Raw genomic sequence first — 69,805 nt, 5'->3', positions numbered from 1 at the left:
AGATGCAATGTGCCCCCACAGGCAACTGTGGCTGGTTGGACAGTGCCAAGTGCCTCCTGCAAACTGACATCAGGACCCTGGCCTGGTGAGTTTTGTTTCTCTGGGGAAAGGCCATGGTTCTTGTACAGGGACCAGTGGACCGGAGTGGCCGGCTGCCGGCTGAAATTCCGCACGGATCAGGATGCCTCCCAGATGCAAGGTGCCCCCACAGGCAACTGTGGCTGGTTTGACATTGCCAAGTGCCTCCTGCAAACTGACATCAGGAACCTGGCCTGGTGAGTTTGGTTTCTCTGGGGAAAGGCCATCGTTCTTGTCCAGGACCCCGTGCCCCGGAGAGGCCAGCTGCCTGCTGAAATTCCGTATGGATCAGGATGCCGCCGAGATGCAAGGTGCCCCCACAGGCAACTGTGGCTGGTTCGACAGTGCCAAGTGCCTCCTGCAAACTGACATCAGGACCCTGGCCTGGTGAGTTTTGTTTCGCTGGGGAAAGGCCATCGTTCGCGTCCAGAGCCCGGTGGCCCGGAGTGGCCGTCTGCCTGCTGAAATTCCGCACGGATCAGGATACCTCCCAGATGCAATGTGCCCCCACAGGCAACTGTGGCTGCTTTGACAGTGCCAAGTGCCTCCTGCAAACTGACATCAGGAACCTTGCCTGGTGAGTTTTGTTTCTCTGGGGAAAGGCCATTGTTCGTGTCCAGGGCCCGGTGGCCCGGAGTGGCCAGCTGCCTGCTGAAATTCCGTACAGATCAGGATACCTCCCAGATGCAAGGTGCCCCCACAGGCAACTGTGGCTGGTTTGACAGTGTCACGTGCCTCCTGCAAACTGACATCAGGAACCTGGCCTGGTGAGTTCTGTTTCGCTGGGGAAAGGCGATGGTTCATGTCCAGAGCCCGGTGGCCCGGAGTGGCCGGCTGCCTTCTGAAATTCCGCACGGATCAGGATACCTCCCAGATGAAAGGTGCCCCCACAGGCAACTGTGGCTGCTTTGACAGTGCCAAGTGCCTCCTGCAAACTGACATCAGGAACCTGGCCTGGTGAGTTTTGTTTCTCTGGGGAAAGGCCATCGTTCGTGTCCAGGTGCCGGTGCCCCGGAGAGGCCAGCTGCTTGCTGAAATTCCGCACGGATCAAGATGCCGCCAAGACGCAAGGTGGCCCCACAGGCAACTGTGGCTGGTTTGACAGTGCCAAGTGCCTACTGCAAACTGACATCAGGAACCTGGCCTGGTGAGTTTTGTTTCTCTGGGGAAAGGCCATCGTTCGTGTCCAGGGCCCTGTGCCCCGGAGAGGCCAGCTGCCTGCTGAAATTCCGCACGGATCAGGATGCCGCCCAGATGCAAGGTGCCCCCATAGGCAACTGTGGCTGGTTTGACAGTGCCAAGTGCCTCCTGCAAACTGACATCAGGACCCTGGCCTGGTGAGTTTTGTTTCGCTGGGGAAAGGCCATCGTTCGCGTCCAGAGCCCGGTGGCCCGGAGTGGCCGGCTGCCTGCTGAAATTCCGCACGGATCAGGATACCTCCCAGATGCAATGTGCCCCCACAGGCAACTGTGGCTGGTTGGACAGTGCCAAGTGCCTCCTGCAAACTGACATCAGGACCCTGGCCTGGTGAGTTTTGTTTCTCTGGGGAAAGGCCATGGTTCTTCTACAGGGCCCAGTGGACCGGAGTGGCCGGCTGCCGGCTGAAATTCCGCACGGATCAGGATGCCTCCCAGATGCAAGGTGCCCCCATAGGCAACTGTGGCTGGTTTGACAGTGGCAAGTGCCTCCTGCAAAGTGACATCCGGACCCTGGCCTGGTGAGTTTGGTTTCTCTGGGGAAAGGCCATCGTTCTTGTCCAGGACCCGGTGCCCCAGAGAGGCCAGCTGCTTGCTGAAATTCCGTATGGATCAGGATGCCGCCGAGATGCAAGGTGCCCCCACAGGCAACTGTGGCTGCTTTGACAGTGTCTCGTGCCTCCTGCAAACTGACATCAGGAACCTGGCCTGGAGAGTTTTGTTTCTCAGGGGAAAGGCCATCGTTCATGTCCAGAGCCCGGTGGCCCGGAGTGGCCGGCTGCCGGCTGAAATTCCGCACGGATCAGGATGCGTCCCAGATGAAAGGTGCCCCCACAGGCAACTGTGGCTGGTTTGACAGTGTCACGTGCCTCCTGCAAACTGACATCAGGAACCTGGCCTGGTGAGTTTTTTTTCTCTGGGGAAAGGCCATCGTTCGTGTCCAGGGCCCGGTGGCCCGTATTGGCCAGCTGCCTGCTGAAATTCCGTACGGATCAGGATACCTCCCAGACTGAAGGTACCACCACAGGCAACTGTGGCTGGTTTGACATTGCCAAGTGCCTCCCGCAAACTGACATCAGGAACCTGGCCTGCTGAGTTTTGTTTCTCTGGGGAAAGGCCATCGTTCGTGTCCAGGGCCCGGTGGCCCAGAGTGGCCGGCTGCCTGCTGAAATTCCGCACGGATCAGGAGGCCTCCCAGATGCAAGGTGCCCCCACAGGCAACTGTGGCTGGTTTGACAGTGCCAAGTGCCTACTGCAAACTGACATCAGGAACCTGGCCTGGTGAGTTTTGTTTCTCTGGGGAAAGGCCATCGTTCGTGTCCAGGGCCCGGTGGCCCGGAGTGGCCAGCTGCCTGCTGAAATTCCGTACAGATCAGGATACCTCCCAGATGCAAGGTGCCCCCACAGGCAACTGTGGCTGCTTTGACAGTGTCACGTGCCTCCTGCAAACTGACATCAGGAACCTGGCCTGCTGAGTTTTGTTTCGCTGGGGAAAGGCGATGGTTCATGTCCAGAGCCCGGTGGCCCGGAGTGGCCGGCTGCCTTCTGAAATTCCGCACGGATCAGGATACCTCCCAGATGAAAGGTGCCCCCACAGGCAACTGTGGCTGGTTTGACAGTGCCAAGTGCCTCCTGCAAACTGACATCAGGAACCTGGCCTGGTGAGTTTTGTTTCTCTGGGGAAAGGCCGTCGTTCGTGTCCAGGTGCCGGTGCCCCGGAGAGGCCAGCTGCTTGCTGAAATTCCGCACGGATCAGGATGCGTCCCAGATGCAAGGTGCCCCCACAGGCAACTGTGGCTGGTTTGACAGTGCCAAGTGCCTCCTGCAAACTGACATCAGGACCCTGGCCTGCTGAGTTTTGTTTCTCTGTGGAAAGGCCATGGTTCTTGTACAGGGCCCAGTGGACCGGAGTGGCCGGCTGCCGGCTGAAATTCCGCACGGATCAGGATGCCTCCCAGATGCAAGGTGCCCCCACAGGCAACTGTGGCTGGTTTGACATTGACAAGTGCCTCCTGCAAACTGACATCAGGAACCTGGCCTGGTGAGTTTTGTTTCTCTGGGGAAAGGCCATCGTTCTTGTCCAGGACCCGGTGCCCCAGAGAGGCCAGCTGCTTGCTGAAATTCCGTATGGATCAGGATGCCGCCGAGATGCAAGGTGCCCCCACAGGCAACTGTGGCTGCTTTGACAGTGTCACGTGCCTCCTGCAAACTGACATCAGGAACCTGGCCTGGTGAGTTCTGTTTCGCTGGGGAAAGGCGATGGTTCATGTCCAGAGCCCGGTGGCCCGGAGTGGCCGGCTGCCGGCTGAAATTCCACACGGATCAGGATGCGTCCCAGATGAAAGGTGCCCCCACAGGCAACTGTGGCTGGTTTGACAGTGTCACGTGCCTCCTGCAAACTGACATCAGGAACCTGGCCTGGTGAGTTTTGTTTCTCTGGGGAAAGGCCATCGTTCGCGTCCAGGACCCCGTGCCCCGGAGAGGCCAGCTGCTTGCTGAAATTCCGTATGGATCAGGATGCCGCCGAGATGCAAGGTGCCCCCACAGGCAACTGTGGCTGGTTTGACAGTGCCAAGTGCCTCCTGCAAACTGACATCAGGACCCTGGCTTGGTGAGTTTTGTTTCTCTGGGGAAAGGCCATCGTTCGTGTCCAGGTGCCGGTGCCCCGGAGAGGTCAGCTGCTTGCTGAAATTCCGCACGGATCAGGATGCCGCCCAGATGCAAGGTGGCCCCACAGGCAACTGTGGCTGGTTTGACAGTGCCAAGTGCCTACTGCAAACTGACATCAGGAACCTGGCCTGGTGAGTTTTGTTTCTCTGGGGAAAGGCCATCGTTCGTGTCCAGGGCCCTGTGCCCCGGAGAGGCCGGCTGCCGGCTGAAATTCCCCACGGATCAGGATGCCTCCCAGATGCAAGGTGCCCCCACAGGCAACTGTGGCTGGTTTGACATTGCCAAGTGCCTCCTGCAAACTGACATCAGGAACCTGGCCTGGTGAGTTTTGTTTCTCTGTGGAAAGGCCATGGTTCTTGTACAGGGCCCAGTGGACCGGAGAGGCCAGCTGCTTGCTGAAATTCCGTATGGATCAAGATGCCGCCGAGATGCAAGGTGCCCCCATAGGCAACGGTGGCTGGTTTGACAGTGGCAAGTGCCTCCTGCAAAGTGACATCCGGACCCTGGCCTGGTGAGTTTGGTTTCTCTGGGGAAAGGCCATCGTTCTTGTCCAGGACCCGGTGCCCCAGAGAGGCCAGCTGCTTGCTGAAATTCCGTATGGATCAGGATGCCGCTGAGATGCAAGGTGCCCCCACAGGCAACTGTGGCTGCTTTGACAGTGTCACGTGCCTCCTGCAAACTGACATCAGGAACCTGGCCTGGTGAGTTCTGTTTCGCTGGGGAAAGGCGATGGTTCATGTCCAGAGCCCGGTGGCCCGGAGTGGCCGGCTGCCGGCTGAAATTCCGCACGGATCAGGATGCGTCCCAGATGAAAGGTGCCCCCACAGGCAACTGTGGCTGGTTTGACAGTGCCAAGTGCCTCCTGCAAACTGACATCAGGACCCTGGCCTGGTGAGTTTTGTTTCTCTGGGGAAAGGCCATCGTTCGCGTCCAGGACCCCGTGCCCCGGAGAGGCCAGCTGCTTGCTGAAATTCCGTATGGATCAGGATGCCGCCGAGATGCAAGGTGCCCCCACAGGCAACTGTGGCTGGTTTGACAGTGCCAAGTGCCTCCTGCAAACTGACATCAGGACCCTGGCCTGGTGAGTTTTGTTTCTCTGGGGAAAGGCCATCGTTCGTGTCCAGGGCCCGGTGGCCCGGAGTGGCTGGCTGCCTGCTGAAATTCCGTACTGATCAGGATACCTCCCAGATGCAAGGTGTCCCCACAGGCAACTGTGGCTGCTTTGACAGTGTCACGTGCATCCTGCAAACTGACATCAGGAACCTGGCCTGGTGAGTTCTGTTTCGCTGGGGAAAGGCCATGGTTCATGTCCAGAGCCCGGTGGCCCGGAGTGGCCGGCTGCCTTCTGAAATTCCGCACGGATCAGGATACCTCCCAGATGCAAGGTGCCCCCACAGGCAACTGTGGCTGGTTTGACAGTGCCAAGTGCCTCCTGCAAACTGACATCAGGAACCTGGCCTGGTGAGTTTTGTTTCTCTGGGGAAAGGCCATCGTTCGTGTCCAGGTGCCGGTGCCCCGGAGAGGCCAGCTGCTTCCTGAAATTCCGAACGGATCAGGATACCTCCCAGATGAAAGGTGCCCCCACAGGCAACTGTGGCTGGTTTGGCAGTGCCAAGTGCCTCCTGCAAACTGACATCAGGACCCTGGCCTGGTGAGTTTTGTTTCTCTGGGGAAAGGCCATCGTTCGCGTCCAGAGCCCAGTGGCCCGGAGTGGCCGGCTGCCTGCTGAAATTCCGCACGGATCAGGATACCTCCCAGATGCAAGGTGCCCCCACAGGCAACTGTGGCTGGTTTGACAGTGCCAAGTGCCTCCTGCAAACTGACATCAGGAACCTTGCCTGGTGAGTTTTGTTTCTCTGGGGAAAGGCGATGGTTCATGTCCTGAGCCCGGTGGCCCGGAGTGGCCGGCTGCCGGCTGAAATTCCGCACGGATCAGGATGCGTCCCAGATGCAAGGTGCCCCCACAGGCAACTATGGCTGGTTTGACAGTGCCAAGTGCCTCCTGCAAACTGACATCAGGACCCTGGCCTGGTGAGTTTTGTTTCTCTGGGGAAAGGCCATCGTTCTTGTCCAGGGCCCGGTGGCCCGGAGGGGCCGGCTGCCTGCTGAAATTCCGTACGGATCAGGATACCTCCCAGGTGCAAGGTGCCCCCACAGGCAACTGCGGCTGCTTTGACAGTGTCGCGTGCCTCCTGCAAACTGACATCAGGAACCTGGCCTGGTGAGTTTTGTTTCTCTGGGGAAAGGCGATGGTTCATGTCCTGAGCCCGGTGGCCCGGAGTGGCCGGCTGCCGGCTGAAATTCCGCACGGATCAGGATGCGTCCCAGATGCAAGGTGCCCCCACAGGCAACTATGGCTGGTTTGACAGTGCCAAGTGCCTCCTGCAAACTGACATCAGGAACCTGGCCTGGTGAGTTTTGTTTCTCTGGGGAAAGGCCATCGTTCGTTTCCAGGTGCCGGTGCCCCGGAGAGGCCAGCTGCTTGCTGAAATTCCGTATGGATCAGGATGCCGCCAAGATGCAAGGTGGCCCCACAGGCAACTGTGGCTGGTTTGACATTGTCAAGTGCCTCCTGCAAACTGACATCAGGAACCTGGCCTGGTGAGTTTTGTTTCTCTGGGGAAAGGCCAACGTTCGTGTCCAGGGCCCGGTGCCCCGGAGAGGCCAGCTGCTTGCTGAAATTCCGTATGGATCAGGATGCTGCCGAGATGCAAGGTGCCCCCATAGGCAACTGTGGCTGGTTTGACATTGTCAAGTGCCTCCTGCAAACTGACATCAGGAACCTGGCCTGGTGAGTTTTGTTTCTCTGGGGAAAGGCCAACGTTCGTGTCCAGGGCCCGGTGCCCCGGAGAGGTCAGCTGCTTGCTGAAATTCCGTATGGATCAGGATGCTGCCGAGATGCAAGGTGCCCCCATAGGCAACTGTGGCTGGTTTGACAGTGCCAAGTGCCTCCTGCAAACTGACATCCGGACCCTGGCCTGGTGAGTTTGGTTTCTCTGGGGAAAGGCCATCGTTCTTATCCAGGACACGGTGCCCCGGAGAGAACAGCTGCTTGCTGAAATTCCGTATGGATCAGGATGCCGCCGAGATGCAAGGTGCCCCCACAGGCAACTGTGGCTGGTTTGACAGTGCCAAGTGCCTCCTGCAAACTGACATCAGGACCCTGGCCTGGTGAGTTTTGTTTCTCTGGGGAAAGGCCATCGTTCTTGTCCAGGGCCCGGTGGCCCGGAGGGGCCGGCTGCCTGCTGAAATTCCGTACGGATCAGGATACCTCCCAGATGCAAGGTACCCCCACAGGCAACTGTGGCTGCTTTGACAGTGTCACGTGCCTCCTGCAAACTGACATCAGGAACCTGGCCTGGTGAGTTCTGTTTCGCTGGGGAAAGGCGATGGTTCATGTCCTGAGCCCGGTGGCCCGGAGTGGCCGGCTGCCGGCTGAAATTCCGCACGGATCAGGATGCGTCACAGATGCAAGGTGGCCCCACAGGCAACTGTGGCTGGTTTGACAGTGCCAAGTGCCTCCTGCAAACTGACATCAGGACCCTGGCCTGGTGAGTTTTGTTTCTCTGGGGAAAGGCCATCGTTCTTGTCCAGGGCCCGGTGGCCCGGAGGGGCCGTCTGCCGGCTGAAATTCCGTACGGATCAGGATACCTCCCAGGTGCAAGGTGCCCCCACAGGCAACTGCGGCTGCTTTGACAGTGTCGCGTGCCTCCTACAAACTGACATCAGGAACCTGGCCTGGTGAGTTTTGTTTCGCTGGGGAAAGGCGATGGTTCATGTCCAGAGCCCGGAGGCCCGGAGTGGCCGGCTGCCGGCTGAAATTCCGCAAGGATCAGGATACCTCCCAGATGAAATGTGCCCCCACAGGCAACTGTGGCTGGTTTGACATTGCCAAGTGCCTCCTGCAAAGTGACATCAGGACCCTGGCCTGGTGAGTATTGTTTCTCAGGGGAAAGGCCATCGTTCATGTCCAGGGCCCGGTGGACCGTAGTGGCCGGCTGCCTGCTTAAATTCCGCACGGATCAGGATGCGTCCCAGAGGAAAGGTGCCCCCACAGGCAAGTGTGGCTGCTTTGACAGTGTCACGTGCCTCCTGCAAACTGACATCAGGAACCTGGCCTGGTGAGTTTTGTTTCTCTGGGGAAAGGCCATGGTTCTTATCGAGGGCCTGGTGGCCCGGAGTGGCCGGCTGCCGGCTGAAATTCCGCACGGATCAGGATGCCTCCCAGATGCAAGGTGCCCCCACAGGCAACTGTGGCTGGTTTGACAGTGCCAAGTGCCTCCTGCAAACTGACATCCAGACCCTGACCTGGTGAGTTTGGTTTCTCTGGGGAAAGGCCATCGTTCTTGTCCAGGACCCGGTGCCCCGGAGAGAACAGCTGCTTGCTGAAATTCCGTATGGATCAGGATGCCGCCGAGATGCAAGGTGCCCCCACAGGCAACTGTGGCTGGTTTGACAGTGCCAAGTGCCTCCTGCAAACTGACATCAGGAACCTGGCCTGGTGAGTTTTGTTTCTCTGGGGAAAGGCCATCGTTCGTGTCCAGGTGCCGGTGCCCCGGAGAGGCCAGCTGCTTCCTGAAATTCCGAACGGATCAGGATGCCGCCGAGATGCAAGGTGCCCCCACAGGCAACTGTGGCTGGTTTGGCAGTGCCAAGTGCCTCCTGCAAACTGACATCAGGACCCTGGCCTGGTGAGTTTTGTTTCTCTGGGGAAAGGCCATCGTTCGCGTCCAGAGCCCAGTGGCCCGGAGTGGCCGGCTGCCTGCTGAAATTCCGCACGGATCAGGATACCTCCCAGATGCAAGGTGCCCCCACAGGCAACTGTGGCTGGTTTGACAGTGCCAAGTGCCTCCTGCAAACTGACATCAGGAACCTTGCCTGGTGAGTTTTGTTTCTCTGGGGAAAGGCGATGGTTCATGTCCTGAGCCCGGTGGCCCGGAGTGGCCGGCTGCCGGCTGAAATTCCGCACGGATCAGGATGCGTCCCAGATGCAAGGTGCCCCCACAGGCAACTGTGGCTGGTTTGACAGTGCCAAGTGCCTCCTGCAAACTGACATCAGGACCCTGGCCTGGTGAGTTTTGTTTCTCTGGGGAAAGGCCATCGTTCTTATCCAGGGCCCGGTGGCCCGGAGGGGCCGGCTGCCTGCTGAAATTCCGTACGGATCAGGATACCTCCCAGGTGCAAGGTGCCCCCACAGGCAACTGCGGCTGCTTTGACAGTGTCGCGTGCCTCCTGCAAACTGACATCAGGAACCTGGCCTGGTGAGTTTTGTTTCGCTGGGGAAAGGCGATGGTTCATGTCCAGAGCCCGGTGGCCCGGAGTGGCCGGCTGCCCGCTGAAATTCCGCACGGATCAGGATACCTCCCAGATGAAAGGTGCCCCCACAGGCAACTGTGGCTGGTTTGACAGTGCCAAGTGCCTCCTGCAAAGTGACATCAGGACCCTGGCCTGGTGAGTATTGTTTCTCAGGGGAAAGGCCATCGTTCGTGTCCAGGGCCCGGTGGCCTGGAGTGGCCGGCTGCCTGCTGAAATTCCGTACGGATCAGGATACCTCCCAGATGCAAGGCGCCCCCACAGGCAACTGTGGCTGCTTTGACAGTGTAACGTGCCTCCTGCAAACTGACATCAGGAACCTGGCCTGGTGAGTTCTGTTTCGCTGGGGAAAGGCGATGGTTCATGTCCTGAGCCCGGTGGCCCGGAGTGGCCGGCTGCCGGCTGAAATTCCGCACGGATCAGGATGCGTCCCAGATGAAAGGTGCCCCCACAGGCAACTGTGGCTGGTTTGACAGTGCCAAGTGCCTCCTGCAAACTGACATCAGGACCCTGGCCTGGTGAGTTTTGTTTCTCTGGGGAAAGGCCATCGTTCTTGTCCAGGGCCCGGTGGCCCGGAGGGGCCGGCTGCCTGCTGAAATTCCGTACGGATCAGGATACCTCCCAGATGCAAGGTGCCCCCACAGGCAACTGTGGCTGGTTTGACAGTGCCCAGTGCCTCCTGCAAACTGACATCAGGAACCTGGCCTGGTGAGTTTTGTTTCTCTGGGGAAAGGCCAACGTTCGTGTCCAGGGCCCGGTGCCCCGGAGAGGCCAGCTGCTTGCTGAAATTCCGTATGGATCAGGATGCCGCCGAGATGCAAGGTGCCCCCATAGGCAACTGTGGCTGGTTTGACAGTGCCAAGTGCCTCCTGCAAACTGACATCCGGACCCTGGCCTGGTGAGTTTGGTTTCTCTGGGGAAAGGCCATCGTTCTTGTCCAGGACACGGTGCCCCGGAGAGAACAGCTGCTTGCTGAAATTCCGTATGGATCAGGATGCCGCCGAGATGCAAGGTGCCCCCACAGGCAACTGTGGCTGGTTTGACAGTGCCAAGTGCCTCCTGCAAACTGACATCAGGACCCTGGCCTGGTGAGTTTTGTTTCTCTGGGGAAAGGCCATCGTTCTTGTCCAGGGCCCGGTGGCCCCGAGGGGCCGGCTGCCTGCTGAAATTCCGTACGGATCAGGATACCTCCCAGATGCAAGGTACCCCCACAGGCAACTGTGGCTGCTTTGACAGTGTCACGTGCCTCCTGCAAACTGACATCAGGAACCTGGCCTGGTGAGTTCTGTTTCGCTGGGGAAAGGCGATGGTTCATGTCCAGAGCCCGGAGGCCCGGAGTGGCCAGCTGCCGGCTGAAATTCCGCACGGATCAGGATACCTCCCAGATGAAATGTGCCCCCACAGGCAACTGTGGCTGGTTTGACATTGCCAAGTGCCTCCTGCAAAGTGACATCAGGACCCTGGCCTGGTGAGTATTGTTTCTCAGGGGAAAGGCCATCGTTCATGTCCAGGGCCCGGTGGACCGTAGTGGCCGGCTGCCTGCTTAAATTCCGCACGGATCAGGATGCGTCCCAGAGGAAAGGTGCTCCCACAGGCAAGTGTGGCTGCTTTGACAGTGTCACGTGCCTCCTGCAAACTGACATCAGGAACCTGGCCTGGTGAGTTTTGTTTCTCTGGGGAAAGGCCATGGTTCTTATCGAGGGCCTGGTGGCCCGGAGTGGCCGGCTGCCGGCTGAAATTCCGCACGGATCAGGATGCCTCCCAGATGCAAGGTGCCCCCACAGGCAACTGTGGCTGGTTTGACAGTGCCAAGTGCCTCCTGCAAACTGACATCCAGACCCTGACCTGGTGAGTTTGGTTTCTCTGGGGAAAGGCCATCGTTCTTGTCCAGGACCCGGTGCCCCGGAGAGAACAGCTGCTTGCTGAAATTCCGTATGGATCAGGATGCCGCCGAGATGCAAGGTGCCCCCACAGGCAACTGTGGCTGGTTTGACAGTGCCAAGTGCCTCCTGCAAACTGACATCAGGAACCTGGCCTGGTGAGTTCTGTTTCGCTGGGGAAAGGCGATGGTTCATGTCCAGAGCCCGGTGGCCCGGAGTGGCCGGCTGCCTTCTGAAATTCCGCACGGATCAGGATACCTCCCAGATGCAAGGTGCCCCCACAGGCAACTGTGGCTGGTTTGACAGTGCCAAGTGCCTCCTGCAAACTGACATCAGGAACCTGGCCTGGTGAGTTTTGTTTCTCTGGGGAAAGGCCATCGTTCGTGTCCAGGTGCCGGTGCCCCGGAGAGGCCAGCTGCTTCCTGAAATTCCGAACGGATCAGGATGCCGCCGAGATGCAAGGTGCCCCCACAGGCAACTGTGGCTGGTTTGGCAGTGCCAAGTGCCTCCTGCAAACTGACATCAGGACCCTGGCCTGGTGAGTTTTGTTTCTCTGGGGAAAGGCCATCGTTCGCGTCCAGAGCCCAGTGGCCCGGAGTGGCCGGCTGCCTGCTGAAATTCCGCACGGATCAGGATACCTCCCAGATGCAAGGTGCCCCCACAGGCAACTGTGGCTGGTTTGACAGTGCCAAGTGCCTCCTGCAAACTGACATCAGGAACCTTGCCTGGTGAGTTTTGTTTCTCTGGGGAAAGGCGATGGTTCATGTCCTGAGCCCGGTGGCCCGGAGTGGCCGGCTGCCGGCTGAAATTCCGCACGGATCAGGATGCGTCCCAGATGCAAGGTGCCCCCACAGGCAACTGTGGCTGGTTTGACAGTGCCAAGTGCCTCCTGCAAACTGACATCAGGACCCTGGCCTGGTGAGTTTTGTTTCTCTGGGGAAAGGCCATCGTTCTTATCCAGGGCCCGGTGGCCCGGAGGGGCCGGCTGCCTGCTGAAATTCCGTACGGATCAGGATACCTCCCAGATGCAAGGTGCCCCCACAGGCAACTGTGGCTGGTTTGACAGTGCCCAGTGCCTCCTGCAAACTGACATCAGGAACCTGGCCTGGTGAGTTTTGTTTCTCTGGGGAAAGGCCAACGTTCGTGTCCAGGGCCCGGTGCCCCGGAGAGGCCAGCTGCTTGCTGAAATTCCGTATGGATCAGGATGCCGCCGAGATGCAAGGTGCCCCCATAGGCAACTGTGGCTGGTTTGACAGTGCCAAGTGCCTCCTGCAAACTGACATCCGGACCCTGGCCTGGTGAGTTTGGTTTCTCTGGGGAAAGGCCATCGTTCTTGTCCAGGACACGGTGCCCCGGAGAGAACAGCTGCTTGCTGAAATTCCGTATGGATCAGGATGCCGCCGAGATGCAAGGTGCCCCCACAGGCAACTGTGGCTGGTTTGACAGTGCCAAGTGCCTCCTGCAAACTGACATCAGGACCCTGGCCTGGTGAGTTTTGTTTCTCTGGGGAAAGGCCATCGTTCTTGTCCAGGGCCCGGTGGCCCCGAGGGGCCGGCTGCCTGCTGAAATTCCGTACGGATCAGGATACCTCCCAGATGCAAGGTACCCCCACAGGCAACTGTGGCTGCTTTGACAGTGTCACGTGCCTCCTGCAAACTGACATCAGGAACCTGGCCTGGTGAGTTCTGTTTCGCTGGGGAAAGGCGATGGTTCATGTCCAGAGCCCGGAGGCCCGGAGTGGCCAGCTGCCGGCTGAAATTCCGCACGGATCAGGATACCTCCCAGATGAAATGTGCCCCCACAGGCAACTGTGGCTGGTTTGACATTGCCAAGTGCCTCCTGCAAAGTGACATCAGGACCCTGGCCTGGTGAGTATTGTTTCTCAGGGGAAAGGCCATCGTTCATGTCCAGGGCCCGGTGGACCGTAGTGGCCGGCTGCCTGCTTAAATTCCGCACGGATCAGGATGCGTCCCAGAGGAAAGGTGCTCCCACAGGCAAGTGTGGCTGCTTTGACAGTGTCACGTGCCTCCTGCAAACTGACATCAGGAACCTGGCCTGGTGAGTTTTGTTTCTCTGGGGAAAGGCCATGGTTCTTATCGAGGGCCTGGTGGCCCGGAGTGGCCGGCTGCCGGCTGAAATTCCGCACGGATCAGGATGCCTCCCAGATGCAAGGTGCCCCCACAGGCAACTGTGGCTGGTTTGACAGTGCCAAGTGCCTCCTGCAAACTGACATCCAGACCCTGACCTGGTGAGTTTGGTTTCTCTGGGGAAAGGCCATCGTTCTTGTCCAGGACCCGGTGCCCCGGAGAGAACAGCTGCTTGCTGAAATTCCGTATGGATCAGGATGCCGCCGAGATGCAAGGTGCCCCCACAGGCAACTGTGGCTGGTTTGACAGTGCCAAGTGCCTCCTGCAAACTGACATCAGGAACCTGGCCTGGTGAGTTCTGTTTCGCTGGGGAAAGGCGATGGTTCATGTCCAGAGCCCGGTGGCCCGGAGTGGCCGGCTGCCTTCTGAAATTCCGCACGGATCAGGATACCTCCCAGATGCAAGGTGCCCCCACAGGCAACTGTGGCTGGTTTGACAGTGCCAAGTGCCTCCTGCAAACTGACATCAGGAACCTGGCCTGGTGAGTTTTGTTTCTCTGGGGAAAGGCCATCGTTCGTGTCCAGGTGCCGGTGCCCCGGAGAGGCCAGCTGCTTCCTGAAATTCCGAACGGATCAGGATGCCGCCGAGATGCAAGGTGCCCCCACAGGCAACTGTGGCTGGTTTGGCAGTGCCAAGTGCCTCCTGCAAACTGACATCAGGACCCTGGCCTGGTGAGTTTTGTTTCTCTGGGGAAAGGCCATCGTTCGCGTCCAGAGCCCAGTGGCCCGGAGTGGCCGGCTGCCTGCTGAAATTCCGCACGGATCAGGATACCTCCCAGATGCAAGGTGCCCCCACAGGCAACTGTGGCTGGTTTGACAGTGCCAAGTGCCTCCTGCAAACTGACATCAGGAACCTTGCCTGGTGAGTTTTGTTTCTCTGGGGAAAGGCGATGGTTCATGTCCTGAGCCCGGTGGCCCGGAGTGGCCGGCTGCCGGCTGAAATTCCGCACGGATCAGGATGCGTCCCAGATGCAAGGTGCCCCCACAGGCAACTGTGGCTGGTTTGACAGTGCCAAGTGCCTCCTGCAAACTGACATCAGGACCCTGGCCTGGTGAGTTTTGTTTCTCTGGGGAAAGGCCATCGTTCTTATCCAGGGCCCGGTGGCCCGGAGGGGCCGGCTGCCTGCTGAAATTCCGTACGGATCAGGATACCTCCCAGGTGCAAGGTGCCCCCACAGGCAACTGCGGCTGCTTTGACAGTGTCGCGTGCCTCCTGCAAACTGACATCAGGAACCTGGCCTGGTGAGTTTTGTTTCGCTGGGGAAAGGCGATGGTTCATGTCCAGAGCCCGGTGGCCCGGAGTGGCCGGCTGCCCGCTGAAATTCCGCACGGATCAGGATACCTCCCAGATGAAAGGTGCCCCCACAGGCAACTGTGGCTGGTTTGACAGTGCCAAGTGCCTCCTGCAAAGTGACATCAGGACCCTGGCCTGGTGAGTATTGTTTCTCAGGGGAAAGGCCATCGTTCGTGTCCAGGGCCCGGTGGCCTGGAGTGGCCGGCTGCCTGCTGAAATTCCGTACGGATCAGGATACCTCCCAGATGCAAGGCGCCCCCACAGGCAACTGTGGCTGCTTTGACAGTGTAACGTGCCTCCTGCAAACTGACATCAGGAACCTGGCCTGGTGAGTTCTGTTTCGCTGGGGAAAGGCGATGGTTCATGTCCTGAGCCCGGTGGCCCGGAGTGGCCGGCTGCCGGCTGAAATTCCGCACGGATCAGGATGCGTCCCAGATGAAAGGTGCCCCCACAGGCAACTGTGGCTGGTTTGACAGTGCCAAGTGCCTCCTGCAAACTGACATCAGGACCCTGGCCTGGTGAGTTTTGTTTCTCTGGGGAAAGGCCATCGTTCTTGTCCAGGGCCCGGTGGCCCGGAGGGGCCGGCTGCCTGCTGAAATTCCGTACGGATCAGGATACCTCCCAGATGCAAGGTGCCCCCACAGGCAACTGTGGCTGGTTTGACAGTGCCCAGTGCCTCCTGCAAACTGACATCAGGAACCTGGCCTGGTGAGTTTTGTTTCGCTGGGGAAAGGCGATGGCTCATGTCCAGAGCCCGGTGGCCCGGAGTGGCCGGCTGCCGGCTGAAATTCCGCACGGATCAGGATGCGTCACAGATGCAAGGTGGCCCCACAGGCAACTGTGGCTGGTTTGACAGTGCCAAGTGCCTCCTGCAAACTGACATCAGGAACCTGGCCTGGTGAGTTTTGTTTCTCTGGGGAAAGGCCATCGTTCGTTTCCAGGTGCCGGTGCCCCGGAGAGGCCAGCTGCTTGCTGAAATTCCGTATGGATCAGGATGCCGCCAAGATGCAAGGTGGCCCCACAGGCAACTGTGGCTGGTTTGACAGTGCCAAGTGCCTCCTGCAAACTGACATCAGGAACCTGGCCTGGTGAGTTTTGTTTCTCTGGGGAAAGGCCAACGTTCGTGTCCAGGGCCCGGTGCCCCGGAGAGGCCAGCTGCTTGCTGAAATTCCGTATGGATCAGGATGCCGCCGAGATGCAAGGTGCCCCCATAGGCAACTGTGGCTGGTTTGACAGTGCCAAGTGCCTCCTGCAAACTGACATCAGGAACCTGGCCTGGTGAGTTTTGTTTCTCTGGGGAAAGGCCAACGTTCGTGTCCAGGGCCCGGTGCCCCGGAGAGGCCAGCTGCTTGCTGAAATTCCGTATGGATCAGGATGCCGCCGAGATGCAAGGTGCCCCCATAGGCAACTGTGGCTGGTTTGACAGTGCCAAGTGCCTCCTGCAAACTGACATCCGGACCCTGGCCTGGTGAGTTTGGTTTCTCTGGGGAAAGGCCATCGTTCTTGTCCAGGACACGGTGCCCCGGAGAGAACAGCTGCTTGCTGAAATTCCGTATGGATCAGGATGCCGCCGAGATGCAAGGTGCCCCCACAGGCAACTGTGGCTGGTTTGACAGTGCCAAGTGCCTCCTGCAAACTGACATCAGGACCCTGGCCTGGTGAGTTTTGTTTCTCTGGGGAAAGGCCATCGTTCTTGTCCAGGGCCCGGTGGCCCGGAGGGGCCGGCTGCCTGCTGAAATTCCGTACGGATCAGGATACCTCCCAGATGCAAGGTACCCCCACAGGCAACTGTGGCTGCTTTGACAGTGTCACGTGCCTCCTGCAAACTGACATCAGGAACCTGGCCTGGTGAGTTCTGTTTCGCTGGGGAAAGGCGATGGTTCATGTCCAGAGCCCGGAGGCCCGGAGTGGCCGGCTGCCGGCTGAAATTCCGCACGGATCAGGATACCTCCCAGATGAAATGTGCCCCCACAGGCAACTGTGGCTGGTTTGACATTGCCAAGTGCCTCCTGCAAAGTGACATCAGGACCCTGGCCTGGTGAGTATTGTTTCTCAGGGGAAAGGCCATCGTTCATGTCCAGGGCCCGGTGGACCGTAGTGGCCGGCTGCCTGCTTAAATTCCGCACGGATCAGGATGCGTCCCAGAGGAAAGGTGCCCCCACAGGCAAGTGTGGCTGCTTTGACAGTGGCACGTGCCTCCTGCAAACTGACATCAGGAACCTGGCCTGGTGAGTTTTGTTTCTCTGGGGAAAGGCCATGGTTCTTATCGAGGGCCTGGTGGCCCGGAGTGGCCGGCTGCCGGCTGAAATTCCGCACGGATCAGGATGCCTCCCAGATGCAAGGTGCCCCCACAGGCAACTGTGGCTGGTTTGACAGTGCCAAGTGCCTCCTGCAAACTGACATCCAGACCCTGACCTGGTGAGTTTGGTTTCTCTGGGGAAAGGCCATCGTTCTTGTCCAGGACCCGGTGCCCCGGAGAGAACAGCTGCTTGCTGAAATTCCGTATGGATCAGGATGCCGCCGAGATGCAAGGTGCCCCCACAGGCAACTGTGGCTGGTTTGACAGTGCCAAGTGCCTCCTGCAAACTGACATCCAGACCCTGACCTGGTGAGTTTGGTTTCTCTGGGGAAAGGCCATCGTTCTTGTCCAGGACCCGGTGCCCCGGAGAGAACAGCTGCTTGCTGAAATTCCGTATGGATCAGGATGCCGCCGAGATGCAAGGTGCCCCCACAGGCAACTGTGGCTGGTTTGACAGTGCCAAGTGCCTCCTGCAAACTGACATCAGGAACCTGGCCTGGTGAGTTCTGTTTCGCTGGGGAAAGGCGATGGTTCATGTCCAGAGCCCGGTGGCCCGGAGTGGCCGGCTGCCTTCTGAAATTCCGCACGGATCAGGATACCTCCCAGATGCAAGGTGCCCCCACAGGCAACTGTGGCTGGTTTGACAGTGCCAAGTGCCTCCTGCAAACTGACATCAGGAACCTGGCCTGGTGAGTTTTGTTTCTCTGGGGAAAGGCCATCGTTCGTGTCCAGGTGCCGGTGCCCCGGAGAGGCCAGCTGCTTCCTGAAATTCCGAACGGATCAGGATGCCGCCGAGATGCAAGGTGCCCCCACAGGCAACTGTGGCTGGTTTGGCAGTGCCAAGTGCCTCCTGCAAACTGACATCAGGACCCTGGCCTGGTGAGTTTTGTTTCTCTGGGGAAAGGCCATCGTTCGCGTCCAGAGCCCAGTGGCCCGGAGTGGCCGGCTGCCTGCTGAAATTCCGCACGGATCAGGATACCTCCCAGATGCAAGGTGCCCCCACAGGCAACTGTGGCTGGTTTGACAGTGCCAAGTGCCTCCTGCAAACTGACATCAGGAACCTTGCCTGGTGAGTTTTGTTTCTCTGGGGAAAGGCGATGGTTCATGTCCTGAGCCCGGTGGCCCGGAGTGGCCGGCTGCCGGCTGAAATTCCGCACGGATCAGGATGCGTCCCAGATGCAAGGTGCCCCCACAGGCAACTGTGGCTGGTTTGACAGTGCCAAGTGCCTCCTGCAAACTGACATCAGGACCCTGGCCTGGTGAGTTTTGTTTCTCTGGGGAAAGGCCATCGTTCTTATCCAGGGCCCGGTGGCCCGGAGGGGCCGGCTGCCTGCTGAAATTCCGTACGGATCAGGATACCTCCCAGGTGCAAGGTGCCCCCACAGGCAACTGCGGCTGCTTTGACAGTGTCGCGTGCCTCCTGCAAACTGACATCAGGAACCTGGCCTGGTGAGTTTTGTTTCGCTGGGGAAAGGCGATGGTTCATGTCCAGAGCCCGGTGGCCCGGAGTGGCCGGCTGCCCGCTGAAATTCCGCACGGATCAGGATACCTCCCAGATGAAAGGTGCCCCCACAGGCAACTGTGGCTGGTTTGACAGTGCCAAGTGCCTCCTGCAAAGTGACATCAGGACCCTGGCCTGGTGAGTATTGTTTCTCAGGGGAAAGGCCATCGTTCGTGTCCAGGGCCCGGTGGCCTGGAGTGGCCGGCTGCCTGCTGAAATTCCGTACGGATCAGGATACCTCCCAGATGCAAGGCGCCCCCACAGGCAACTGTGGCTGCTTTGACAGTGTAACGTGCCTCCTGCAAACTGACATCAGGAACCTGGCCTGGTGAGTTCTGTTTCGCTGGGGAAAGGCGATGGTTCATGTCCTGAGCCCGGTGGCCCGGAGTGGCCGGCTGCCGGCTGAAATTCCGCACGGATCAGGATGCGTCCCAGATGAAAGGTGCCCCCACAGGCAACTGTGGCTGGTTTGACAGTGCCAAGTGCCTCCTGCAAACTGACATCAGGACCCTGGCCTGGTGAGTTTTGTTTCTCTGGGGAAAGGCCATCGTTCTTGTCCAGGGCCCGGTGGCCCGGAGGGGCCGGCTGCCTGCTGAAATTCCGTACGGATCAGGATACCTCCCAGATGCAAGGTGCCCCCACAGGCAACTGTGGCTGGTTTGACAGTGCCCAGTGCCTCCTGCAAACTGACATCAGGAACCTGGCCTGGTGAGTTTTGTTTCGCTGGGGAAAGGCGATGGCTCATGTCCAGAGCCCGGTGGCCCGGAGTGGCCGGCTGCCGGCTGAAATTCCGCACGGATCAGGATGCGTCACAGATGCAAGGTGGCCCCACAGGCAACTGTGGCTGGTTTGACAGTGCCAAGTGCCTCCTGCAAACTGACATCAGGAACCTGGCCTGGTGAGTTTTGTTTCTCTGGGGAAAGGCCATCGTTCGTTTCCAGGTGCCGGTGCCCCGGAGAGGCCAGCTGCTTGCTGAAATTCCGTATGGATCAGGATGCCGCCAAGATGCAAGGTGGCCCCACAGGCAACTGTGGCTGGTTTGACATTGTCAAGTGCCTCCTGCAAACTGACATCAGGAACCTGGCCTGGTGAGTTTTGTTTCTCTGGGGAAAGGCCAACGTTCGTGTCCAGGGCCCGGTGCCCCGGAGAGGCCAGCTGCTTGCTGAAATTCCGTATGGATCAGGATGCCGCCGAGATGCAAGGTGCCCCCATAGGCAACTGTGGCTGGTTTGACAGTGCCAAGTGCCTCCTGCAAACTGACATCCGGACCCTGGCCTGGTGAGTTTGGTTTCTCTGGGGAAAGGCCATCGTTCTTGTCCAGGACACGGTGCCCCGGAGAGAACAGCTGCTTGCTGAAATTCCGTATGGATCAGGATGCCGCCGAGATGCAAGGTGCCCCCACAGGCAACTGTGGCTGGTTTGACAGTGCCAAGTGCCTCCTGCAAACTGACATCAGGACCCTGGCCTGGTGAGTTTTGTTTCTCTGGGGAAAGGCCATCGTTCTTGTCCAGGGCCCGGTGGCCCGGAGGGGCCGGCTGCCTGCTGAAATTCCGTACGGATCAGGATACCTCCCAGATGCAAGGTACCCCCACAGGCAACTGTGGCTGCTTTGACAGTGTCACGTGCCTCCTGCAAACTGACATCAGGAACCTGGCCTGGTGAGTTCTGTTTCGCTGGGGAAAGGCGATGGTTCATGTCCAGAGCCCGGAGGCCCGGAGTGGCCGGCTGCCGGCTGAAATTCCGCACGGATCAGGATACCTCCCAGATGAAATGTGCCCCCACAGGCAACTGTGGCTGGTTTGACATTGCCAAGTGCCTCCTGCAAAGTGACATCAGGACCCTGGCCTGGTGAGTATTGTTTCTCAGGGGAAAGGCCATCGTTCATGTCCAGGGCCCGGTGGACCGTAGTGGCCGGCTGCCTGCTTAAATTCCGCACGGATCAGGATGCGTCCCAGAGGAAAGGTGCCCCCACAGGCAAGTGTGGCTGCTTTGACAGTGGCACGTGCCTCCTGCAAACTGACATCAGGAACCTGGCCTGGTGAGTTTTGTTTCTCTGGGGAAAGGCCATGGTTCTTATCGAGGGCCTGGTGGCCCGGAGTGGCCGGCTGCCGGCTGAAATTCCGCACGGATCAGGATGCCTCCCAGATGCAAGGTGCCCCCACAGGCAACTGTGGCTGGTTTGACAGTGCCAAGTGCCTCCTGCAAACTGACATCCAGACCCTGACCTGGTGAGTTTGGTTTCTCTGGGGAAAGGCCATCGTTCTTGTCCAGGACCCGGTGCCCCGGAGAGAACAGCTGCTTGCTGAAATTCCGTATGGATCAGGATGCCGCCGAGATGCAAGGTGCCCCCACAGGCAACTGTGGCTGGTTTGACAGTGCCAAGTGCCTCCTGCAAACTGACATCAGGACCCTGGCCTGGTGAGTTTTGTTTCTCTGGGGAAAGGCCATCGTTCGCGTCCAGAGCCCAGTGGCCCGGAGTGGCCGGCTGCCTGCTGAAATTCCGCACGGATCAGGATACCTCCCAGATGCAAGGTGCCCCCACAGGCAACTGTGGCTGGTTTGACAGTGTCACATGCCTCCTGCAAACTGACATCAGGAACCTGGCCTGGTGAGTTTTGTTTCTCTGGGGAAAGGCCATGGTTCTTATCGAGGGCCTGGTGGCCCGGAGTGGCCGGCTGCCGGCTGAAATTCCGCACGGATCAGGATGCCTCCCAGATGCAAGGTGCCCCCACAGGCAACTGTGGCTGGTTTGACAGTGCCAAGTGCCTCCTGCAAACTGACATCCAGACCCTGACCTGGTGAGTTTGGTTTCTCTGGGGAAAGGCCATCGTTCTTGTCCAGGACCCGGTGCCCCGGAGAGAACAGCTGCTTGCTGAAATTCCGTATGGATCAGGATGCCGCCGAGATGCAAGGTGCCCCCACAGGCAACTGTGGCTGGTTTGACAGTGCCAAGTGCCTCCTGCAAACTGACATCAGGAACCTGGCCTGGTGAGTTCTGTTTCGCTGGGGAAAGGCGATGGTTCATGTCCAGAGCCCGGTGGCCCGGAGTGGCCGGCTGCCTTCTGAAATTCCGCACGGATCAGGATACCTCCCAGATGCAAGGTGCCCCCACAGGCAACTGTGGCTGGTTTGACAGTGCCAAGTGCCTCCTGCAAACTGACATCAGGAACCTGGCCTGGTGAGTTTTGTTTCTCTGGGGAAAGGCCATCGTTCGTGTCCAGGTGCCGGTGCCCCGGAGAGGCCAGCTGCTTCCTGAAATTCCGAACGGATCAGGATGCCGCCGAGATGCAAGGTGCCCCCACAGGCAACTGTGGCTGGTTTGGCAGTGCCAAGTGCCTCCTGCAAACTGACATCAGGACCCTGGCCTGGTGAGTTTTGTTTCTCTGGGGAAAGGCCATCGTTCGCGTCCAGAGCCCAGTGGCCCGGAGTGGCCGGCTGCCTGCTGAAATTCCGCACGGATCAGGATACCTCCCAGATGCAAGGTGCCCCCACAGGCAACTGTGGCTGGTTTGACAGTGCCAAGTGCCTCCTGCAAACTGACATCAGGAACCTTGCCTGGTGAGTTTTGTTTCTCTGGGGAAAGGCGATGGTTCATGTCCTGAGCCCGGTGGCCCGGAGTGGCCGGCTGCCGGCTGAAATTCCGCACGGATCAGGATGCGTCCCAGATGCAAGGTGCCCCCACAGGCAACTGTGGCTGGTTTGACAGTGCCAAGTGCCTCCTGCAAACTGACATCAGGACCCTGGCCTGGTGAGTTTTGTTTCTCTGGGGAAAGGCCATCGTTCTTATCCAGGGCCCGGTGGCCCGGAGGGGCCGGCTGCCTGCTGAAATTCCGTACGGATCAGGATACCTCCCAGGTGCAAGGTGCCCCCACAGGCAACTGCGGCTGCTTTGACAGTGTCGCGTGCCTCCTGCAAACTGACATCAGGAACCTGGCCTGGTGAGTTTTGTTTCGCTGGGGAAAGGCGATGGTTCATGTCCAGAGCCCGGTGGCCCGGAGTGGCCGGCTGCCCGCTGAAATTCCGCACGGATCAGGATACCTCCCAGATGAAAGGTGCCCCCACAGGCAACTGTGGCTGGTTTGACAGTGCCAAGTGCCTCCTGCAAAGTGACATCAGGACCCTGGCCTGGTGAGTATTGTTTCTCAGGGGAAAGGCCATCGTTCGTGTCCAGGGCCCGGTGGCCTGGAGTGGCCGGCTGCCTGCTGAAATTCCGTACGGATCAGGATACCTCCCAGATGCAAGGCGCCCCCACAGGCAACTGTGGCTGCTTTGACAGTGTAACGTGCCTCCTGCAAACTGACATCAGGAACCTGGCCTGGTGAGTTCTGTTTCGCTGGGGAAAGGCGATGGTTCATGTCCTGAGCCCGGTGGCCCGGAGTGGCCGGCTGCCGGCTGAAATTCCGCACGGATCAGGATGCGTCCCAGATGAAAGGTGCCCCCACAGGCAACTGTGGCTGGTTTGACAGTGCCAAGTGCCTCCTGCAAACTGACATCAGGACCCTGGCCTGGTGAGTTTTGTTTCTCTGGGGAAAGGCCATCGTTCTTGTCCAGGGCCCGGTGGCCCGGAGGGGCCGGCTGCCTGCTGAAATTCCGTACGGATCAGGATACCTCCCAGATGCAAGGTGCCCCCACAGGCAACTGTGGCTGGTTTGACAGTGCCCAGTGCCTCCTGCAAACTGACATCAGGAACCTGGCCTGGTGAGTTTTGTTTCGCTGGGGAAAGGCGATGGCTCATGTCCAGAGCCCGGTGGCCCGGAGTGGCCGGCTGCCGGCTGAAATTCCGCACGGATCAGGATGCGTCACAGATGCAAGGTGGCCCCACAGGCAACTGTGGCTGGTTTGACAGTGCCAAGTGCCTCCTGCAAACTGACATCAGGAACCTGGCCTGGTGAGTTTTGTTTCTCTGGGGAAAGGCCATCGTTCGTTTCCAGGTGCCGGTGCCCCGGAGAGGCCAGCTGCTTGCTGAAATTCCGTATGGATCAGGATGCCGCCAAGATGCAAGGTGGCCCCACAGGCAACTGTGGCTGGTTTGACATTGTCAAGTGCCTCCTGCAAACTGACATCAGGAACCTGGCCTGGTGAGTTTTGTTTCTCTGGGGAAAGGCCAACGTTCGTGTCCAGGGCCCGGTGCCCCGGAGAGGCCAGCTGCTTGCTGAAATTCCGTATGGATCAGGATGCCGCCGAGATGCAAGGTGCCCCCATAGGCAACTGTGGCTGGTTTGACAGTGCCAAGTGCCTCCTGCAAACTGACATCCGGACCCTGGCCTGGTGAGTTTGGTTTCTCTGGGGAAAGGCCATCGTTCTTGTCCAGGACACGGTGCCCCGGAGAGAACAGCTGCTTGCTGAAATTCCGTATGGATCAGGATGCCGCCGAGATGCAAGGTGCCCCCACAGGCAACTGTGGCTGGTTTGACAGTGCCAAGTGCCTCCTGCAAACTGACATCAGGACCCTGGCCTGGTGAGTTTTGTTTCTCTGGGGAAAGGCCATCGTTCTTGTCCAGGGCCCGGTGGCCCGGAGGGGCCGGCTGCCTGCTGAAATTCCGTACGGATCAGGATACCTCCCAGATGCAAGGTACCCCCACAGGCAACTGTGGCTGCTTTGACAGTGTCACGTGCCTCCTGCAAACTGACATCAGGAACCTGGCCTGGTGAGTTCTGTTTCGCTGGGGAAAGGCGATGGTTCATGTCCAGAGCCCGGAGGCCCGGAGTGGCCGGCTGCCGGCTGAAATTCCGCACGGATCAGGATACCTCCCAGATGAAATGTGCCCCCACAGGCAACTGTGGCTGGTTTGACATTGCCAAGTGCCTCCTGCAAAGTGACATCAGGACCCTGGCCTGGTGAGTATTGTTTCTCAGGGGAAAGGCCATCGTTCATGTCCAGGGCCCGGTGGACCGTAGTGGCCGGCTGCCTGCTTAAATTCCGCACGGATCAGGATGCGTCCCAGAGGAAAGGTGCCCCCACAGGCAAGTGTGGCTGCTTTGACAGTGTCACGTGCCTCCTGCAAACTGACATCAGGAACCTGGCCTGGTGAGTTTTGTTTCTCTGGGGAAAGGCCATGGTTCTTATCGAGGGCCTGGTGGCCCGGAGTGGCCGGCTGCCGGCTGAAATTCCGCACGGATCAGGATGCCTCCCAGATGCAAGGTGCCCCCACAGGCAACTGTGGCTGGTTTGACAGTGCCAAGTGCCTCCTGCAAACTGACATCCAGACCCTGACCTGGTGAGTTTGGTTTCTCTGGGGAAAGGCCATCGTTCTTGTCCAGGACCCGGTGCCCCGGAGAGAACAGCTGCTTGCTGAAATTCCGTATGGATCAGGATGCCGCCGAGATGCAAGGTGCCCCCACAGGCAACTGTGGCTGGTTTGACAGTGCCAAGTGCCTCCTGCAAACTGACATCAGGACCCTGGCCTGGTGAGTTTTGTTTCTCTGGGGAAAGGCCATCGTTCGCGTCCTGAGCCCGGTGGCCCGGAGTGGCCGGCTGCCGGCTGAAATTCCGCACGGATCAGGATGCGTCACAGATGCAAGGTGGCCCCACAGGCAACTGTGGCTGGTTTGACAGTGCCAAGTGCCTCCTGCAAACTGACATCAGGACCCTGGCCTGGTGAGTTTTGTTTCTCTGGGGAAAGGCCATCGTTCTTGTCCAGGGCCCGGTGGCCCGGAGGGGTCGTCTGCCTGCTTAAATTCCGCACGGATCAGGATGCCTCCCAGATGCAAGGTGCCCCCACAGGCAACTGTGGCTGGTTTGACAGTGTCACGTGCCTCCTGCAAACTGACATCAGGAACCTGGCCTGGTGAGTTTTGTTTCTCTGGGGAAAGGCCATGGTTCTTATCGAGGGCCTGGTGGCCCGGAGTGGCCGGCTGCCGGCTGAAATTCCGCACGGATCAGGATGCCTCCCAGATGCAAGGTGCCCCCACAGGCAACTGTGGCTGGTTTGACAGTGCCAAGTGCCTCCTGCAAACTGACATCCAGACCCTGACCTGGTGAGTTTGGTTTCTCCGGGGAAAGGCCATCGTTCTTGTCCAGGACCCGGTGCCCCGGAGAGAACAGCTGCTTGCTGAAATTCCGTATGGATCAGGATGCCGCCGAGATGCAAGGTGCCCCCACAGGCAACTGTGGCTGGTTTGACAGTGCCAAGTGCCTCCTGCAAACTGACATCAGGAACCTGGCCTGGTGAGTTCTGTTTCGCTGGGGAAAGGCGATGGTTCATGTCCAGAGCCCGGTGGCCCGGAGTGGCCGGCTGCCTTCTGAAATTCCGCACGGATCAGGATACCTCCCAGATGCAAGGTGCCCCCACAGGCAACTGTGGCTGGTTTGACAGTGCCAAGTGCCTCCTGCAAACTGACATCAGGAACCTGGCCTGGTGAGTTTTGTTTCTCTGGGGAAAGGCCATCGTTCGTGTCCAGGTGCCGGTGCCCCGGAGAGGCCAGCTGCTTCCTGAAATTCCGAACGGATCAGGATGCCGCCGAGATGCAAGGTGCCCCCACAGGCAACTGTGGCTGGTTTGGCAGTGCCAAGTGCCTCCTGCAAACTGACATCAGGACCCTGGCCTGGTGAGTTTTGTTTCTCTGGGGAAAGGCCATCGTTCGCGTCCAGAGCCCAGTGGCCCGGAGTGGCCGGCTGCCTGCTGAAATTCCGCACGGATCAGGATACCTCCCAGATGCAAGGTGCCCCCACAGGCAACTGTGGCTGGTTTGACAGTGCCAAGTGCCTCCTGCAAACTGACATCAGGAACCTTGCCTGGTGAGTTTTGTTTCTCTGGGGAAAGGCGATGGTTCATGTCCTGAGCCCGGTGGCCCGGAGTGGCCGGCTGCCGGCTGAAATTCCGCACGGATCAGGATGCGTCCCAGATGCAAGGTGCCCCCACAGGCAACTGTGGCTGGTTTGACAGTGCCAAGTGCCTCCTGCAAACTGACATCAGGACCCTGGCCTGGTGAGTTTTGTTTCTCTGGGGAAAGGCCATCGTTCTTATCCAGGGCCCGGTGGCCCGGAGGGGCCGGCTGCCTGCTGAAATTCCGTACGGATCAGGATACCTCCCAGGTGCAAGGTGCCCCCACAGGCAACTGCGGCTGCTTTGACAGTGTCGCGTGCCTCCTGCAAACTGACATCAGGACCCTGGCCTGGTGAGTTTTGTTTCGCTGGGGAAAGGCGATGGTTCATGTCCAGAGCCCGGTGGCCCGGAGTGGCCGGCTGCCCGCTGAAATTCCGCACGGATCAGGATACCTCCCAGATGCAAGGTGCCCCCATAGGCAACTGTGGCTGGTTTGACAGTGCCAAGTGCCTCCTGCAAAGTGACATCAGGACCCTGGCCTGGTGAGTATTGTTTCTCAGGGGAAAGGCCATCGTTCGTGTCCAGGGCCCGGTGGCCTGGAGTGGCCGGCTGCCTGCTGAAATTCCGTACGGATCAGGATACCTCCCAGATGCAAGGCGCCCCCACAGGCAACTGTGGCTGCTTTGACATTGTCAAGTGCCTCCTGCAAACTGACATCAGGAACCTGGCCTGGTGAGTTTTGTTTCTCTGGGGAAAGGCCAACGTTCGTGTCCAGGGCCCGGTGCCCCGGAGAGGCCAGCTGCTTGCTGAAATTCCGTATGGATCAGGATGCCGCCGAGATGCAAGGTGCCCCCATAGGCAACTGTGGCTGGTTTGACAGTGCCAAGTGCCTCCTGCAAACTGACATCCGGACCCTGGCCTGGTGAGTTTGGTTTCTCTGGGGAAAGGCCATCGTTCTTGTCCAGGACACGGTGCCCCGGAGAGAACAGCTGCTTGCTGAAATTCCGTATGGATCAGGATGCCGCCGAGATGCAAGGTGCCCCCACAGGCAACTGTGGCTGGTTTGACAGTGCCAAGTGCCTCCTGCAAACTGACATCAGGACCCTGGCCTGGTGAGTTTTGTTTCTCTGGGGAAAGGCCATCGTTCTTGTCCAGGGCCCGGTGGCCCGGAGGGGCCGGCTGCCTGCTGAAATTCCGTACGGATCAGGATACCTCCCAGATGCAAGGTACCCCCACAGGCAACTGTGGCTGCTTTGACAGTGTCACGTGCCTCCTGCAAACTGACATCAGGAACCTGGCCTGGTGAGTTCTGTTTCGCTGGGGAAAGGCGATGGTTCATGTCCAGAGCCCGGAGGCCCGGAGTGGCCGGCTGCCGGCTGAAATTCCGCACGGATCAGGATACCTCCCAGATGAAATGTGCCCCCACAGGCAACTGTGGCTGGTTTGACATTGCCAAGTGCCTCCTGCAAAGTGACATCAGGACCCTGGCCTGGTGAGTATTGTTTCTCAGGGGAAAGGCCATCGTTCATGTCCAGGGCCCGGTGGACCGTAGTGGCCGGCTGCCTGCTTAAATTCCGCACGGATCAGGATGCGTCCCAGAGGAAAGGTGCCCCCACAGGCAAGTGTGGCTGCTTTGACAGTGTCACGTGCCTCCTGCAAACTGACATCAGGAACCTGGCCTGGTGAGTTTTGTTTCTCTGGGGAAAGGCCATGGTTCTTATCGAGGGCCTGGTGGCCCGGAGTGGCCGGCTGCCGGCTGAAATTCCGCACGGATCAGGATGCCTCCCAGATGCAAGGTGCCCCCACAGGCAACTGTGGCTGGTTTGACAGTGCCAAGTGCCTCCTGCAAACTGACATCCAGACCCTGACCTGGTGAGTTTGGTTTCTCTGGGGAAAGGCCATCGTTCTTGTCCAGGACCCGGTGCCCCGGAGAGAACAGCTGCTTGCTGAAATTCCGTATGGATCAGGATGCCGCCGAGATGCAAGGTGCCCCCACAGGCAACTGTGGCTGGTTTGACAGTGCCAAGTGCCTCCTGCAAACTGACATCAGGACCCTGGCCTGGTGAGTTTTGTTTCTCTGGGGAAAGGCCATCGTTCGCGTCCAGAGCCCAGTGGCCCGGAGTGGCCGGCTGCCTGCTGAAATTCCGCACGGATCAGGATACCTCCCAGATGCAAGGTGCCCCCACAGGCAACTGTGGCTGGTTTGACAGTGCCAAGTGCCTCCTGCAAACTGACATCAGGAACCTTGCCCGGTGAGTTTTGTTTCTCTGGGGAAAGGCCATCGTTCGTGTCCAGGGCCCGGTGGCCTGGAGTGGCCGGCTGCCTGCTGAAATTCCGTACGGATCAGGATGCCGCCGAGATTCAAGGTGCCCCCACAGGCAACTGTAGCTGGTTTGACAGTGTCACGTGCCTCCTGCAAACTGACATCAGGACCCTGGCCTGGTGAGTTTTGTTTCTCTGGGGAAAGGCCATCGTTCTTGTCCAGGGCCCGGTGGCCCGGAGGGGCCGGCTGCCTGCTGAAATTCCGTACGGATCAGGATACCTCCCAGATGCAAGGTACCCCCACAGGCAACTGTGGCTGCTTTGACAGTGTCACGTGCCTCCTGCAAACTGACATCAGGAACCTGGCCTGGTGAGTTCTGTTTCGCTGGGGAAAGGCGATGGTTCATGTCCTGAGCCCGGTGGCCCGGAGTGGCCGGCTGCCGGCTGAAATTCCGCACGGATCAGGATGCGTCACAGATGCAAGGTGGCCCCACAGGCAACTGTGGCTGGTTTGACAGTGCCAAGTGCCTCCTGCAAACTGACATCAGGACCCTGGCCTGGTGAGTTTTGTTTCTCTGGGGAAAGGCCATCGTTCTTGTCCAGGGCCCGGTGGCCCGGAGGGGCCGTCTGCCTGCTTAAATTCCGCACGGATCAGGATGCGTCCCAGAGGAAAGGTGCCCCCACAGGCAAGTGTGGCTGCTTTGACAGTGTCACGTGCCTCCTGCAAACTGACATCAGGAACCTGGCCTGGTGAGTTTTGTTTCTCTGGGGAAAGGCCATGGTTCTTATCGAGGGCCTGGTGGCCCGGAGTGGCCGGCTGCCGGCTGAAATTCCGCACGGATCAGGATGCCTCCCAGATGCAAGGTGCCCCCACAGGCAACTGTGGCTGGTTTGACAGTGCCAAGTGCCTCCTGCAAACTGACATCCAGACCCTGACCTGGTGAGTTTGGTTTCTCTGGGGAAAGGCCATCGTTCTTGTCCAGGACCCGGTGCCCCGGAGAGAACAGCTGCTTGCTGAAATTCCGTATGGATCAGGATGCCGCCGAGATGCAAGGTGCCCCCACAGGCAACTGTGGCTGGTTTGACAGTGCCAAGTGCCTCCTGCAAACTGACATCAGGACCCTGGCCTGGTGAGTTTTGTTTCTCTGGGGAAAGGCCATCGTTCGCGTCCAGAGCCCAGTGGCCCGGAGTGGCCGGCTGCCTGCTGAAATTCCGCACGGATCAGGATACCTCCCAGATGCAAGGTGCCCCCACAGGCAACTGTGGCTGGTTTGACAGTGTCACGTGCCTCCTGCAAACTGACATCAGGAACCTGGCCTGGTGAGTTTTGTTTCTCTGGGGAAAGGCCATGGTTCTTATCGAGGGCCTGGTGGCCCGGAGTGGCCGGCTGCCGGCTGAAATTCCGCACGGATCAGGATGCCTCCCAGATGCAAGGTGCCCCCACAGGCAACTGTGGCTGGTTTGACAGTGCCAAGTGCCTCCTGCAAACTGACATCCAGACCCTGACCTGGTGAGTTTGGTTTCTCTGGGGAAAGGCCATCGTTCTTGTCCAGGACCCGGTGCCCCGGAGAGAACAGCTGCTTGCTGAAATTCCGTATGGATCAGGATGCCGCCGAGATGCAAGGTGCCCCCACAGGCAACTGTGGCTGGTTTGACAGTGCCAAGTGCCTCCTGCAAACTGACATCAGGAACCTGGCCTGGTGAGTTCTGTTTCGCTGGGGAAAGGCGATGGTTCATGTCCAGAGCCCGGTGGCCCGGAGTGGCCGGCTGCCTTCTGAAATTCCGCACGGATCAGGATACCTCCCAGATGCAAGGTGCCCCCACAGGCAACTGTGGCTGGTTTGACAGTGCCAAGTGCCTCCTGCAAACTGACATCAGGAACCTGGCCTGGTGAGTTTTGTTTCTCTGGGGAAAGGCCATCGTTCGTGTCCAGGTGCCGGTGCCCCGGAGAGGCCAGCTGCTTCCTGAAATTCCGAACGGATCAGGATGCCGCCGAGATGCAAGGTGCCCCCACAGACAACTGTGGCTGGTTTGGCAGTGCCAAGTGCCTCCTGCAAACTGACATCAGGACCCTGGCCTGGTGAGTTTTGTTTCTCTGGGGAAAGGCCATCGTTCGCGTCCAGAGCCCAGTGGCCCGGAGTGGCCGGCTGCCTGCTGAAATTCCGCACGGATCAGGATACCTCCCAGATGCAAGGTGCCCCCACAGGCAACTGTGGCTGGTTTGACAGTGCCAAGTGCCTCCTGCAAACTGACATCAGGAACCTTGCCTGGTGAGTTTTGTTTCTCTGGGGAAAGGCGATGGTTCATGTCCTGAGCCCGGTGGCCCGGAGTGGCCGGCTGCCGGCTGAAATTCCGCACGGATCAGGATGCGTCCCAGATGCAAGGTGCCCCCACAGGCAACTGTGGCTGGTTTGACAGTGCCAAGTGCCTCCTGCAAACTGACATCAGGACCCTGGCCTGGTGAGTTTTGTTTCTCTGGGGAAAGGCCATCGTTCATGTCCAGGGCCCGGTGGACCGTAGTGGCCGGCTGCCTGCTTAAATTCCGCACGGATCAGGATGCGTCCCAGAGGAAAGGTGCCCCCACAGGCAAGTGTGGCTGCTTTGACAGTGTCACGTGCCTCCTGCAAACTGACATCAGGAACCTGGCCTGGTGAGTTTTGTTTCTCTGGGGAAAGGCCATGGTTCTTATCGAGGGCCTGGTGGCCCGGAGTGGCCGGCTGCCGGCTGAAATTCCGCACGGATCAGGATGCCTCCCAGATGCAAGGTGCCCCCACAGGCAACTGTGGCTGGTTTGACAGTGCCAAGTGCCTCCTGCAAACTGACATCCAGACCCTGACCTGGTGAGTTTGGTTTCTCTGGGGAAAGGCCATCGTTCTTGTCCAGGACCCGGTGCCCCGGAGAGAACAGCTGCTTGCTGAAATTCCGTATGGATCAGGATGCCGCCGAGATGCAAGGTGCCCCCACAGGCAACTGTGGCTGGTTTGACAGTGCCAAGTGCCTCCTGCAAACTGACATCAGGACCCTGGCCTGGTGAGTTTTGTTTCTCTGGGGAAAGGCCATCGTTCGCGTCCAGAGCCCAGTGGCCCGGAGTGGCCGGCTGCCTGCTGAAATTCCGCACGGATCAGGATACCTCCCAGATGCAAGGTGCCCCCACAGGCAACTGTGGCTGGTTTGACAGTGCCAAGTGCCTCCTGCAAACTGACATCAGGAACCTTGCCCGGTGAGTTTTGTTTCTCTGGGGAAAGGCCATCGTTCGTGTCCAGGGCCCGGTGGCCTGGAGTGGCCGGCTGCCTGCTGAAATTCCGTACGGATCAGGATGCCGCCGAGATGCAAGGTGCCCCCACAGGCAACTGTAGCTGGTTTGACAGTGTCACGTGCCTCCTGCAAACTGACATCAGGACCCTGGCCTGGTGAGTTTTGTTTCTCTGGGGAAAGGCCATCGTTCTTGTCCAGGGCCCGGTGGCCCGGAGGGGCCGGCTGCCTGCTGAAATTCCGTACGGATCAGGATACCTCCCAGATGCAAGGTACCCCCACAGGCAACTGTGGCTGCTTTGACAGTGTCACGTGCCTCCTGCAAACTGACATCAGGAACCTGGCCTGGTGAGTTCTGTTTCGCTGGGGAAAGGCGATGGTTCATGTCCTGAGCCCGGTGGCCCGGAGTGGTCGGCTGCCGGCTGAAATTCCGCACGGATCAGGATGCGTCACAGATGCAAGGTGGCCCCACAGGCAACTGTGGCTGGTTTGACAGTGCCAAGTGCCTCCTGCAAACTGACATCAGGACCCTGGCCTGGTGAGTTTTGTTTCTCTGGGGAAAGGCCATCGTTCTTGTCCAGGGCCCGGTGGCCCGGAGGGGCCGTCTGCCTGCTTAAATTCCGCACGGATCAGGATGCGTCCCAGGGGAAAGGTGCCCCCACAGGCAAGTGTGGCTGCTTTGACAGTGTCACGTGCCTCCTGCAAACTGACATCAGGAACCTGGCCTGGTGAGTTTTGTTTCTCTGGGGAAAGGCCATGGTTCTTATCGAGGGCCTGGTGGCCCGGAGTGGCCGGCTGCCGGCTGAAATTCCGCACGGATCAGGATGCCTCCCAGATGCAAGGTGCCCCCACAGGCAACTGTGGCTGGTTTGACAGTGCCAAGTGCCTCCTGCAAACTGACATCCAGACCCTGACCTGGTGAGTTTGGTTTCTCTGGGGAAAGGCCATCGTTCTTGTCCAGGACCCGGTGCCCCGGAGAGAACAGCTGCTTGCTGAAATTCCGTATGGATCAGGATGCCGCCGAGATGCAAGGTGCCCCCACAGGCAACTGTGGCTGGTTTGACAGTGCCAAGTGCCTCCTGCAAACTGACATCAGGACCCTGGCCTGGTGAGTTTTGTTTCTCTGGGGAAAGGCCATCGTTCGCGTCCAGAGCCCAGTGGCCCGGAGTGGCCGGCTGCCTGCTGAAATTCCGCACGGATCAGGATACCTCCCAGATGCAAGGTGCCCCCACAGGCAACTGTGGCTGGTTTGACAGTGTCACGTGCCTCCTGCAAACTGACATCAGGAACCTGGCCTGGTGAGTTTTGTTTCTCTGGGGAAAGGCCATGGTTCTTATCGAGGGCCTGGTGGCCCGGAGTGGCCGGCTGCCGGCTGAAATTCCGCACGGATCAGGATGCCTCCCAGATGCAAGGTGCCCCCACAGGCAACTGTGGCTGGTTTGACAGTGCCAAGTGCCTCCTGCAAACTGACATCCAGACCCTGACCTGGTGAGTTTGGTTTCTCTGGGGAAAGGCCATCGTTCTTGTCCAGGACCCGGTGCCCCGGAGAGAACAGCTGCTTGCTGAAATTCCGTATGGATCAGGATGCCGCCGAGATGCAAGGTGCCCCCACAGGCAACTGTGGCTGGTTTGACAGTGCCAAGTGCCTCCTGCAAACTGACATCAGGAACCTGGCCTGGTGAGTTCTGTTTCGCTGGGGAAAGGCGATGGTTCATGTCCAGAGCCCGGTGGCCCGGAGTGGCCGGCTGCCTTCTGAAATTCCGCACGGATCAGGATACCTCCCAGATGCAAGGTGCCCCCACAGGCAACTGTGGCTGGTTTGACAGTGCCAAGTGCCTCCTGCAAACTGACATCAGGAACCTGGCCTGGTGAGTTTTGTTTCTCTGGGGAAAGGCCATCGTTCGTGTCCAGGTGCCGGTGCCCCGGAGAGGCCAGCTGCTTCCTGAAATTCCGAACGGATCAGGATGCCGCCGAGATGCAAGGTGCCCCCACAGGCAACTGTGGCTGGTTTGGCAGTGCCAAGTGCCTCCTGCAAACTGACATCAGGACCCTGGCCTGGTGAGTTTTGTTTCTCTGGGGAAAGGCCATCGTTCGCGTCCAGAGCCCAGTGGCCCGGAGTGGCCGGCTGCCTGCTGAAATTCCGCACGGATCAGGATACCTCCCAGATGCAAGGTGCCCCCACAGGCAACTGTGGCTGGTTTGACAGTGCCAAGTGCCTCCTGCAAACTGACATCAGGAACCTTGCCCGGTGAGTTTTGTTTCTCTGGGGAAAGGCCATCGTTCGTGTCCAGGGCCCGGTGGCCTGGAGTGGCCGGCTGCCTGCTGAAATTCCGTACGGATCAGGATGCCGCCGAGATGCAAGGTGCCCCCACAGGCAACTGTAGCTGGTTTGACAGTGTCACGTGCCTCCTGCAAACTGACATCAGGACCCTGGCCTGGTGAGTTTTGTTTCTCTGGGGAAAGGCCATCGTTCTTGTCCAGGGCCCGGTGGCCCGGAGGGGCCGGCTGCCTGCTGAAATTCCGTACGGATCAGGATACCTCCCAGATGCAAGGTACCCCCACAGGCAACTGTGGCTGCTTTGACAGTGTCACGTGCCTCCTGCAAACTGACATCAGGAACCTGGCCTGGTGAGTTCTGTTTCGCTGGGGAAAGGCGATGGTTCATGTCCTGAGCCCGGTGGCCCGGAGTGGCCGGCTGCCGGCTGAAATTCCGCACGGATCAGGATGCGTCACAGATGCAAGGTGGCCCCACAGGCAACTGTGGCTGGTTTGACAGTGCCAAGTGCCTCCTGCAAACTGACATCAGGACCCTGGCCTGGTGAGTTTTGTTTCTCTGGGGAAAGGCCATCGTTCTTGTCCAGGGCCCGGTGGCCCGGAGGGGCCGTCTGCCTGCTTAAATTCCGCACGGATCGGGATGCGTCCCAGAGGAAAGGTGCCCCCACAGGCAAGTGTGGCTGCTTTGACAGTGTCACGTGCCTCCTGCAAACTGACATCAGGAACCTGGCCTGGTGAGTTTTGTTTCTCTGGGGAAAGGCCATGGTTCTTATCGAGGGCCTGGTGGCCCGGAGTGGCCGGCTGCCGGCTGAAATTCCGCACGGATCAGGATGCCTCCCAGATGCAAGGTGCCCCCACAGGCAACTGTGGCTGGTTTGACAGTGCCAAGTGCCTCCTGCAAACTGACATCCAGACCCTGACCTGGTGAGTTTGGTTTCTCTGGGGAAAGGCCATCGTTCTTGTCCAGGACCCGGTGCCCCGGAGAGAACAGCTGCTTGCTGAAATTCCGTATGGATCAGGATGCCGCCGAGATGCAAGGTGCCCCCACAGGCAACTGTGGCTGGTTTGACAGTGCCAAGTGCCTCCTGCAAACTGACATCAGGACCCTGGCCTGGTGAGTTTTGTTTCTCTGGGGAAAGGCCATCGTTCGCGTCCAGAGCCCAGTGGCCCGGAGTGGCCGGCTGCCTGCTGAAATTCCGCACGGATCAGGATACCTCCCAGATGCAAGGTGCCCCCACAGGCAACTGTGGCTGGTTTGACAGTGTCACGTGCCTCCTGCAAACTGACATCAGGAACCTGGCCTGGTGAGTTTTGTTTCTCTGGGGAAAGGCCATGGTTCTTATCGAGGGCCTGGTGGCCCGGAGTGGCCGGCTGCCGGCTGAAATTCCGCACGGATCAGGATGCCTCCCAGATGCAAGGTGCCCCCACAGGCAACTGTGGCTGGTTTGACAGTGCCAAGTGCCTCCTGCAAACTGACATCCAGACCCTGACCTGGTGAGTTTGGTTTCTCTGGGGAAAGGCCATCGTTCTTGTCCAGGACCCGGTGCCCCGGAGAGAACAGATGCTTGCTGAAATTCCGTATGGATCAGGATGCCGCCGAGATGCAAGGTGCCCCCACAGGCAACTGTGGCTGGTTTGACAGTGCCAAGTGCCTCCTGCAAACTGACATCAGGAACCTGGCCTGGTGAGTTCTGTTTCGCTGGGGAAAGGCGATGGTTCATGTCCAGAGCCCGGTGGCCCGGAGTGGCCGGCTGCCTTCTGAAATTCCGCACGGATCAGGATACCTCCCAGATGCAAGGTGCCCCCACAGGCAACTGTGGCTGGTTTGACAGTGCCAAGTGCCTCCTGCAAACTGACATCAGGAACCTGGCCTGGTGAGTTCTGTTTCGCTGGGGAAAGGCGATGGTTCATGTCCTGAGCCCGGTGGCCCGGAGTGGCCGGCTGCCGGCTGAAATTCCGCACGGATCAGGATGCGTCCCAGATGAAAGGTGCCCCCACAGGCAACTGTGGCTGGTTTGACAGTGCCAAGTGCCTCCTGCAAACTGACATCAGGACCCTGGCCTGGTGAGTTTTGTTTCTCTGGGGAAAGGCCATGGTTCTTCTACAGGGCACAGTGGACCGGAGTGGCTGGCTGCCGGCTGAAATTCCGCTCGGATCAGGATGCCGCCGAGATGCAAGTTGCACCCATAGGCAACTGTGGCTGGTTTGACATTGCCAAGTGCCTCCTGCAAACTGACATCAGGAACCTGGCCTGGTGAGTTTTGTTTCTCTGGGGAAAGGCGATGGTTCATGTCCTGAGCCCGGTGGCCCGGAGTGGCCGGCTGCCGGCTGAAATTCCGCACGGATCAGGATGCGTCCCAGATGCAAGGTGCCCCCACAGGCAACTATGGCTGGTTTGACAGTGCCAAGTGCCTCCTGCAAACTGACATCAGGACCCTGGCCTGGTGAGTTTTGTTTCTCTGGGGAAAGGCCATCGTTCTTATCCAGGGCCCGGTGGCCCGGAGGGGCCGGCTGCCTGCTGAAATTCCGTACGGATCAGGATACCTCCCAGGTGCAAGGTGCCCCCACAGGCAACTGCGGCTGCTTTGACAGTGTCGCATGCCTCCTGCAAACTGACATCAGGAACCTGGCCTGGTGAGTTTTGTTTCGCTGGGGAAAGGCGATGGTTCATGTCCAGAGCCCGGTGGCCCGGAGTGGCCGGCTGCCCGCTGAAATTCCGCACGGATCAGGATACCTCCCAGATGAAAGGTGCCCCCACAGGCAACTGTGGCTGGTTTGACAGTGCCAAGTGCCTCCTGCAAAGTGACATCAGGACCCTGGCCTGGTGAGTATTGTTTCTCAGGGGAAAGGCCATCGTTCGTGTCCAGGGCCCGGTGGCCTGGAGTGGCCGGCTGCCTGCTGAAATTCCGTACGGATCAGGATACCTCCCAGATGCAAGGCGCCCCCACAGGCAACTGTGGCTGCTTTGACAGTGTAACGTGCCTCCTGCAAACTGACATCAGGAACCTGGCCTGGTGAGTTCTGTTTCGCTGGGGAAAGGCGATGGTTCATGTCCTGAGCCCGGTGGCCCGGAGTGGCCGGCTGCCGGCTGAAATTCCGCACGGATCAGGATGCGTCCCAGATGAAAGGTGCCCCCACAGGCAACTGTGGCTGGTTTGACAGTGCCAAGTGCCTCCTGCAAACTGACATCAGGACCCTGGCCTGGTGAGTTTTGTTTCTCTGGGGAAAGGCCATCGTTCTTGTCCAGGGCCCGGTGGCCCGGAGGGGCCGGCTGCCTGCTGAAATTCTGTACGGATCAGGATACCTCCCAGGGGCAAGGTGCCCCCACAGGCAACTGTGGCTGCTTTGACAGTGTCACGTGCCTCCTGCAAACTGACATCAAGAACCTGGCCTGGTGAGTTTTGTTTCGCTGGGGAAAGGCGATGGCTCATGTCCAGAGCCCGGTGGCCCGGAGTGGCCGGCTGCCGGCTGAAATTCCGCACGGATCAGGATGCGTCACAGATGCAAGGTGGCCCCACAGGCAACTGTGGCTGGTTTGACAGTGCCAAGTGCCTCCTGCAAACTGACATCAGGAACCTGGCCTGGTGAGTTTTGTTTCTCTGGGGAAAGGCCATCGTTCGTTTCCAGGTGCCGGTGCCCCGGAGAGGCCAGCTGCTTGCTGAAATTCCGTATGGATCAGGATGCCGCCAAGATGCAAGGTGGCCCCACAGGCAACTGTGGCTGGTTTGACATTGTCAAGTGCCTCCTGCAAACTGACATCAGGAACCTGGCCTGGTGAGTTTTGTTTCTCTGGGGAAAGGCCAATGTTCGTGTCCAGGGCCCGGTGCCCCGGAGAGGCCAGCTGCTTGCTGAAATTCCGTATGGATCAGGATGCCGCCGAGATGCAAGGTGCCCCCATAGGCAACTGTGGCTGGTTTGACAGTGCCAAGTGCCTCCTGCAAACTGACATCCGGACCCTGGCCTGGTGAGTTTGGTTTCTCTGGGGAAAGGCCATCGTTCTTGTCCAGGACACGGTGCCCCGGAGAGAACAGCTGCTTGCTGAAATTCCGTATGGATCAGGATGCCGCCGAGATGCAAGGTGCCCCCACAGGCAACTGTGGCTGGTTTGACAGTGCCAAGTGCCTCCTGCAAAGTGACATCAGGACCCTGGCCTGGTGAGTATTGTTTCTCAGGGGAAAGGCCATCGTTCGTGTCCAGGGCCCGGTGGCCTGGAGTGGCCGGCTGCCTGCTGAAATTCCGTACGGATCAGGATACCTCCCAGATGCAAGGCGCCCCCACAGGCAACTGTGGCTGCTTTGACAGTGTAACGTGCCTCCTGCAAACTGACATCAGGAACCTGGCCTGGTGAGTTCTGTTTCGCTGGGGAAAGGCGATGGTTCAGGTCCTGAGCCCGGTGGCCCGGAGTGGCCGGCTGCCGGCTGAAATTCCGCACGGATCAGGATGCGTCCCAGATGAAAGGTGCCCCCACAGGCAACTGTGGCTGGTTTGACAGTGCCAAGTGCCTCCTGCAAACTGACATCAGGACCCTGGCCTGGTGAGTTTTGTTTCTCTGGGGAAAGGCCATCGTTCTTGTCCAGGGCCCGGTGGCCCGGAGGGGCCGGCTGCCTGCTGAAATTCCGTACGGATCAGGATACCTCCCAGGGGCAAGGTGCCCCCACAGGCAACTGTGGCTGCTTTGACAGTGTCACGTGCCTCCTGCAAACTGACATCAGGAACCTGGCCTGGTGAGTTTTGTTTCGCTGGGGAAAGGCGATGGCTCATGTCCAGAGCCCGGTGGCCCGGAGTGGCCGGCTGCCGGCTGAAATTCCGCACGGATCAGGATGCGTCACAGATGCAAGGTGGCCCCACAGGCAACTGTGGCTGGTTTGACAGTGCCAAGTGCCTCCTGCAAACTGACATCAGGAACCTGGCCTGGTGAGTTTTGTTTCTCTGGGGAAAGGCCATCGTTCGTTTCCAGGTGCCGGTGCCCCGGAGAGGCCAGCTGCTTGCTGAAATTCCGTATGGATCAGGATGCCGCCAAGATGCAAGGTGGCCCCACAGGCAACTGTGGCTGGTTTGACATTGTCAAGTGCCTCCTGCAAACTGACATCAGGAACCTGGCCTGGTGAGTTTTGTTTCTCTGGGGAAAGGCCAACGTTCGTGTCCAGGGCCCGGTGCCCCGGAGAGGCCAGCTGCTTGCTGAAATTCCGTATGGATCAGGATGCCGCCGAGATGCAAGGTGCCCCCATAGGCAACTGTGGCTGGTTTGACAGTGCCAAGTGCCTCCTGCAAACTGACATCCGGACCCTGGCCTGGTGAGTTTGGTTTCTCTGGGGAAAGGCCATCGTTCTTGTCCAGGACACGGTGCCCCGGAGAGAACAGCTGCTTGCTGAAATTCCGTATGGATCAGGATGCCGCCGAGATGCAAGGTGCCCCCACAGGCAACTGTGGCTGGTTTGACAGTGCCAAGTGCCTCCTGCAAACTGACATCAGGACCCTGGCCTGGTGAGTTTTGTTTCTCTGGGGAAAGGCCATCGTTCTTGTCCAGGGCCTGGTGGCCCGGAGGGGCCGGCTGCCTGCTGAAATTCCGTACGGATCAGGATACCTCCCAGATGCAAGGTACCCCCACAGGCAACTGTGGCTGGTTTGACATTGCCAAGTGCCTCCTGCAAAGTGACATCAGGACCCTGGCCTGGTGAGTATTGTTTCTCAGGGGAAAGGCCATCGTTCATGTCCAGGGCCCGGTGGACCGTAGTGGCCGGCTGCCTGCTTAAATTCCGCACGGATCAGGATGCGTCCCAGAGGAAAGGTGCCCCCACAGGCAAGTGTGGCTGCTTTGACAGTGTCACGTGCCTCCTGCAAACTGACATCAGGAACCTGGCCTGGTGAGTTTTGTTTCTCTGGGGAAAGGCCATGGTTCTTATCGAGGGCCTGGTGGCCCGGAGTGGCCGGCTGCCGGCTGAAATTCCGCACGGATCAGGATGCCTCCCAGATGCAAGGTGCCCCCACAGGCAACTGTGGCTGGTTTGACAGTGCCAAGTGCCTCCTGCAAACTGACATCCAGACCCTGACCTGGTGAGTTTGGTTTCTCTGGGGAAAGGCCATCGTTCTTGTCCAGAGCCCAGTGGCCCGGAGTGGCCGGCTGCCTGCTGAAATTCCGCACGGATCAGGATACCTCCCAGATGCAAGGTGCCCCCACAGGCAACTGTGGCTGGTTTGACAGTGCCAAGTGCCTCCTGCAAACTGACATCAGGAACCTTGCCCGGTGAGTTTTGTTTCTCTGGGGAAAGGCCATCGTTCGTGTCCAGGGCCCGGTGGCCTGGAGTGGCCGGCTGCCTGCTGAAATTCCGTACGGATCAGGATGCCGCCGAGATGCAAGGTGCCCCCACAGGCAACTGTAGCTGGTTTGACAGTGTCACGTGCCTCCTGCAAACTGACATCAGGACCCTGGCCTGGTGAGTTTTGTTTCTCTGGGGAAAGGCCATCGTTCTTGTCCAGGGCCCGGTGGCCCGGAGGGGCCGGCTGCCTGCTGAAATTCCGTACGGATCAGGATACCTCCCAGATGCAAGGTACCCCCACAGGCAACTGTGGCTGCTTTGACAGTGTCACGTGCCTCCTGCAAACTGACATCAGGAACCTGGCCTGGTGAGTTCTGTTTCGCTGGGGAAAGGCGATGGTTCATGTCCTGAGCCCGGTGGCCCGGAGTGGCCGGCTGCCGGCTGAAATTCCGCACGGATCAGGATGCGTCACAGATGCAAGGTGGCCCCACAGGCAACTGTGGCTGGTTTGACAGTGCCAAGTGCCTCCTGCAAACTGACATCAGGACCCTGGCCTGGTGAGTTTTGTTTCTCTGGGGAAAGGCCATCGTTCTTGTCCAGGGCCCGGTGGCCCGGAGGGGCCGTCTGCCGGCTGAAATTCCGTACGGATCAGGATACCTCCCAGGTGCAAGGTGCCCCCACAGGCAACTGCGGCTGCTTTGACAGTGTCGCGTGCCTCCTACAAACTGACATCAGGAACCTGGCCTGGTGAGTTTTGTTTCGCTGGGGAAAGGCGATGGTTCATGTCCAGAGCCCGGAGGCCCGGAGTGGCCGGCTGCCGGCTGAAATTCCGCACGGATCAGGATACCTCCCAGATGAAATGTGCCCCCACAGGCAACTGTGGCTGGTTTGACATTGCCAAGTGCCTCCTGCAAAGTGACATCAGGACCCTGGCCTGGTGAGTATTGTTTCTCAGGGGAAAGGCCATCGTTCATGTCCAGGGCCCGGTGGACCGTAGTGGCCGGCTGCCTGCTTAAATTCCGCACGGATCAGGATGCGTCCCAGAGGAAATGTGCCCCCACAGGCAAGTGTGGCTGCTTTGACAGTGTCACGTGCCTCCTGCAAACTGACATCAGGAACCTGGACTGGTGAGTTTTGTTTCTCTGGGGAAAGGCCATGGTTCTTATCGAGGGCCTGGTGGCCCGGAGTGGCCGGCTGCCGGCTGAAATTCCGCACGGATCAGGATGCCTCCCAGATGCAAGGTGCCCCCACAGGCAACTGTGGCTGGTTTGACAGTGCCAAGTGCCTCCTGCAAACTGACATCCGGACACTGGCCTGGTGAGTTTGGTTTCTCTGGGGAAAGGCCATCGTTCTTGTCCAGGACCCGGTGCCCCGGAGAGAACAGCTGCTTGCTGAAATTCCGTATGGATCAGGATGCCGCCGAGATGCAAGGTGCCCCCACAGGCAACTGTGGCTGGTTTGACAGTGCCAAGTGCCTCCTGCAAACTGACATCAGGACCCTGGCCTGGTGAGTTTTGTTTCTCTGGGGAAAGGCCATCTTTCGCGTCCAGAGCCCAGTGGCCCGGAGTGGCCGGCTGCCTGCTGAAATTCCGCACGGATCAGGATACCTCCCAGATGCAAGGTGCCCCCACAGGCAACTGTGGCTGGTTTGACAGTGCCAAGTGCCTCCTGCAAACTGACATCAGGAACCTTGCCTGGTGAGTTTTGTTTCTCTGGGGAAAGGCCATCGTTCGTGTCCAGGGCCCGGTGGCCTGGAGTGGCCGGCTGCCTGCTGAAATTCCGTACGGATCAGGATGCCGCCGAGATGCAAGGTGCCCCCACAGGCAACTGTAGCTGGTTTGACAGTGCCAAGTGCCTCCTGCAAACTGACATCAGGACCCTGGCCTGGTGAGTTTTGTTTCTCTGGGGAAAGGCCATCGTTCGCGTCCAGAGCCCAGTGGCCCGGAGTGGCCGGCTGCCTGCTGAAATTCCGCACGGATCAGGATACCTCCCAGATGCAAGGTGCCCCCACAGGCAACTGTGGCTGGTTTGACAGTGCCAAGTGCCTCCTGCAAACTGACATCAGGAACCTTGCCTGGTAAGTTTTGTTTCTCTGGGGAAAGGCCATCGTTCGTGTCCAGGGCCCGGTGGCCTGGAGTGGCCGGCTGCCTGCTGAAATTCCGAACGGATCAGGATACCTCCAGGATGAAAGGTGCCCCCACAGGCAACTGTGGCTGGTTTGACATTGCCAAGTGCCTCCTGCAAACTGACATCAGGAAACTGGCCTGGTGAGTTTTGTTTCTCTGGCAAAAGGCCATGGTTCTTACCGAGGGCCTGGTGGCCCGGAGTGGCCGGCTGCCGGCTGAAATTCCGCACGGATCAGGATACCTCCCAGATGCAAGGTGCCCCCACAGGCAACTGTGGCTGGTTTGACAGTGCCAAGTGCCTCCTGCAAACTGACATCAGGAACCTGGCCTGGTGAGTTTTGTTTCTCTGGGGAAAGGCCAACGTTCGTGTCCAGGGCCCGGTGCCCCGGAGAGGCCAGCTGCTTGCTGAAATTCCGTATGGATCAGGATGCCGCCGAGATGCAAGGTGCCCCCACAGGCAACTGTGGCTGGTTTGACAGTGCCAAGTGCCTCCTGCAAACTTACATCCGGACCCTGGCCTGGTGAGTTTGGTTTCTCTGGGGAAAGGCGATGGTTCATGTCCTGAGCCCGGTGGCCCGGAGTGGCCGGCTGCCGGCTGAAATTCCGCACGGATCAGGATGCGTCCCAGATGAAAGGTGCCCCCACAGGCAACTGTGGCTGGTTTGACAGTGCCAAATGCCTCCTGCAAACTGACATCAGGACCCTGGCCTGGTGAGTTTTGTTTCTCTGGGGAAAGGCCATCGTTCTTGTCCAGGGCCCGGTGGCCCGGAGGGGCCGGCTGCCTGCTGAAATTCCGTACGGATCAGGATACCTCCCAGATGCAAGGTGCCCCCACAGGCAACTGTGGCTGCTTTGACAGTGTCGCGTGCCTCCTGGAAACTGACATCAGGAACCTGGCCTGGTGAGTTTTGTTTCTCTGGGGAAAGGCGATGGTTCATGTCCAGAGCCCGGTGGCCCGGAGTGGCCGGCTGCCGGCTGAAATTCCGCACGGATCAGGATACCTCCCAGATGAAAGGTGCCCCCACAGGCAACTGTGGCTGGTTTGACATTGCCAAGTGCTGCCTGCAAACTGACATCAGGAAACTGGCCTGGTGAGTTTTGTTTCGCTGGGGAAAGGCGATGGTTCATGTCCAGAGCCCGGTGGCCCGGAGTGGCCGGCTGCCGGCTGAAATTCCGCACGGATCAGGATGCGTCACAGATGCAAGGTGGCCCCACAGGCAACTGTGGCTGGTTTGACAGTGCCAAGTGCCTCCTGCAAACTGACATCAGGACCCTGGCCTGGTGAGTTTTGTTTCTCTGGGGAAAGGCCATCGTTCGTGTCCAGGTGCCAGTGCCCCGGAGAGGCCAGCTGCTTGCTGAAATTCCGTATGGATCAGGATGCCGCCAAGATGCAAGGTGGCCCCACAGGCAACTGTGGCTGGTTTGACATTGCCAAGTGCCTCCTGCAAACTGACATCAGGAACCTGGCCTGGTGAGTTTTGTTTCTCTGGGGAAAGGCCAACGTTCGTGTCCAGGGCCCGGTGCCCCGGAGAGGCCAGCTGCTTGCTGAAATTCCGTATGGATCAGGATGCCGCCGAGATGCAAGGTGCCCCCATAGGCAACTGTGGCTGGTTTGACAGTGCCAAGTGCCTCCTGCAAACTGACATCCGGACCCTGGCCTGGTGAGTTTGGTTTCTCTGGGGAAAGGCCATCGTTCTTGTCCAGGACCCGGTGCCCCGGAGAGAACAGCTGCTTGCTGAAATTCCGTATGGATCAGGATGCCGCCGAGATGCAAGGTGCCCCCACAGGCAACTGTGGCTGGTTTGACAGTGCCAAGTGCCTCCTGCAAACTGACATCAGGACCCTGGCCAGGTGAGTTTTGTTTCTCTGGGGAAAGGCCATCGTTCGCGTCCAGAGCCCAGTGGCCCGGAGTGGCCGGCTGCCTGCTGAAATTCCGCACGGATCAGGATACCTCCCAGATGCAAGGTGCCCCCACAGGCAACTGTGGCTGGTTTGACAGTGCCAAGTGCCTCCTGCAAACTGACATCAGGACCCTGGCCTGGTGAGTTTTGTTTCTCTGGGGAAAGGCCATCGTTCTTGTCCAGGGCCCGGTGGCCCGGAGGGGCCGGCTGCCTGCTGAAATTCCGTACGGATCAGGATACCTCCCAGGTGCAAGGTGCCCCCACAGGCAACTGTGGCTGCTTTGACAGTGTCACGTGCCTCCTGCAAACTGACATCAGGAACCTGGCCTGGTGAGTTTTGTTTCGCTGGGGAAAGGCGATGGTTCATGTCCAGAGCCCCGCGGCCCGGAGTGGCCGGCTGCCGGCTGAAATTCCGCACGGATCAGGATACCTCCCAGATGAAAGGTGCCCCCACAGGCAACTGTGGCTGGTTTGACATTGCCAAGTGCCTCCTGCAAACTGACATCAGGAAACTGGCCTGGTGAGTTTTGTTTCTCTGGCAAAAGGCCATGGTTCTTACCGAGGGCCTGGTGGCCTGGAGTGGCCGGCTGCCGGCTGAAATTCCGCACGGATCAGGATACCTCCCAGATGCAAGGTGCCCCCACAGGCAACTGTGGCTGGTTTGACAGTGCCAAGTGCCTCCTGCAAACTGACATCAGGAACCTGGCCTGGTGAGTTTTGTTTCTCTGGGGAAAGGCCAACGTTCGTGTCCAGGGCCCGGTGCCCCGGAGAGGCCAGCTGCTTGCTGAAATTCCGTATGGATCAGGATGCCGCCGAGATGCAAGGTGCCCCCATAGGCAACTGTGGCTGGTTTGACAGTGCCAAGTGCCTCCTGCAAACTGACATCCGGACCCTGGCCTGGTGAGTTTGGTTTCTCTGGGGAAAGGCCATCGTTCTTGTCCAGGACCCGGTGCCCCGGAGAGAACAGCTGCTTGCTGAAATTTCGTATGGATCAGGATGCCGCCGAGATGCAAGGTGCCCCCACAGGCAACTGTGGCTGGTTTGACAGTGCCAAGTTCCTCCTGCAAACTTACATCCGGACCCTGGCCTGGTGAGTTTGGTTTCTCTGGGGAAAGGCGATGGTTCATGTCCTGAGCCCGGTGGCCCGGAGTGGCCGGCTGCCGGCTGAAATTCCGCACGGATCAGGATGCGTCCCAGATGAAAGGTGCCCCCACAGGCAACTGTGGCTGGTTTGACAGTGCCAAGTGCCTCCTGCAAACTGACATCAGGACCCTGGCCTGGTGAGTTTTGTTTCTCTGGGGAAAGGCCATCGTTCTTGTCCAGGGCCCGGTGGCCCGGAGGGGCCGGCTGCCTGCTGAAATTCCGTACGGATCAGGATACCTCCCAGGTGCAAGGTGCCCCCACAGGCAACTGTGGCTGCTTTGACAGTGTCACGTGCCTCCTGCAAACTGACATCAGGAACCTGGCCTGGTGAGTTTTGTTTCGCTGGGGAAAGGCGATGGTTCATGTCCAGAGCCCCGCGGCCCGGAGTGGCCGGCTGCCGGCTGAAATTCCGCACGGATCAGGATACCTCCCAGATGAAAGGTGCCCCCACAGGCAACTGTGGCTGGTTTGACATTGCCAAGTGCCTCCTGCAAACTGACATCAGGAAACTGGCCTGGTGAGTTTTGTTTCTCTGGCAAAAGGCCATGGTTCTTACCGAGGGCCTGGTGGCCTGGAGTGGCCGGCTGCCGGCTGAAATTCCGCACGGATCAGGATACCTCCCAGATGCAAGGTGCCCCCACAGGCAACTGTGGCTGGTTTGACAGTGCCAAGTGCCTCCTGCAAACTGACATCAGGAACCTGGCCTGGTGAGTTTTGTTTCTCTGGGGAAAGGCCAACGTTCGTGTCCAGGGCCCGGTGCCCCGGAGAGGCCAGCTGCTTGCTGAAATTCCGTATGGATCAGGATGCCGCCGAGATGCAAGGTGCCCCCATAGGCAACTGTGGCTGGTTTGACAGTGCCAAGTGCCTCCTGCAAACTGACATCCGGACCCTGGCCTGGTGAGTTTGGTTTCTCTGGGGAAAGGCCATCGTTCTTGTCCAGGACCCGGTGCCCCGGAGAGAACAGCTGCTTGCTGAAATTTCGTATGGATCAGGATGCCGCCGAGATGCAAGGTGCCCCCACAGGCAACTGTGGCTGGTTTGACAGTGCCAAGTTCCTCCTGCAAACTTACATCCGGACCCTGGCCTGGTGAGTTTGGTTTCTCTGGGGAAAGGCGATGGTTCATGTCCTGAGCCCGGTGGCCCGGAGTGGCCGGCTGCCGGCTGAAATTCCGCACGGATCAGGATGCGTCCCAGATGAAAGGTGCCCCCACAGGCAACTGTGGCTGGTTTGACAGTGCCAAGTGCCTCCTGCAAACTGACATCAGGACCCTGGCCTGGTGAGTTTTGTTTCTCTGGGGAAAGGCCATCGTTCTTGTCCAGGGCCCGGTGGCCCGGAGGGGCCGGCTGCCTGCTGAAATTCCGTACGGATCAGGATACCTCCCAGATGCAAGGTGCCCCCACAGGCAACTGTGGCTGCTTTGACAGTGTCGCGTGCCTCCTGCAAACTGACATCAGGAACCTGGCCTGGTGAGTTTTGTTTCGCTGGGGAAAGGCGATGGTTCATGTCCAGAGCCCGGTGGCCCGGAGTGGCCGGCTGCCGGCTGAAATTCCGCACGGATCAGGATACCTCCCAGATGAAAGGTGCCCCCACAGGCAACTGTGGCTGGTTTGACATTGCCAAGTGCCTCCTGCAAACTGACATCAGGACCCTGGCCTGGTGAGTTTTGTTTCTCTGGGGAAAGGCCATCGTTCGTGTCCAGGTGCCAGTGCCCCGGAGAGGCCAGCTGCTTGCTGAAATTCCGTATGGATCAGGATGCCGCCAAGATGCAAGGTGGCCCCACAGGCAACTGTGGCTGGTTTGACATTGCCAAGTGCCTCCTGCAAACTGACATCAGGAACCTGGCCTGGTGAGTTTCGTTTCTCTGGGGAAAGGCCAACGTTCGTGTCCAGGGCCCGGTGCCCCGGAGAGGCCAGATGCTTGCTGAAATTCCGTATGGATCAGGATGCCGCCGAGATGCAAGGTGCCCCCATAGGCAACTGTGGCTGGTTTGACAGTGCCAAGTGCCTCCTGCAAACTGACATCCGGACCCTGGCCTGGTGAGTTTGGTTTCTCTGGGGAAAGGCCATCGTTCTTGTCCAGGACCCGGTGCCCCGGAGTGGCCGGCTGCCTGCTGAAATTCCGCACGGATCAGGATACCTCCCAGATGCAAGGTGCCCCCACAGGCAACTGTGGCTGGTTTGACAGTGCCAAGTGCCTCCTGCAAACTGACATCAGGAACCTTGCCTGGTGAGTTTTGTTTCTCTGGGGAAAGGCCATCATTCGTGTCCAGGGCCCAGTGGCCTGGAGTGGCCGGCTGCCTGCTGAAATTCCGTACGGATCAGGATACCTCCCAGATGCAAGGTACCCCCACAGGCAACTGTGGCTGCTTTGACAGTGTCACGTGCCTCCTGCAAACTGACATCAGGAACCTGGCCTGGTGAGTTCTGTTTCGCTGGGGAAAGGCAATGGTTCATGTCCTGAGCCCGGTGGCCCGGAGTGGCCGGCTGCCGGCTGAAATTCCGCACGGATCAGGATGCGTCCCAGATGAAAGGTGCCCCCACAGGCAACTGTGGCTGGTTTGACAGTGCCAAGTGCCTCCTGCAAACTGACATCAGGACCCTGGCCAGGTGAGTTTTGTTTCTCTGGGGAAAGGCCATCGTTCTTGTCCAGGGCCCGGTGGCCCGGAGGGGCCGGCCGCCTGCTGAAATTCCGTACGGATCAGGATACCTCCCAGGTGCAAGGTGCCCCCACAGGCAACTGTGGCTGGTTTGACATTGCCAAGTGCCTCCTGCAAACTGACATCAGGAACCTGGCCTGGTGAGTTTTGTTTCTCTGGGGAAAGGCCAACGTTCCTGTCCAGGGCCCGGTGCCCCGGAGAGGCCAGCTGCTTGCTGAAATTCCGTATGGATCAGGATGCCGCCGAGATGCAAGGTGCCCCCATAGGCAACTGTGGCTGGTTTGACAGTGCCAAGTGCCTCCTGCAAACTGACATCAGGAACCTGGCCTGGTGAGTTTGGTTTCTCTGGGGAAAGGCCATCGTTCTTGTCCAGGACCCGGTGGCCCGGAGTGGCCGGCTGCCTGCTGAAATTCCGCACGGATCAGGATACCTCCCAGATGCAAGGTGCCCCCACAGGCAACTGTGGCTGGTTTGACAGTGCCAAGTGCCTCCTGCAAACTGACATCAGGAACCTTGCCTGGTGAGTTTTGTTTCTCTGGGGAAAGGCCATCATTCGTGTCCAGGGCCCAGTGGCCTGGAGTGGCCGGCTGCCTGCTGAAATTCCGTACGGATCAGGATACCTCCCAGATGCAAGGTACCCCCACAGGCAACTGTGGCTGCTTTGACAGTGTCACGTGCCTCCTGCAAACTGACATCAGGAACCTGGCCTGGTGAGTTCTGTTTCGCTGGGGAAAGGCAATGGTTCATGTCCTGAGCCCGGTGGCCCGGAGTGGCCGGCTGCCGGCTGAAATTCCGCACGGATCAGGATGCGTCCCAGATGAAAGGTGCCCCCACAGGCAACTGTGGCTGGTTTGACAGTGCCAAGTGCCTCCTGCAAACTGACATCAGGACCCTGGCCTGGTGAGTTTTGTTTCTCTGGGGAAAGGCCATCGTTCTTGTCCAGGGCCCGGTGGCCCGGAGGGGCCGGCCGCCTGCTGAAATTCCGTACGGATCAGGATACCTCCCAGGTGCAAGGTGCCCCCACAGGCAACTGCGGCTGGTTTGACAGTGCCAAGTGCCTCCTGCAAACTGACATCAGGACCCTGGCCTGGTGAGTTTTGTTTCTCTGGGGAAAGGCCATCGTTCATGTCCAGGGCCCGGTGGACCGTAGTGGCCGGCTGCCTGCTTAAATTCCGCACGGATCAGGATGCGTCCCAGAGGAAAGGTGCCCCCACAGGCAAGTGTGGCTGCTTTGACAGTGTCACGTGCCTCCTGCAAACTGACATCAGGAACCTGGCCTGGTGAGTTTGGTTTCTCTGGGGAAAGGCCAACGTTCGTGTCCAGGGCCCGGTGCCCCGGAGAGGCCAGCTGCTTGCTGAAATTTCGTATGGATCAGGATGCCGCCGAGATGCAAGGTGCCCCCACAGGCAACTGTGGCTGGTTTGACAGTGCCAAGTGCCTCCTGCAAACTGACATCAGGACCCTGGCCTGGTGAGTTCTGTTTCGCTGGGGAAAGGCGATGGTTCATGTCCTGGGCCCGGTGGCCCGGAGGGGCCGGCTGCCTGCTGAAATTCCGTACGGATCAGGATACCTCCCAGGTGCAAGGTGCCCCCACAGGCAACTGTGGCTGCTTTGACAGTGTCGCGTGCCTCCTGCAAACTGACATCAGGAACCTGGCCTGGTGAGTTTTGTTTCTCTGGGGAAAGGCCATCGTTCGTGTCCAGGGCCCGGTGGCCCGGAGGGGCCGGCTGCCTGCTTAAATTCCGCACGGATCAGGAGGCGTCCCAGAGGAAAGGTGCCCCCACAGGCAAGTGTGGCTGCTTTGACAGTGTCACGTGCCTCCTGCAAACTGACATCAGGAACCTGGCCTGGTGAGTTCTGTTTCGCTGGGGAAAGGCGATGGTTCATGTCCAGAGCCCGGTGGCCCGGAGTGGCCGGCTGCCGGCTGAAATTCCGCACGGATCAGGATACCTCCCAGATGAAAGGTGCCCCCACAGGCAACTGCGGCTGGTTTGACAGTGCCAAGTGCCTCCTGCAAACTGACATCAGGACCCTGGCCTGGTGAGTTTTGTTTCTCTGGGGAAAGGCCATCGTTCATGTCCAGGGCCCGGTGGACCGTAGTGGCCGGCTGCCTGCTTAAATTCCGCACGGATCAGGATGCGTCCCAGAGGAAAGGTGCCCCCACAGGCAAGTGTGGCTGCTTTGACAGTGTCACGTGCCTCCTGCAAACTGACATCAGGAACCTGGCCTGGTGAGTTTTGTTTCTCTGGGGAAAGGCCAACGTTCGTGTCCAGGGCCCGGTGGCCCGGAGGGGCCGGCCGCCTGCTGAAATTCCGTACGGATCAGGATACCTCCCAGGTGCAATGTGCCCCCACAGGCAACTGTGGCTGGTTTGACATTGCCAAGTGCCTCCTGCAAACTGACATCAGGAACCTGGCCTGGTGAGTTTTGTTTCTCTGGGGAAAGGCCAACGTTCCTGTCCAGGGCCCGGTGCCCCGGAGAGGCCAGCTGCTTGCTGAAATTCCGTACGGATCAGGATACCTCCCAGGTGCAAGGTGCCCCCACAGGCAACTGTGGCTGCTTTGACAGTGTCGTGTGCCTCCTGCAAACTGACATCCGGACCCTGGCCTGGTGAGTTTGGTTTCTCTGGGGAAAGGCCATCGTTCTTGTCCAGGACCCGGTGGCCCGGAGTGGCCGGCTGCCTGCTGAAATTCCGCACGGATCAGGATACCTCCCAGATGCAAGGTGCCCCCACAGGCAACTGTGGCTGGTTTGATAGTGTCACGTGCCTCCTGCAAACTGACATCAGGAACCTGGCCTGGTGAGTTCTGTTTCGCTGGGGAAAGGCGATGGTTCATGTCCAGAGCCCGGTGGCCCGGAGTGGCCGGCTGCCGGCTGAAATTCCGCACGGATCAGGATACCTCCCAGATGAAAGGTGCCCCCACAGGCAACTGTGGCTGGTTTGACATTGCCAAGTGCCGCCTGCAAACTGACATCAGGAAACTGGCCTGGTGAGTTTTGTTTCGCTGGGGAAAGGCGATGGTTCATGTCCAGAGCCCGGTGGCCCGGAGTGGCCGGCTGCCGGCTGAAATTCCGCACGGATCAGGATGCGTCCCAGATGAAAGGTGCCCCCACAGGCAACTGTGGCTGGTTTGACAGTGCCAAGTGCCTCCTGCAAACTGACATCAGGACCCTGGCCTGGTAAGTTTTGTTTCTCTGGGGAAAGGCCATCGTTCTTGTCCAGGGCCCGGTGGCCCGGAGGGGCCGGCCGCCTGCTGAAATTCCGTACGGATCAGGATACCTCCCAGGTGCAAGGTGCCCCCACAGGCAACTGTGGCTGGTTTGACATTGCCAAGTCCCTCCTGCAAACTGACATCAGGAACCTGGCCTGGTGAGTTTTGTTTCTCTGGGGAAAGGCCAACGTTCCTGTCCAGGGCCCGGTGCCCCGGAGAGGCCAGCTGCTTGCTGAAATTCCGTATGGATCAGGATGCCGCCGAGATGCAAGGTGCCCCCATAGGCAACTGTGGCTGGTTTGACAGTGCCAAGTGCCTCCTGCAAACTGACATCCGGACCCTGGCCTGGTGAGTTTGGTTTCTCTGGGGAAAGGCCATCGTTCTTGTCCAGGACCCGGTGGCCCGGAGTGGCCGACTGCCTGCTGAAATTCCGCACGGATCAGGATACCTCCCAGATGCAAGGTGCCCCCACAGGCAACTGTGGCTGGTTTGATAGTGCCAAGTGCCTCCTGCAAACTGACATCAGGAACCTTGCCTGGTGAGTTTTGTTTCTCTGGGGAAAGGCCATCATTCGTGTCCAGGGCCCAGTGGCCTGGAGTGGCCGGCTGCCTGCTGAAATTCCGTACGGATCAGGATACCTCCCAGATGCAAGGTACCCCCACAGGCAACTGTGGCTGGTTTGACAGTGTCACGTGCCTCCTGCAAACTGACATCAGGACCCTGGCCTGGTGAGTTTTGTTTCTCTGGGGAAAGGCCATCGTTCTTGTCCAGGGCCCGGTGGCCCGGAGGGGCCGGCCGCCTGCTGAAATTCCGTACGGATCAGGATACCTCCCAGGTGCAAGGTGCCCCCACAGGCAACTGCGGCTGGTTTGACAGTGCCAAGTGCCTCCTGCAAACTGACATCAGGACCCCGGCCTGGTGAGTTTTGTTTCTCTGGGGAAAGGCCATCGTTCATGTCCAGGGCCCGGTGGACCGTAGTGTCCGGCTGCCTGCTTAAATTCCGCACGGATCAGGATGCGTCCCAGAGGAAAGGTGCCCCCACAGGCAAGTGTGGCTGCTTTGACAGTGTCACGTGCCTCCTGCAAACTGACATCAGGAACCTGGCCTGGTGAGTTTTGTTTCTCTGGGGAAAGGCCAACGTTCCTGTCCAGGGCCCGGTGCCCCGGAGAGGCCAGCTGCTTGCTGAAATTCCGTACGGATCAGGATACCTCCCAGGTGCAAGGTGCCCCCACAGGCAACTGTGGCTGCTTTGACAGTGTCGTGTGCCTCCTGCAAACTGACATCCGGACCCTGGCCTGGTGAGTTTGGTTTCTCTGGGGAAAGGCCATCGTTCTTGTCCAGGACCCGGTGGCCCGGAGTGGCCGGCTGCCTGCTGAAATTCCGCACGGATCAGGATACCTCCCAGATGCAAGGTGCCCCCACAGGCAACTGTGGCTGGTTTGATAGTGTCACGTGCCTCCTGCAAACTGACATCAGGAACCTGGCCTGGTGAGTTCTGTTTCGCTGGGGAAAGGCAATGGTTCATGTCCAGAGCCCGGTGGCCCGGAGTGGCCGGCTGCCGGCTGAAATTCCGCACGGATCAGGATACCTCCCAGATGAAAGGTGCCCCCACAGGCAACTGTGGCTGGTTTGACATTGCCAAGTGCCGCCTGCAAACTGACATCAGGAAACTGGCCTGGTGAGTTTTGTTTCGCTGGGGAAAGGCGATGGTTCATGTCCAGAGCCCGGTGGCCCGGAGTGGCCGGCTGCCGGCTGAAATTCCGCACGGATCAGGATGCGTCCCAGATGAAAGGTGCCCCCACAGGCAACTGTGGCTGGTTTGACAGTGCCAAGTGCCTCCTGCAAACTGACATCAGGACCCTGGCCTGGTAAGTTTTGTTTCTCTGGGGAAAGGCCATCGTTCTTGTCCAGGGCCCGGTGGCCCGGAGGGGCCGGCCGCCTGCTGAAATTCCGTACGGATCAGGATACCTCCCAGGTGCAAGGTGCCCCCACAGGCAACTGTGGCTGGTTTGACATTGCCAAGTGCCTCCTGCAAACTGACATCAGGAACCTGGCCTGGTGAGTTTTGTTTCTCTGGGGAAAGGCCAACGTTCCTGTCCAGGGCCCGGTGCCCCGGAGAGGCCAGCTGCTTGCTGAAATTCCGTATGGATCAGGATGCCGCCGAGATGCAAGGTGCCCCCATAGGCAACTGTGGCTGGTTTGACAGTGCCAAGTGCCTCCTGCAAACTGACATCCGGACCCTGGCCTGGTGAGTTTGGTTTCTCTGGGGAAAGGCCATCGTTCTTGTCCAGGACCCGGTGGCCCGGAGTGGCCGACTGCCTGCTGAAATTCCGCACGGATCAGGATGCGTCCCAGAGGAAAGGTGCCCCCACAGGCAAGTGTGGCTGCTTTGACAGTGTCACGTGCCTCCTGCAAACTGACATCAGGAACCTGGCCTGGTGAGTTTTGTTTCTCTGGGGAAAGGCCAACGTTCCTGTCCAGGGCCCGGTGCCCCGGAGAGGCCAGCTGCTTGCTGAAATTCCGTACGGATCAGGATACCTCCCAGGTGCAAGGTGCCCCCACAGGCAACTGTGGCTGCTTTGACAGTGTCGTGTGCCTCCTGCAAACTGACATCCGGACCCTGGCCTGGTGAGTTTGGTTTCTCTGGGGAAAGGCCATCGTTCTTGTCCAGGACCCGGTGGCCCGGAGTGGCCGGCTGCCTGCTGAAATTCCGCACGGATCAGGATACCTCCCAGATGCAAGGTGCCCCCACAGGCAACTGTGGCTGGTTTGATAGTGTCACGTGCCTCCTGCAAACTGACATCAGGAACCTGGCCTGGTGAGTTCTGTTTCGCTGGGGAAAGGCAATGGTTCATGTCCAGAGCCCGGTGGCCCGGAGTGGCCGGCTGCCGGCTGAAATTCCGCACGGATCAGGATACCTCCCAGATGAAAGGTGCCCCCACAGGCAACTGTGGCTGGTTTGACATTGCCAAGTGCCGCCTGCAAACTGACATCAGGAAACTGGCCTGGTGAGTTTTGTTTCGCTGGGGAAAGGCGATGGTTCATGTCCAGAGCCCGGTGGCCCGGAGTGGCCGGCTGCCGGCTGAAATTCCGCACGGATCAGGATGCGTCCCAGATGAAAGGTGCCCCCACAGGCAACTGTGGCTGGTTTGACAGTGCCAAGTGCCTCCTGCAAACTGACATCAGGACCCTGGCCTGGTAAGTTTTGTTTCTCTGGGGAAAGGCCATCGTTCTTGTCCAGGGCCCGGTGGCCCGGAGGGGCCGGCCGCCTGCTGAAATTCCGTACGGATCAGGATACCTCCCAGGTGCAAGGTGCCCCCACAGGCAACTGTGGCTGGTTTGACATTGCCAAGTGCCTCCTGCAAACTGACATCAGGAACCTGGCCTGGTGAGTTTTGTTTCTCTGGGGAAAGGCCAACGTTCCTGTCCAGGGCCCGGTGCCCCGGAGAGGCCAGCTGCTTGCTGAAATTCCGTATGGATCAGGATGCCGCCGAGATGCAAGGTGCCCCCATAGGCAACTGTGGCTGGTTTGACAGTGCCAAGTGCCTCCTGCAAACTGACATCCGGACCCTGGCCTGGTGAGTTTGGTTTCTCTGGGGAAAGGCCATCGTTCTTGTCCAGGACCCGGTGGCCCGGAGTGGCCGACTGCCTGCTGAAATTCCGCACGGATCAGGATACCTCCCAGATGCAAGGTGCCCCCACAGGCAACTGTGGCTGGTTTGATAGTGCCAAGTGCCTCCTGCAAACTGACATCAGGAACCTTGCCTGGTGAGTTTTGTTTCTCTGGGGAAAGGCCATCATTCGTGTCCAGGGCCCAGTGGCCTGGAGTGGCCGGCTGCCTGCTGAAATTCCGTACGGATCAGGATACCTCCCAGATGCAAGGTACCCCCACAGGCAACTGTGGCTGGTTTGACAGTGTCACGTGCCTCCTGCAAACTGACATCAGGAACCTGGCCTGGTGAGTTCTGTTTCGCTGGGGAAAGGCAATGGTTCATGTCCTGAGCCCGGTGGCCCGGAGTGGCCGGCTGCCGGCTGAAATTCCGCACGGATCAGGATGCGTCCCAGATGAAAGGTGTCCCCACAGGCAACTGTGGCTGGTTTGACAGTGCCAAGTGCCTCCTGCAAACTGACATCAGGACCCTGGCCTGGTGAGTTTTGTTTCTCTGGGGAAAGGCCATCGTTCTTGTCCAGGGCCCGGTGGCCCGGAGGGGCCGGCCGCCTGCTGAAATTCCGTACGGATCAGGATACCTCCCAGGTGCAAGGTGCCCCCACAGGCAACTGCGGCTGGTTTGACAGTGCCAAGTGCCTCCTGCAAACTGACATCAGGACCCCGGCCTGGTGAGTTTTGTTTCTCTGGGGAAAGGCCATCGTTCATGTCCAGGGCCCGGTGGACCGTAGTGTCCGGCTGCCTGCTTAAATTCCGCACGGATCAGGATGCGTCCCAGAGGAAAGGTGCCCCCACAGGCAAGTGTGGCTGCTTTGACAGTGTCACGTGCCTCCTGCAAACTGACATCAGGAACCTGGCCTGGTGAGTTTTGTTTCTCTGGGGAAAGGCCAACGTTCGTGTCCAGGGCCCGGTGCCCCGGAGAGGCCAGCTGCTTGCTGAAATTCCGTATGGATCAGGATGCCGCCGAGATGCAAGGTGCCCCCATAGGCAACTGTGGCAACTGTGGCTGGTTTGACAGTGCCAAGTGCCTCCTGCAAACTGACATCCGGACCCTGGCCTGGTGAGTTTGGTTTCTCTGGGGAAAGGCCATCGTTCTTGTCCAGGACCCGGTGCCCCGGAGAGAACAGCTGCTTGCTGAAATTTCGTATGGATCAGGATGCCGCCGAGATGCAAGGTGCCCCCATAGGCAACTGTGGCTGCTTTGACAGTGCCAAGTGCCTCCTGCAAACTGACATCAGGACCCTGGCCTGGTGAGTTTTGTTTCTCTGGGGAAAGGCCATCGTTCTTGTCCAGGGCCCGGTGGCCCGGAGGGGCCGGCTGCCTGCTGAAATTCCGTACGGATCAGGATACCTCCCAGGTGCAAGGTGCCCCCACAGGCAACTGTGGCTGCTTTGACAGTGTCACGTGCCTCCTGCAAACTGACATCAGGAACCTGGCCTGGTGAGTTCTGTTTCGCTGGGGAAAGGCGATGGTTCATGTCCTGAGCCCGGTGGCCCGGAGTGGCCGGCTGCCGGCTGAAATTCCGCACGGATCAGGATGCGTCCCAGATGAAAGGTGCCCCCACAGGCAACTGTGGCTGGTTTGACATTGCCAAGTGCCTCCTGCAAAGTGACATCAGGACCCTGGCCTGGTGAGTATTGTTTCTCAGGGGAAAGGCCATCGTTCATGTCCAGGGCCCGGTGGAACGTAGTGGCCGGCTGCCTGCTTAAATTCCGCACGGATCAGGATGCGTCCCAGAGGAAAGGTGCCCCCACAGGCAAGTGTGGCTGCTTTGACAGTGTCACATGCCTCCTGCAAACTGACATCAGGAACCTGGCCTGGTGAGTTTTGTTTCTCTGGGGAAAGGCCATGGTTCTTATCGAGGGCCTGGTGGCCCGGAGTGGCCGGCTGCCGGCTGAAATTCCGCACGGATCAGGATACCTCCCAGGTGCAAGGTGCCCCCACAGGCAACTGCGGCTGGTTTGACAGTGCCAAGTGCCTCCTGCAAACTGACATCAGGACCCTGGCCTGGTGAGTTTTGTTTCTCTGGGGAAAGGCCATCGTTCATGTCCAGGGCCCGGTGGACCGTAGTGGCCGGCTGCCTGCTTAAATTCCGCACGGATCAGGATGCGTCCCAGAGGAAAGGTGCCCCCACAGGCAAGTGTGGCTGCTTTGACAGTGTCACGTGCCTCCTGCAAACTGACATCAGGAACCTGGCCTGGTGAGTTTTGTTTCTCTGGGGAAAGGCCAACGTTCGTGTCCAGGGCCCGGTGCCCCGGAGAGGCCAGCTGCTTGCTGAAATTTCGTATGGATCAGGATGCCGCCGAGATGCAAGGTGCCCCCACAGGCAACTGTGGCTGGTTTGACAGTGCCAAGTGCCTCCTGCAAACTGACATCAGGACCCTGGCCTGGTGAGTTCTGTTTCGCTGGGGAAAGGCGATGGTTCATGTCCTGAGCCCGGTGGCCCGGAGTGGCCGGCTGCCGGCTGAAATTCCGCACGGATCAGGATGCGTCCCAGATGAAAGGTGCCCCCACAGGCAACTGTGGCTGGTTTGACATTGCCAAGTGCCTCCTGCAAAGTGACATCAGGACCCTGGCCTGGTGAGTATTGTTTCTCAGGGGAAAGGCCATCGTTCATGTCCAGGGCCCGGTGGACCGTAGTGGCCGGCTGCCTGCTTAAATTCCGCACGGATCAGGAGGCGTCCCAGAGGAAAGGTGCCCCCACAGGCAAGTGTGGCTGCTTTGACAGTGTCACGTGCCTCCTGCAAACTGACATCAGGAACCTGGCCTGGTGAGTTTTGTTTCTCTGGGGAAAGGCGATGGTTCATGTCCAGAGCCCGGTGGCCCGGAGTGGCCGGCTGCCGGCTGAAATTCCGCACGGATCAGGATACCTCCCAGATGAAAGGTGCCCCCACAGGCAACTGTGGCTGGTTTGACAGTGCCAAGTGCCTCCTGCAAACTGACATCAGGACCCTGGCCTGGTGAGTTTTGTTTCTCTGGGGAAAGGCCATCGTTCATGTCCAGGGCCCGGTGGACCGTAGTGGCCGGCTGCCTGCTTAAATTCCGCACGGATCAGGATGCGTCCCAGAGGAAAGGTGCCCCCACAGGCAAGTGTGGCTGCTTTGACAGTGTCACGTGCCTCCTGCAAACTGACATCAGGAACCTGGCCTGGTGAGTTTTGTTTCTCTGGGGAAAGGCCAACGTTCGTGTCCAGGGCCCGGTGCCCCGGAGAGGCCAGCTGCTTGCTGAAATTTCGTATGGATCAGGATGCCGCCGAGATGCAAGGTGCCCCCACAGGCAACTGTGGCTGGTTTGACAGTGCCAAGTGCCTCCTGCAAACTGACATCAGGACCCTGGCCTGGTGAGTTTTGTTTCTCTGGGGAAAGGCCATCGTTCTTGTCCAGGGCCCGGTGGCCCGGAGGGGCCGGCTGCCTGCTGAAATTCCGTACGGATCAGGATACCTCCCAGGTGCAAGGTGCCCCCACAGGCAACTGTGGCTGCTTTGACAGTGTCGCGTGCCTCCTGCAAACTGACATCCGGACCCTGGCCTGGTGAGTTTTGTTTCTCTGGGGAAAGGCCATCATTCGTGTCCAGGGCCCAGTGGCCTGGAGTGGCCGGCTGCCTGCTGAAATTCCGTACGGATCAGGATACCTCCCAGATGCAAGGTACCCCCACAGGCAACTGTGGCTGCTTTGACAGTGTCACGTGCCTCCTGCAAACTGACATCAGGAACCTGGCCTGGTGAGTTCTGTTTCGCTGGGGAAAGGCAATGGTTCATGTCCTGAGCCCGGTGGCCCGGAGTGGCCGGCTGCCGGCTGAAATTCCGCACGGATCAGGATGCGTCCCAGATGAAAGGTGTCCCCACAGGCAACTGTGGCTGGTTTGACAGTGCCAAGTGCCTCCTGCAAACTGACATCAGGACCCTGGCCTGGTGAGTTTTGTTTCTCTGGGGAAAGGCCATCGTTCTTGTCCAGGGCCCGGTGGCCCGGAGGGGCCGGCCGCCTGCTGAAATTCCGTACGGATCAGGATACCTCCCAGGTGCAAGGTGCCCCCACAGGCAACTGCGGCTGGTTTGACAGTGCCAAGTGCCTCCTGCAAACTGACATCAGGACCCTGGCCTGGTGAGTTTTGTTTCTCTGGGGAAAGGCCATCGTTCATGTCCAGGGCCCGGTGGACCGTAGTGGCCGGCTGCCTGTTTAAATTCCGCACGGATCAGGATGCGTCCCAGAGGAAAGGTGCCCCCACAGGCAAGTGTGGCTGCTTTGACAGTGTCACGTGCCTCCTGCAAACTGACATCAGGAACCTGGCCTGGTGAGTTTTGTTTCTCTGGGGAAAGGCCAACGTTCGTGTCCAGGGCCCGGTGCCCCGGAGAGGCCAGCTGCTTGCTGAAATTCCGTATGGATCAGGATGCCGCCGAGATGCAAGGTGCCCCCATAGGCAACTGTGGCTGGTTTGACAGTGCCAAGTGCCTCCTGCAAACTGACATCCGGACCCTGGCCTGGTGAGTTTTGTTTCTCTGGGGAAAGGCCATCGTTCTTGTCCAGGACCCGGTGCCCCGGAGAGAACAGCTGCTTGCTGAAATTTCGTATGGATCAGGATGCCGCCGAGATGCAAGGTGCCCCCACAGGCAACTGTGGCTGCTTTGACAGTGCCAAGTGCCTCCTGCAAACTGACATCAGGACCCTGGCCTGGTGAGTTTTGTTTCTCTGGGGAAAGGCCATCGTTCTTGTCCAGGGCCCGGTGGCCCGGAGGGGCCGGCTGCCTGCTGAAATTCCGTACGGATCAGGATACCTCCCAGGTGCAAGGTGCCCCCACAGGCAACTGTGGCTGCTTTGACAGTGTCGCGTGCCTCCTGCAAACTGACATCAGGAACCTGGCCTGGTGAGTTTTGTTTCTCTGGGGAAAGGCCATCGTTCGTGTCCAGGGCCCGGTGGCCTGGAGTGGCCGGCTGCCTGCTGAAATTCCGTACGGATCAGGATACCTCCCAGATGCAAGGTACCCCCACAGGCAACTGTGGCTGCTTTGACAGTGTCACGTGCCTCCTGCAAACTGACATCAGGAACCTGGCCTGGTGAGTTCTGTTTCGCTGGGGAAAGGCGATGGTTCATGTCCTGAGCCCGGTGGCCCGGAGTGGCCGGCTGCCGGCTGAAATTCCGCACGGATCAGGATGCGTCCCAGATGAAAGGTGCCCCCACAGGCAACTGTGGCTGGTTTGACATTGCCAAGTGCCTCCTGCAAAGTGACATCAGGACCCTGGCCTGGTGAGTATTGTTTCTCAGGGGAAAGGCCATCGTTCATGTCCAGGGCCCGGTGGACCGTAGTGGCCGGCTGCCTGCTTAAATTCCGCACGGATCAGGAGGCGTCCCAGAGGAAAGGTGCCCCCACAGGCAAGTGTGGCTGCTTTGACAGTGTCACGTGCCTCCTGCAAACTGACATCAGGAACCTGGCCTGGTGAGTTTTGTTTCTCTGGGGAAAGGCCATGGTTCTTATCGAGGGCCTGGTGGCCCGGAGTGGCCGGCTGCCGGCTGAAATTCCGCACGGATCAGGATACCTCCCAGATGCAAGGTGCCCCCACAGGCAACAGTGGCTGGTTTGACAGTGCCAAGTGCCTCCTGCAAACGGACATCCGGACCCTGGCCTGGTGAGTTTGGTTTCTCTGGGGAAAGGCCATCGTTCTTGTCCAGGACCCGGTGCCCCGGAGAGAACAGCTGCTTGCTGAAATTTCGTATGGATCAGGATGCCGCCGAGATGCAAGGTGCCCCCACAGGCAACTGTGGCTGGTTTGACAGTGCCAAGTGCCTCCTGCAAACTGACATCAGGACCCTGGCCTGGTGAGTTTTGTTTCTCTGGGGAAAGGCCATCTTTCGCGTCCAGAGCCCAGTGGCCCGGAGAGGCCGGCTGCCTGCTGAAATTCCACACGGATCAGGATACCTCCCAGGTGCAAGGTGCCCCCACAGGCAACTGCGGCTGCTTTGACAGTGTCGCGTGCCTCCTGCAAACTGACATCAGGAACCTGGCCTGGTGAGTTTTGTTTCGCTGGGGAAAGGCGATGGTTCATGTCCAGAGCCCGGTGGCCCGGAGTGGCCGGCTGCCGGCTGAAATTCCGCACGGATCAGGATACCTCCCAGAAGAAAAGTGCCCCCACAGGCAACTGTGGCTGGTTTGACATTGCCAAGTGCCTCCTGCAAAGTGACATCAGGACCCTGGCCTGGTGAGTATTGTTTCTCAGGGGAAAGGCCATCGTTCATGTCCAGGGCCCGGTGGACCGTAGTGGCCGGCTGCCTGCTTAAATTCCGCACGGATCAGGATGCGTCCCAGAGGAAAGGTGCCCCCACAGGCAAGTGTGGCTGCTTTGACAGTGTCACGTGCCTCCTGCAAACTGACATCAGGAACCTGGCCTGGTGAGTTTTGTTTCTCTGGGGAAAGGCCATGGTTCTTATCGAGGGCCTGGTGGCCCGGAGTGGCCGGCTGCCGGATGAAATTCCGCACGGATCAGGATACCTCCCAGATGCAAGGTGCCCCCACAGGCAACAGTGGCTGGTTTGACAGTGCCAAGTGCCTCCTGCAAACTGACATCAGGAACCTTGCCTGGTGAGTTTTGTTTCTCTGGGGAAAGGCCATCGTTCGTGTCCAGGGCCCGGTGGCCTGGAGTGGCCGGCTGCCTGCTGAAATTCCGCACGGATCAGGATACCTCCCAGATGAAAGGTGCCCCCACAGGCAACTGTGGCTGGTTTGACATTGCCAAGTGCCTCCTGCAAAGTGACATCAGGACCCTGGCCTGGTGAGTATTGTTTCTCAGGGGAAAGGCCATGGTTCATGTCCAGGGCCCGGTGGACCGTAGTGGCCGGCTGCCTGCTTAAATTCCGCACGGATCAGGATGCGTCCCAGAGGAAAGGTGCCCCCACAGGCAAGTGTGGCTGCTTTGACAGTGTCACGTGCCTCCTGCAAACTGACATCAGGAACCTGGCCTGGTGAGTTTTGTTTCTCTGGGGAAAGGCCATGGTTCTTATCGAGGGCCTGGTGGCCCGGAGTGGCCGGCTGCCGGCTGAAATTCCGCACGGATCAGGATACCTCCCAGATGCAAGGTGCCCCCACAGGCAACAGTGGCTGGTTTGACAGTGCCAAGTGCCTCCTGCAAACTGACATCCGGACCCTGGCCTGGTGAGTTTGGTTTCTCTGGGGAAAGGCCATCGTTCTTGTCCAGGACCCGGTGCCCCGGAGAGAACAGCTGCTTGCTGAAATTTCGTATGGATCAGGATGCCGCCGAGATGCAAGGTGCCCCCACAGGCAACTGTGGCTGGTTTGACAGTGCCAAGTGCCTCCTGCAAACTGACATCAGGACCCTGGCCTGGTGAGTTTTGTTTCTCTGGGGAAAGGCCATCTTTCGCGTCCAGAGCCCAGTGGCCCGGAGTGGCCGGCTGCCTGCTGAAATTCCGCACGGATCAGGATACCTCCCAGGTGCAAGGTGCCCCCACAGGCAACTGTGGCTGGTTTGACAGTGCCAAGTGCCTCCTGCAAACTGACATCAGGAACCTTGCCTGGTGAGTTTTGTTTCTCTGGGGAAAGGCCATCGTTCGTGTCCAGGGCCCGGTGGCCTGGAGTGGCCGGCTGCCTGCTGAAATTCCGCACGGATCAGGATGCCTCCCAGATGCAAGGCGCCCCCACAGGCAACTGTGGCTGCTTTGACAGTGTCACGTGCCTCCTGCAAACTGACATCAGGAACCTGGCCTGGTGAGTTCTGTTTCGCTGGGGAAAGGCGATGGTTCATGTCCTGAGCCCGGTGGCCCGGAGTGGCCGGCTGCCGGCTGAAATTCCGCACGGATCAGGATACCTCCCAGATGAAAGGTGCCCCCACAGGCAACTGTGGCTGGTTTGACATTGCCAAGTGCCTCCTGCAAACTGACATCAGGAAACTGGCCTGGTGAGTTTTGTTTCTCTGGGGAAAGGCCATGGTTCTTATCGAGGGCCTGGTGGCCCGGAGTGGCCGGCTGCCGGCTGAAATTCCGCACGGATCAGGATACCTCCCAGATGCAAGGTGCCCCCACAGGCAACTGTGGCTGGTTTGACAGTGCCAAGTGCCTCCTGCAAACTGACATCAGGAACCTGGCCTGGTGAGTTTTGTTTCTCTGGGGAAAGGCCATCGTTCGTGTCCAGGTGCCGGTGCCCCGGAGAGGCCAGCTGCTTGCTGAAATTCCGTATGGATCAGGATGCCGCCAAGATGCAAGGTGGCCCCACAGGCAACAGTGGCTGGTTTGACATTGCCAAGTGCCTCCTGCAAACTGACATCAGGAACCTGGCCTGGTGAGTTTTGTTTCTCTGGGGAAAGGCCAACGTTCGTGTCCAGGGCCCGGTGCCCCGGAGAGGCCAGCTGCTTGCTGAAATTCCGTATGGATCAGGATGCCTCCGAGATGCAAGGTGCCCCCATAGGCAACTGTGGCTGGTTTGACAGTGCCAAGTGCGTCCTGCAAACTGACATCCGGACCCTGGCCTGGTGAGTTTGGTTTCTCTGGGGAAAGGCCATCGTTCTTGTCCAGGACCCGGTGCCCCGGAGAGAACAGCTGCTTGCTGAAATTTCGTATGGATCAGGATGCCGGCGAGATGCAAGGTGCCCCCACAGGCAACTGTGGCTGGTTTGACAGTGCCAAGTGCCTCCTGCAAACTGACATCAGGACCCTGGCCTGGTGAGTTTTGTTTCTCTGGGGAAAGGCCATCGTTCTTGTCCAGGGCCCGGTGGCCCGGAGGGGGCGGCTGCCTGCTGAAATTCCGTACGGATCAGGATACCTCCCAGGTGCAAGGTGCCCCCACAGGCAACTGTGGCTGCTTTGACAGTGTCGCGTGCCTCCTGCAAACTGACATCAGGAACCTTGCCTGGTGAGTTTTGTTTCTCTGGGGAAAGGCCATCGTTCATGTCCAGGGCCCGGTGGACCGTAGTGGCCGGCTGCCTGCTTAAATTCCGCACGGATCAGGATGCGTCCCAGAGGAAAGGTGCCCCCACAGGCAAGTGTGGCTGCTTTGACAGTGTCACGTGCCTCCTGCAAACTGACATCAGGAACCTGGCCTGGTGAGTTTTGTTTCTCTGGGGAAAGGCCATGGTTCTTATCGAGGGCCTGGTGGCCCGGAGTGGCCGGCTGCCGGCTGAAATTCCGCACGGATCAGGATACCTCCCAGATGCAAGGTGCCCCCACAGGCAACAGTGGCTGGTTTGACAGTGCCAAGTGCCTCCTGCAAACTGACATCCGGACCCTGGCCTGGTGAGTTTGGTTTCTCTGGGGAAAGGCCATCGTTCTTGTCCAGGACCCGGTGCCCCGGAGAGAACAGCTGCTTGCTGAAATTTCGTATGGATCAGGATGCCGCCGAGATGCAAGGTGCCCCCACAGGCAACTGTGGCTGGTTTGACAGTGCCAAGTGCCTCCTGCAAACTGACATCAGGACCCTGGCCTGGTGAGTTTTGTTTCTCTGGGGAAAGGCCATCTTTCGCGTCCAGAGCCCAGTGGCCCGGAGTGGCCGGCTGCCTGCTGAAATTCCGCACGGATCAGGATACCTCCCAGGTGCAAGGTGCCCCCACAGGCAACTGTGGCTGGTTTGACAGTGCCAAGTGCCTCCTGCAAACTGACATCACGAACCTTGCCTGGTGATTTTTGTTTCTCTGGGGAAAGGCCATCGTTCGTGTCCAGGGCCCGGTGGCCTGGAGTGGCCGGCTGCCTGCTGAAATTCCGTACGGATCAGGATACCTCCCAGATGCAAGGCGCCCCCACAGGCAACTGTGGCTGCTTTGACAGTGTCACGTGCCTCCTGCAAACTGACATCAGGACCCTGGCCTGGTGAGTTTTGTTTCTCTGGGGAAAGGCCATCTTTCGCGTCCAGAGCCCAGTGGCCCGGAGTGGCCGGCTGCCTGCTGAAATTCCGGACGGATCAGGATACCTCCCAGGTGCAAGGTGCCCCCACAGGCAACTGCGGCTGCTTTGACAGTGTCGCGTGCCTCCTGCAAACTGACATCAGGAACCTGGCCTGGTGAGTTTTGTTTCGCTGGGGAAAGGCCATGGTTCATGTCCAGAGCCCGGTGGCCCGGAGTGGCCGGCTGCCGGCTGAAATTCCGCACGGATCAGGATACCTCCCAGATGAAAGGTGCCCCCACAGGCAACTGTGGCTGGTTTGACATTGCCAAGTGCCTCCTGCAAAGTGACATCAGGACCCTGGCCTGGTGAGTATTGTTTCTCAGGGGAAAGGCCATCGTTCATGTCCAGGGCCCGGTGGACCGTAGTGGCCGGCTGCCTGCTTAAATTCCGCACGGATCAGGATGCGTCCCAGAGGAAAGGTGCCCCCACAGGCAAGTGTGGCTGCTTTGACAGTGTCACGTGCCTCCTGCAAACTGACATCAGGAACCTGGCCTGGTGAGTTTTGTTTCTCTGGGGAAAGGCCATGGTTCTTATCGAGGGCCTGGTGGCCCGGAGTGGCCGGCTGCCGGCTGAAATTCCGCACGGATCAGGATACCTCCCAGATGCAAGGTGCCCCCACAGGCAACAGTGGCTGGTTTGACAGTGCCAAGTGCCTCCTGCAAACTGACATCCGGACCCTGGCCTGGTGAGTTTGGTTTCTCTGGGGAAAGGCCATCGTTCTTGTCCAGGACCCGGTGCCCCGGAGAGAACAGCTGCTTGCTGAAATTTCGTATGGATCAGGATGCCGCCGAGATGCAAGGTGCCCCCACAGGCAACTGTGGCTGGTTTGACAGTGCCAAGTGCCTCCTGCAAACTGACATCAGGACCCTGGCCTGGTGAGTTTTGTTTCTCTGGGGAAAGGCCATCTTTCGCGTCCAGAGCCCAGTGGCCCGGAGTGGCCGGCTGCCTGCTGAAATTCCGCACGGATCAGGATACCTCCCAGGTGCAAGGTGCCCCCACAGGCAACTGTGGCTGGTTTGACAGTGCCAAGTGCCTCCTGCAAACTGACATCAGGAACCTGGCCTGGTGAGTTTTGTTTCTCTGGGGAAAGGCCATCGTTCGTGTCCAGGGCCCGGGGGCCTGGAGTGGCCGGCTGCCTGCTGAAATTCCGTACGGATCAGGATACCTCCCAGATGCAAGGCGCCCCCACAGGCAACTGTGGCTGCTTTGACAGTGTCACGTGCCTCCTGCAAACTGACATCAGGAACCTGGCCTGGTGAGTTCTGTTTCGCTGGGGAAAAGCGATGGTTCATGTCCTGAGCCCGGTGGCCCGGAGTGGCCGGCTGCCGGCTGAAATTCCGCACGGATCAGGATGCGTCCCAGATGAAAGGTGCCCCCACAGGCAACTGTGGCTGGTTTGACAGTGCCAAGTGCCTCCTGCAAACTGACATCAGGACCCTGGCCTGGTGAGTTTTGTTTCTCTGGGGAAAGGCCATCGTTCTTGTCCAGGGCCCGGTGGCCCGGAGGGGCCGGCTGCCTGCTGAAATTCCGTACGGATCAGGATACCTCCCAGGTGCAAGGTGCCCCCACAGGCAACTGTGGCTGCTTTGACAGTGTCACGTGCCTCCTGCAAACTGACATCAGGAACCTGGCCTGGTGAGTTTTGTTTCGCTGGGGAAAGGCGATGGTTCATGTCCAGAGCCCGGTGGCCCGGAGTGGCCGGCTGCCGGCTGAAATTCCGCACGGATCAGGATACCTCCCAGATGAAAGGTGCCCCCACAGGCAACTGTGGCTGGTTTGACATTGCCAAGTGCCTCCTGCAAACTGTCATCAGGAAACTGGCCTGGTGAGTTTTGTTTCTCTGGGGAAAGGCCATGGTTCTTATCGAGGGCCTGGTGGCCCGGAGTGGCCGGCTGCCGGCTGAAATTCCGCACGGATCAGGATACCTCCCAGATGCAAGGTGCCCCCACAGGCAACTGTGGCTGGTTTGACAGTGCCAAGTGCCTCCTGCAAACTGACATCAGGAACCTGGCCTGGTGAGTTTTGTTTCTCTGGGGAAAGGCCATCGTTCGTGTCCAGGTGCCGGTGCCCCGGAGAGGCCAGCTGCTTGCTGAAATTCCGTATGGATCAGGATGCCGCCAAGATGCAAGGTGGCCCCACAGGCAACTGTGGCTGGTTTGACATTGCCAAGTGCCTCCTGCAAACTGACATCAGGAACCTGGCCTGGTGAGTTTTGTTTCTCTGGGGAAAGGCCAACGTTCGTGTCCAGGGCCCGGTGCCCCGGAGAGGCCAGCTGCTTGCTGAAATTCCGTATGGATCAGGATGCCGCCGAGATGCAAGGTGCCCCCATAGGCAACTGTGGCTGGTTTGACAGTGCCAAGTGCGTCCTGCAAACTGACATCCGGACCCTGGCCTGGTGAGTTTGGTTTCTCTGGGGAAAGGCCATCGTTCTTGTCCAGGACCCGGTGCCCTGGAGAGAACTGCTGCTTGCTGAAATTTCGTATGGATCAGGATGCCGGCGAGATGCAAGGTGCCCCCACAGGCAACTGTGGCTGGTTTGACAGTGCCAAGTGCCTCCTGCAAACTGACATCAGGACCCTGGCCTGGTGAGTTTTGTTTCTCTGGGGAAAGGCCATCGTTCTTGTCCAGGGCCCGGTGGTCCGGAGGGGGCGGCTGCCTGCTGAAATTCCGTACGGATCAGGATACCTCCCAGGTGCAAGGTGCCCCCACAGGCAACTGTGGCTGCTTTGACAGTGTCGCGTGCCTCCTGCAAACTGACATCAGGAACCTTGCCTGGTGAGTTCTGTTTCTCTGGGGAAAGGCCATCGTTCGTGTCCAGGGCCCGGTGGCCTGGAGTGGCCGGCTGCCTGCTGAAATTCCGTACGGATCAGGATACCTCCCAGATGCAAGGTACCCCCACAGGCAACTGTGGCTGCTTTGGCAGTGTCACGTGTCTCCTGCAAACTGACAACAGGAACCTGGCCTGGTGAGTTCTGTTTCGCTGGGGAAAGGCGATGCTTCATGTCCTGAGCCCGGTGGCCCGGAGTGGCCGGCTGCCGGCTGAAATTCCGCACGGATCAGGATACCTCCCAGATGAAAGGTGCCCCCACAGGCAACTGTGGCTGGTTTGACATTGCCAAGTGCCTCCTGCAAAGTGACATCAGGACCCTGGCCTGGTGAGTATTGTTTCTCAGGGGAAAGGCCATCGTTCATGTCCAGGGCCCGGTGGACCGTAGTGGCCGGCTGCCTGCTTAAATTCCGCACGGATCAGGATGCGTCCCAGAGGAAAGGTGCCCCCACAGGAAAGTGTGGCTGCTTTGACAGTGTCACGTGCCTCCTGCAAACTGACATCAGGAACCTGGCCTGGTGAGTTTTGTTTCTCTGGGGAAAGGCCATGGTTCTTATCGAGGGCCTGGTGGCCCGGAGTGGCCGGCTGCCGGCTGAAATTCCGCACGGATCAGGATACCTCCCAGATGCAAGGTGCCCCCACAGGCAACAGTGGCTGGTTTGACAGTGCCAAGTGCCTCCTGCAAACTGACATCCGGACCCTGGCCTGGTGAGTTTGGTTTCTCTGGGGAAAGGCCATCGTTCTTGTCCAGGACCCGGTGCCCCGGAGAGAACAGCTGCTTGCTGAAATTTCGTATGGATCAGGATGCCGCCGAGATGCAAGGTGCCCCCACAGGCAACTGTGGCTGGTTTGACAGTGCCAAGTGCCTCCTGCAAACTGACATCAGGAACCTTGCCTGGTGAGTTTTGTTTCTCTGGGGAAAGGCCATCGTTCGTGTCCAGGGCCCGGGGGCCTGGAGTGGCCGGCTGCCTGCTGAAATTCCGTACGGATCAGGATACCTCCCAGATGCAAGGCGCCCCCACAGGCAACTGTGGCTGCTTTGACAGTGTCACGTGCCTCCTGCAAACTGACATCAGGAACCTGGCCTGGTGAGTTCTGTTTCGCTGGGGAAAAGCGATGGTTCATGTCCTGAGCCCGGTGGCCCGGAGTGGCCGGCTGCCGGCTGAAATTCCGCACGGATCAGGATGCGTCCCAGATGAAAGGTGCCCCCACAGGCAACTGTGGCTGGTTTGACAGTGCCAAGTGCCTCCTGCAAACTGACATCAGGACCCTGGCCTGGTGAGTTTTGTTTCTCTGGGGAAAGGCCATCGTTCTTGTCCAGGGCCCGGTGGCCCGGAGTGGCCGGCTGCCTGCTGAAATTCCGTACGGATCAGGATACCTCCCAGGTGCAAGGTGCCCCCACAGGCAACTGTGGCTGCTTTGACAGTGTCACGTGCCTCCTGCAAACTGACATCAGGAACCTGGCCTGGTGAGTTTTGTTTCGCTGGGGAAAGGCGATGGTTCATGTCCAGAGCCCGGTGGCCCGGAGTGGCCGGCTGCCGGCTGAAATTCCGCACGGATCAGGATACCTCCCAGATGAAAGGTGCCCCCACAGGCAACTGTGGCTGGTTTGACATTGCCAAGTGCCTCCTGCAAACTGTCATCAGGAAACTGGCCTGGTGAGTTTTGTTTCTCTGGGGAAAGGCCATGGTTCTTATCGAGGGCCTGGTGGCCCGGAGTGGCCGGCTGCCGGCTGAAATTCCGCACGGATCAGGATACCTCCCAGATGCAAGGTGCCCCCACAGGCAACTGTGGCTGGTTTGACAGTGCCAAGTGCCTCCTGCAAACTGACATCAGGAACCTGGCCTGGTGAGTTTTGTTTCTCTGGGGAAAGGCCATCGTTCGTGTCCAGGTGCCGGTGCCCCGGAGAGGCCAGCTGCTTGCTGAAATTCCGTATGGATCAGGATGCCGCCAAGATGCAAGGTGGCCCCACAGGCAACTGTGGCTGGTTTGACATTGCCAAGTGCCTCCTGCAAACTGACATCAGGAACCTGGCCTGGTGAGTTTTGTTTCTCTGGGGAAAGGCCAACGTTCGTGTCCAGGGCCCGGTGCCCCGGAGAGGCCAGCTGCTTGCTGAAATTCCGTATGGATCAGGATGCCGCCGAGATGCAAGGTGCCCCCATAGGCAACTGTGGCTGGTTTGACAGTGCCAAGTGCGTCCTGCAAACTG

Source organism: Passer domesticus, chromosome W, assembly GCF_036417665.1.
Source record: "Passer domesticus isolate bPasDom1 chromosome W, bPasDom1.hap1, whole genome shotgun sequence".
Lineage (NCBI taxonomy): Eukaryota > Metazoa > Chordata > Aves > Passeriformes > Passeridae > Passer > Passer domesticus.
This window is presented reverse-complemented; position numbering follows the sequence as displayed.